At 38.8% G+C, this 72089-nt stretch overlaps 1 pseudogene; it reads right to left on the reverse strand.

Annotated features, from left to right (window-relative positions):
* Nucleotides 1-39148: 39148 nt before the first annotated feature.
* LOC125999031 (uridylate-specific endoribonuclease-like) lies at nt 39149-44596 on the reverse strand (annotated as a pseudogene).
* Between the last annotated feature and the right edge of the window lie 27493 nt (nt 44597-72089).

A 72089-nucleotide genomic window follows, 5' to 3' on the forward strand; every position in this document is an offset into this window, starting at 1 on the left:
GTTGTTACTTAAAACTGCTCCAAACTTCAATTTTTGGGGAGGTTATTATAGCCCTCTGTCCTTTCATATAAATTCTAGGATTCACTTTATTTCCATAAAAACTTTGATTTGGGGGATTAATGTTTCAGTCAATTTGGTCATCTAAGCCACATTTATTTTCTCACTTATGATATCTCTTATTTGTGGCCAATTAAGTTTTCTAATTTTTTTCAGACGTTTATATTTTGCATTTTTAGTACCTTAGGGGAAATGTACCAACAGTGCATAAGACATTAATTACCCTGCAGTTTTGGGGTCCAACTCAGGACTCTTGCTTATAAGGAATGTACTCCAGTCTTTCAACCCTTTGAGGCCATCTCCCTGATCCAGTGCCTTAAAGTTTTAAATCATTCGCAAATAGCATCTTTTTTAAAAAATAATTTCCTTTCTTTTTTTTTGCTAAGTGTTAAGAATATAGTTAACGTTTTTTGTCTAGGTAAATTTATTGTAGTCCTGGTGAGTTTATTTATTTAAAAATTGAAATACAGGGGCCAGAGTGATAGCACAGAGATAAAGCATTTACCTGCATGCAGCCAACACAAGGCAGAACCCCGGTTTGAATCCCAGCATCCCATCTGGTTCCCTGAATCTGCCAGGAGCAACTTCTGAGTGAAGAGCCAGGGGTAACCCCTGAGCACCACTGGGTGTGACCCCCCCAAAAAAAAACCCCAAAAATTAGAATACAGTAAAACTCTTTAGCATAGAGTTTATGAAATTACAAATGCATTCAGTTGAAGAGCTTCCACTACAGCCAATATATAAACAGTTTTTCACTCCCCCAAATTTCGTAATCTTGACCCTTTCTATTTTTTTTCCTGTTGTTACTTTGGGGCCACACCTGGTGGTACTCACAAGTTACTCCTGACTCTGTGCTCAGGAATCAGTCCTGCTGGCATGCTCAGAGGGGAGGACTACTGTCAGGTATTGAACCCAGTTTGGCTAAATGCAAGGCACATGCCCTACCTAGTACTGTTGCACTAGTTTTTTGGCCCTTTTTGTTTAATTATTCTCTTCATTCACTGGAAGTTAGTAGGTCTCTATCTCTATAATAATTCTGTCATGTGCAGAATCTTATATAACCAAATTCATGCTGCATTTAATTTTCAGTATTTATTTACTATATTCTTATTGGTCCCAGGATAAGTTCTGCCCAGTCATTACATAAAATACTTTTGTGACTTGATGCTTTCCTTTCTCTTAATTTATGTTTATTTCATTTTATTTAAATATAGTTTTTAAAATTTATTTTATACAACTAAATTTACTTGTTTTTAATTTATTTAAAGAAAGCTCATCACGGGGCCGGAGAGCTAGCACAGCAGTAGGGCGTTTATCTTGCACGCAGATGGATGGTGGTTCAAATCCCAGCATCCCATATGGTCCCCCGAGCCTGCCAGGGGCATTTCCTGAGCACAGAGCCAGGAGTAACCCTTGGGAGCTGCTGGGTATGACCCTACCCCAAATAAAAAAGCTCATCACATAGTTGATAGTTGATCATAATACATTTGTTTTCAGATAAGTGAAATCAAAGTTATTAAAAAAAGAAAAAGAAAAAGGGGCCAGAGCAATGAAGCAAGCGGTAAGGCTTCTGACATGCCTGCGCCTAGCCTAGGCCAGACCGTGATTCGATCCGCCAGCTTCACATATGGTCCCCCGAAGCCAGAAACAATTTATGAGTGCATAGCCAAGAGTTACCCCTGAGAGTAAAGTCACTGGGTGTGGCCCCCAAACCAAAAAAAAATAACTAAGAGAAGAAAGTTTAAAAAAATTGAAAGAAAAACACAGTAGCAAGCATATTTGTGAAAAATTTTGTATCTGCTATGAAGTCATTAATACAAAGGTTTTGTAAGCTCAAGTTATTTGCTGTCCATTCTGTTAAATTGGTTTGTTTCCATAGGGATGATAGCATTTAACAAATGCAGCTGTCCAGAGATTCAAAGCACTCTTACTGATACTATGACAAATTTTAAAATAAGCTTTTAAAGTACTCAACAAAATGGCTGTGCCATTTTACATTTCCACCACAAAAACAAAAGGAAGTTGTTCCACATCTATGGCCAACACCTGGTATTATATATGCTCATAAAAGGGTCCATTCCCAGCAGTGCTGGGAGTTCCTGAGGTCACTTGTTGAAATTCTCAACCTTGTAGTGTAGACCCCAAGATGCTTTCACTGTGACTTGCACTATCTCTGTGGCCCTTGTTCTAGTTTTTATTTTTCTTCGGTTTTGCACATCATAATAGGTTATAGAGATGCTTTTGACTTTCTGAAGGATGGAATCAGTGATAACGAATCCTGGACTAGACAAGGACCGAGATGGGCATAGGCTGGGACAGCAGAGGAACACATGGACTCAGGGAGACAACACCTTTATTTTATTTTATTATTTTATTTTTTTTGGGGTCACACTCAGATGTTACTCCTGGCTCTGTGCTCATAAATCGCCCCTGGCAGGCTGGGGGACCATATGGGATGCCGGGATTTGAACCATCGTCCATCCTGGGTTGGCTGCATGCAAGGCAAAAGCCCTACTGCTGTGCTTTCTTTCTGGCCCCAACACTTTAATTTTAGGTGAGGGTAGTTTTAAAGAACTAGTTTAAAAGAAGGGAAGTAGTGGCCGGAATGACAGCATAGTGGTAGGGCTATTGCATGTGGCTGACCTAGGGTGAACTCAGGCACCCCAGATGGTCTCCTGAGCCTGCCAGGAGTGATTTCTGAGCACAGAGCCAAGCGTAACCCCTGAATGTCCTGGGAGTGGCCCCAAAACAACAACAACAACAAATACAAAACAATAACAACAATCAAAAAGTATATTTAAATAAATAGAGGAGAAGGCCCTTGCTGATAACAAGACTTTTGGAGAAAGCAAGGCTATCTTGTGTGGTTTCAATAAGCTATCTTCTCCCTCAAGGGGTGGCATTTCCTATATGGTTGCCGATTGAGGCTCCTTTTGGGGGCCTGGCAAGAGTCAGCCTTATGGGGAGCCTCTGCTGGTCTTCCTTTTATTTAGATATTTATTTGTTATCTGTCCATTTCTAAGTACCATCTATTAAAATATTTAAATCATTTTGTTTGTTTTGAAGATTAAGGTGTTTTCTTTATTTTTTCTTTAACAAATCTCTACTTCTAAAATAATTGTCTGAGTTAAAAAACATAATTATCCATTGGGGGATACTTTTGTATATACAGTTCTAAATATATATGTTCAACGTATTTCTAATTTTTTGTAGTTTTTTTTCTATTTAAAATTTTTATTATAATCACAGTTTACCAATTTCCTTTTTTTGTTTTTTTTTGGGTGGGGGTCACACCTGGTGACGCTTAGGGGTTACTCTTGGCTTGGGGGACCATATGGGATGCGGGGGATCGAACGATGGTCCGTCCGTCCTAGGCTAGCGCAGGGAAGGCAGATAGCTTATTCCTTGCAACACTGCTCCAGCCCATACCAATGTCCTTTTTTTGAAACAATAAAATTACTTTAGTTAAATACCTTGGTTACGATGTTGTTTATAATGTAGTTGGTTTTTTTTTTTACCAATTTGTTCTTTTTTTCACTTGTTTTTGTTTTGGGTCACATCCGCAGTGCTCAGGGGTTACTCCTGGCTCTGCACTCATAAATTGATCCAGGCAGTCTTGGTGGACCATATGGAAGCTGGGGAAGGAACCCAGGTCAGCAAGGCAAACACCCTATTGGCTAAACTATCACTCTGGTGCCTACCAGTTTCTTTCTTTTTGTGTGTCCACCATCATAGCCTGTTCCCTTGTAAGAATAAAAAAGTTTGCTTCATATAGCTTGTTACAACACAAAGCAAACGGAATCATCAAAACTTAGATCAATAAGGGTCAATTTGAGATAGTTGAATTGAAATAACCCCCAGAAAGGGATTCTGCTTCCACGCATTCTGAGATGGCTCTGAAGTTTTCAGCATGAACTAGGCTACAGAACAGTCTGCAGATTTGACCCATTTAAAAATTGAGTTTGATTGTTCCATTATTGAGTTTTGAAAGTTCTGGAAATACTATGGATTAGAACTCCTTTAAGGGCGATACAACTATTTTCTCAGTGTAAAGTAATTTTTCAGCAATGTAAAAGAATTATCTTTCATAAAGCAAAATTTCCAAAGTTGGAATTTGGGTCAGAGTCTAGTTTTCAAGTTTTTCATGATGGATTATATTTTCAATATTATATCTAAGAGATCTTTTTTTCTTTTTTATTGAGATGATGAATTGATATTGATTGAATTGAGTATGTCTAACCAACTTTGCATCCTGGAATGAATCCAACTTGGTCATAGTGTATTACATTCTTGAGGAATGTTGGATTCTATTTTGCTAGTATTTGGTTTAGGATCTTTGCATTTGTGTTCATCAAAGATATCACACTATAGTTCTCTTTTTATGTGATGTCTCTGTCTGCTTTTGGTATCAAGGTGATGTTACCTTCATAGAAACTATTTGGTTGTTTGTTTTTTGGGGGGCTACACCCTGTAGTGCTCAGGGTTACTTCAGGCTCTGCACTCAGAAATCACTCCTGGCAGGCACTGGGAACACATGGGATGATGGGATTCGAACCACCATTCATCCCGGGTCAGCTGCATGCAAGGCAAATGCCCTAATGCTGTGCTATCACTCCAGGCCCTAAGAGGTCTTCTTTTTAAAAAAATCTCATTTATTGATTGATTAATTAATTGATTGGTTTCTGGACCAACCCAGTGGCCCTCAGGAGTCACTCCTGGCTCTGCACTTAGAAACCATCCCTAGTAGACAGGGGGGATCATATGGTATTCTGGGAGTCGAACTAGGCCCCTCTAGGGTCAGCTACATTCAAGGCAAATGCCCCATCACTGTGCTATCTCTTTGGTCCCTAAGAGGTCTTTATTATACTAAGCTCACAACACCTTTTATTTTGAAGACACATTTAACAATTTACTTATTTGGGTCCACATCAGGAGTTACTCCTGGAATTACACTCATGAATTATTCCTGACAGTTCCTAGGGGAAGATAACAGTGCAGGGGATTGAATCTGGATTGGCTGTGTGCCAAATACTCTACCCTCTGTACTATTGCAAAAGCCTGGGGAGGGCTAATGCTAAGACAGATAAGTGCCTGTCTTCGGGATAGGCCTTCTACTGTTCTCTCGAACTATGATTGCATGGTAGTTGTAGGTGCAGTTAGTGCTATCACCATCTTTGTGGTAAGCTTCATTTCATGGGCTTGTCTTTCCAGTCCTCATCTCTATTGTCTCTGGGTATTATTACCATAGTGACTTTTTCTTATATCCTGCAGGTGAGTGAGACTATTCTGTGTCTATCCCTCAACTATGACTCATTTAGATTAGCAAAAATAGTCTTCATGTCTATCCATGTGTCATAACTTAATTTTTCCTAATAACTATTTCATTGTTTAGATACACCACTGTCTGTCCAGTGGTGGCTGCACTGCAGTGTAGTCTCCAAAAGCCAAAACAAAACAATAATCTTTGAGAGAAAGTTGATTCACTGCTCATAAGGGAAGAAGACAGAACAGATTTTAAGAAATATAGGCATGTAGGGGGCAGAGTTCAGTACAGTGGGGTAGGCTGATTTCCTTGCATGCAGCTGATATGTATTAGATCCCTGGTTTTACAGATGGTTCACAGAATCTGCCAGTAGTGATCACTGAACAGAAATAAGCCCAGAACATTCCCTGATGTGCTTACATCCAAAAATAAACACACTCACACAATAAATGAGAAAAAATTTGAGACTGAGAGAAGAATGATGCTACATATAATAGAGAAGGCTAATGAGGTTTTTCAATTTTGGGAAAAGACAAGAGTCTGGTTTCAGCTAATTGTATTGCTTGTAGTTGTGAGCTTTGATAATTTTGTTTAGTCTTTAGAGAATAGTCAGGGCTGGATGGATGTATACATTAGGAATATCATTTTTGATAGTGCATTCATTGAAAATTACATTAGCTATAGTCAACGAACTAGCGAGTAGAGAGTAAGTTAGTGTGGGTTCAAGATGTAACCATGAATGGAATAGAAAGAAAAAGCAGAATGTATGAAACATTATAAAAAAGTATAGTGAGAGTATAGTATCATGGACTTGGGATAAAGAAATAAGACAATGCTTAAGGTATTGGCTAGTGTGAGTTGTGATCAAACTCAGTCCATTTATAGTCCCCTAGCAATAAATATTTCTCTTTGTAATAAAAGTATCATCTTAAGTCTAAGCAAAAAAGCCATCATGGTTTAGGATCTAGTTTTTCCACATCTGGCTGTTTTTGTGTACACCTGTCTATACACAATTAAACAGAAACACATTTTATTACAAATATGTTTAAATGCATAGGGGGAAAAGCCACTTAGGAGTTCTCCTGTTGTTTAAAAGCCAAGGTATACTTTTTTAAGCATTTCTTTAACTGTTCAAGGAAAAGGGCATAGCTCCTTAAGAAATTAAATGGGTTTGGAAGAGGCTGGAAATAAGTTTCTAAGGAAACCAACCATGTGCCAAGGCCATCTAAGAATCACTTGAAACATGTTGTGAGCATGTTAGTGCTTGGCTATATATTTTCCCCCTTTGCTTTTCTTCTGTTAACAAGAAAGGAGAATTTAGAGACAAAAAACTTGGAAAGAAAATAAGGACCTTTTCAGAAGGGTTATAAACTGGCAACTCTAGTGGAGATACTACATATTAGCAACCTGCTAGTGGAGATACTAAAAATTCAAGGGAAGCTACTGGAAAAGAGTTTTTATGATCAGCTCTTCCAAAGCTTTAAAGTGTGAGAATCCTCTACAGGAGCTCTATTGTTGATGACTTTTCCCCATATAATTTCTGGCTTTAAATATTCAGGGTGATTTAGTCATCATTTTAAACATGAGATCTGCAACTAACTAGAGATAAGTTAAGCAACATTGACTATAAATGATGGATAACATTTCCCTCCTCCTTCTCTTTCTTCCTCTTCCTCTGCCTACTTTTCTACTTCTTCCTCCTCCTTCCTTCATTGTCTTCCTCTTCTACTCCTCCTCCTTTGTCTTCATCTTCTTCTTCTTCATCCTCTTAGTCCTTTTCTTTGTCCTCTTCTTCATCTTTGTCATCTTCCTCGTCTGCTTCGTCCTCTTAGTCCTTTTCTTCGTCCTCTTCATCTTCCTCTTCTTCCTCTTCATTGACTTCATCGTCTTCATCTTCTTCCTCTTTCTCTTTGTCCTCTTCATCTTCTTCATCCTCTTGGTCTTCTTCGTCCTCTTCATCTTCTTCGTCCTCTTCGCCCTCTTTGTCTTCTTTATCGTCTTCATCCTCTTCATCGTCTTCATCATCTTCATAGTCTTCATCATCTTCGCTATTGTCTTCTTTGTCCTCTTCATCTTCTTTGTCCTCTTCTTCGTCCTTCTTCCTCCTCTTTTTATGCTTCGTCCTCTTTGTTGTCTTCTTTGTCTTCGTTTTCTTCGACCTCTTTGTCTTCTTCGTCCTCTTCATGGTCTTCATGGCCTTCATCCTCTTCATTTTCATTGTCTTCTTTATTGTCTTCATCATCTTTGTCTTCTTTGTCCTTCATCCTATTCTTCGTCTTCTTTGTCTTCTTCTTCATCTCCATCGTCTTTGTCTTTGTTTTCTTCGTCCTCTTCGTCTTCTTCGTCCTCTTCATCATATTCATCCTCTTCATCATCTTCTTCTTTGTCATCATCTTTGTACTGTTCGTCCTCTTTGTCATCTTCTCTGTCCTCTTCTTTGTTGTCTTCTTCATTCTTCGTTGTCGTCTTAATCAACTTCGTCATCTTCTTCGTCTTTTGACTTCTTTATCTCCATTGTCATATTCATCTACTTCGTCGTCTTTGTCCTCTTCTTCATCATCTTCTTCATCTTCTTTTGTCATCCTCTTTGTTGTCCTTGATGTCGTCTTCTTTGTCTTTTTTAATCTACTTCATCTTCTTCGTCGTTTCTTTTTTTTGTAGCTATCTCTACATTTTCAACATTAACTCATGCCTGTATAATTGTTTTTTAACCTTTTGCTTGGAAACTATGTTGAATTTTGGTGCTCAAGTGGGTCTCCTGAAGACAAAAGGCTAGATTTTTTTTTAAAAATAGTAACATTATTTAAACATGTTGATTACAAATATGATTCACTAGTGCAACATTCCCATAACTAATGTCCCAAATCTCCCTCATTCTCACCCCACCCCCACCTGTACTCTAGACAGGCTTTCTATTTACCTCATTCATTCACATTGTTAGGATAGTTTTAAATGTAGTTATTTCTCTAACTGCACTCAGAATTGATATGGTAGGGTTTTTTTATATATAAAACTGGTTGCAGCTATATAACTCAATGTGCAACTACAGAAAACTCTGCTCTATCATTGCAACTCTCCCATTTGATGCTCAGGGGTTACTCCTGGCTAAGCACTCAGAAATTGCCCCTGGCTTGGGGGACCATATGGGACACTGGGAGATCGAACCACGGTCCTTCCTTGGCTAGCACTTGCAAGGCAGACACCTTACCTCTATCACCACCTCGCCAGCCCCAGCATTTTCTTCCACTACTCATTTCCAACATTCAGTTGGTCAATTTTGAGCACCACTAGGTGTAAAATATTGATAAATGCTTTATGTTGACTCAAGCATGCTCTGTTAAGAACCATGCTATAGCCTGTGTCTTGGCAGAACAAGTAGATAAGATGAAAGTTACTAAAATATTTTAGTTACTAAAATATTAGAAGTGATTGATAGAAGAGATCTAGGAATGAATATAGTCAACTGAAGCATCTTAGGTATGCTCCAACTATCCTATAAATAACTCATACCTTTGCTATTGGCTACTTTGAGACAAATACAGTCACAGCAAAAAAATTTATTTCTTACGTCACAAAAGACTAATAAGCCCCCTAAAACCTATTATATAATGGAGCGTACAATACAGATTTGTAACTGGTCTGATCTATAATACAATTCCCATACGACAACAGAAACAAGTAGTTTTGGTTAAAAACAAAACAAAACAAAACAGAAACAAAACACTATTAGAAAATCACACTCAAGCTGTATCCAGCTATGCAAGTTGCAGGAAAAACATAACGGACTATAAAATAGTGCCGTAATGTTTTACATGCAACTGACTAAGGTTAAATCCTCAGCACCACATAAACTCAATTTACTGAGTACTGGCAGAAATGGTCCTTGAGCACAGAGTCAAGAGTAAGTTGAGAGTACAATTATGCGTGAACCAAAAAAGAAACAAATGAAAAATATCAAAACTTGATTGACACTATTTAAATATTTGTAGAAAAAGTGCCATATCTTATACTAAAGTGCACATAGCTAGAAAAAAAACAACCAAATAATTCTGTGAAGTTTTATGAATGAGCCATAAGAAAAATGGCAGGAAATGAGAGCACACACACACGGTATTGAAGACTTCTAACAAGTAACTATAGAAAGTTTTTGCATTTACTTCAGCACTTTTTTTTTGGTTTTTGGGTCACTCCCGGCCGTGCTTAGAGGTTACTCCTAGCTCTATGCTCAGAAGTGGCTCCTGGCAGGCTCAGGGGACCATATGGGATGCCGGGATTCGAATCACCGACCTTGCGCATGAAAGGCAAATGCCTTACCTCCATGCTATCTCTCCGGCCTCTACTTCAGCACTTTTAATTATAGGCAAGGAACTCAAGAAAACTACTGTAAATATCTGCATTTGATTCTAAGATCACTCCAAGCTTTTCCTTTTCCCCTCATATGCTTTGATCAGAGACCCACTTAGGTTTAATTAGCATAATTATCAATAAGTAAGTCAACTCAAGTGAATTACCTTTGATCTGTTAACCCTGTGTAATAAAAGTGACAGGGAAAGCAGTTCAGCTCAGCAAGTAGCGTGGCTTACTCAGTAAGATCCAAGAGGCTGCTCAACCCCCTGGTTCTTATGCACTTCCTCCTGTGACTGCATTGTTTGATTGTGTGACATCCCTGCTGCCTGACCTGTTTATTTCAGAGATGGCATGGACATGAAGAAGACAAATACTGTGAACTGAAGGCTACAGGCAGCTGTCACTCCAGGAAACCAACCTGCACAAACTAATTATATAGATTTGCTTTTCACAAATAAAATCAACTATTAGATAGCATATATTTACTTTTTTCTGTCTTTTTTGCTCTGTACTTGTTGATTGGCTGTTTCCAATACAGAGGATAAAATACATACAATTTCCTCTGATATGCAAAGCATGTGCACTAACTAGCCCCTTGAGTCATTTCCTAGCTCAAGGTTCAATGTTTTAATTTTATTTTATATTGTTGTCAATGCAAAGTGAACAGACTAAGTAAAGCTCAGTGGCAGTGTACCAAATTGGTTTATACTGTCAAATCTTTTATCATCAATACACCTGTTATTCAGAAAATTTCCATCTTAATGCCAATGTTTAAAAAATAAGAACTGTGTTCCTGAGATATTTGCCAGCAGAGAGTAGATTTGAAGGGGAGGATATTCAAAGTCTAGTTCTTTTCTTTTCTCCCTGGATATAAAGCCCAAATTATATATGTGGGCACCACTTGGACAAGCTGTCTAGGGGATGAGTGGCTTGATGATCCAAAGTTAAAAGGATTCTGTCAGGATTGTCTTCAGAATGATGAATGACCATGGTAGCAAAGTGAAACTATACCACTACATTTTAGTCTTCAACTAGGCATGACCACTACCTGGACAGCTCTAGGCTACCCCTTAGTAAGCATTGAAAGCACCAGTGAAAGTGACACACATCACAAAGAAGAATAAATGTAAGAGGAATTATGGGGGGAAATTCTCATCCACAAGTGATTGAAGTGTCAACCATTTCAATTTTCTTCTAAAACAATCTGAACCCTTGACAATATAAAAGAATGAGAGGGGCCAGAGAGATAGTACAGCAGGTAAGGCAATCCTTTGTGAGCCTTTCAAACCAGGTTAAATCCTGTTATTCCAGACCAAATCAGAAATGATTCCTGATTTGCCAGGTGTGACCCCCAAATAACAAAACATATCCTAGAAATTTTGCTTCCATGACTCAACAATTCAACCTCTTAGCAATTAATCCTAAGATCCAAAAAAAAATATTCCAAAGAGAGTTATACTCCTATGTGCGTTGCAGCACTATAGTAGCCAAAATCTGGAAACAACATAAGTGTCCAAGGACAGATAGCTCAATAAAGAAAATATGATACATATATACAATGGAATGCTACTCAATTATAAAGGGAAGGGGGAGGGAGAGGGAGAAGAAAGCAAGAAAGAAGAAAAAGAAAAAGAAAAAAAAAGAAAAGGAAGAAAGAGAAGGAAAGAAAGATTAACAATTAATTGCTAGATGGGTATATCCAGAGAATATCATGCTGAGTTAAGTTAGTCAGAAGGAGAGCAAATAATCATAGTAAGGGAGAGGCCAGAGCGTTGGTGCAGAAGTGCTGCTGTGTTAGGGCATTTGCCTTGCATGTGCCTGATTAAGAGCGGACCATGTTTTGATCCCCAGCGTCCCATATGGCCCCCCCCCTTCCAGGAGCAATTTCTGAGCACAGATCAGGTGTGACTCAACAACCAAAAATCATAGTAAGGGGGTTTTCCTGGAGAAAAAAGTAAAGTGATTATGGCACTTGCCTTGCCATCTGATGTTCAATCCACAGCATCCCATATGGGACCTAACCTGTCAGGAGTTATATCTTAGCACAGAAATCAGAGGAACTCCTGAGTACTGGCAAAATAAAACAAAAATAAATAGAAATAATACAAACAAAAAGAAGAAACAACAGATTTCCAAATGCAACTACTCACTAGTTCAGTGACTAACTATAGCTAATGTAATTTTCAATTAGTGCCTTATCAAATTATTTGTTATTTACTAGAAAGCGTATCTATGTAGAAGGGAAGAGGACACTGGGACAATGGTGAAAGGAAATGGATTCTCTGGCAGAAGTTTTGATACTACAGTGCTTTACATAGGGATCCCTTCATTATTGTAAATAATGGTGTTTAAGATAAAAATCTCCCCACACGGAAAATAAAAATAAGTATTATTTGCCTGGTCCAGACAAATTTTGTGTGTACAAAAAAGACTTCATATTTTTGTAGCATACTGACTTCACTATGACTTCTAATTTTGACATTGTCCTTTGTTCACGCTTATAAATAAGGGATTCAAAACCTTCTTCACTCAGAGCCATGGACTCCCATGAATTCAAGGCTCCAGTGATAATCACATCTTTTGTTTTCCAAATCCTGGCATTGAGCCATATACTTTTTATTAATGAGTTACCACGATCAGAGGAGTAGCTCCTTTAGAAAATTAAAGAGGGGTGGGGATGTGAAAAGAGTTAGTACAGTGGGTAAAGTGTTTTCTTGCACATGAACAACCTAAATTCTATGCCAAGCACTATATATAGAACCTCAAAGCCTACCAGGAGTGGTTCCTGAGACGAGAGACAAAAGTAGAGACATAAGAGAGAGCCCCAAAACAGAAAAAAATTAGAAAACTAAAATCGAAACAGCAGTGTACATTTGTGTCTTTTACACTCATGGGCATATATATTATAATTAAAAAGAATATTAACATGAAAAATAATCTATAATTATAATACAAGAAATGGGGTGGAGAGATAGTACCATCATTAAGGCACATGACTGAGGCACCATTTGCTACACCAAGCACCATGAGATGCAGTTCTGGTGCCCCCTGAGCACCGGGCAAGGGATTGGGTGCTTGATCCTGCTAATTCATGCATTGAACTGCTGAGCTTATTAGCTAAAAATTGCTGAGAGAGAACACAATTCTCTGGAGCACTGCTTGGGAAGCACTGAAGAAGGAAAATGAGCGATAACACAGTGGTAAGGCTCACGGTCAACACAGGGTGGAACCCGGTTAGAATTGTGACATCCCATATGGTTCCCTGAGCCTGCCAGGAGTGATTTCTGGGCACAAAGCCAGAAGTAACTCCTGAGCTCCACTAGGCATGACCCCCAAACAAACAAATAAACAGAAGAAATGAAGACAATGAAAACAAAGATGAAGAAGATGAAGAATACAACAACAAAGACGATGACCAAGAAGATGACAATGAAGGAGACTATGATGACTAAGACAGTGACTACAAAGATGATGAAGATGAAGATGAAGAAGATGACAATGACAACGAAGAAGTAGAAGATGAAGAAGACAATGAAGACGATGACAAAGACTATGGAGATGATGATGAAGAAGAGGAAGAAGATGAAGACAACAAAGAGGACAACGAGGATGAAGATGACAAAGACAAAAGAAGACTAAGAAGAAGACTGTGAAGAAGACTATGAGGAAGACAACTATGAAGAAGATGAAGATGATGATGATGAAGATGAAGAAAGACGAAGACAAAGAAGACAAAGATGAAGAAGAAAGATGAAGATGACAAAGAAGAAAGAATGAAGATGAGTAGAAGACAATGAAGATGTAGCAGACAACAAAGAAGACGTACAAGATGACGAAGAAGACAAGTAGAAGACGACAAAGAAGACAGCAAAGAAGACGGCGAAGAAGATGGCGAAGAAGATGGCAAAGACGACGACAAAGACTATGGTGAAGATGATGATGAACAAGAAGACAATGAAGAAGACGACGATGAACAATACAAAGACAATGAAGAAGACGACTAAGAAGATGATTAAGAAGAAGACAAATAGAAGACAACGAAGATGAAGTAGAAGACAATGAAGAAGACGAGTAGAAGATGATGAAGAAGGTGAGTAGAAGACAACGAAGAAGATGAAGTAGAGGAAGAACAAGAAGAAGAAGAAGAAGAGGAAGAAGAAGGAGGAGAAGGAGGAGAAGGAGAATGAGAAGAAAAAGAAGAAGATGGAGGAGGAGAAGAAGGAGGAGAAAAAGGAGGAGACTGTAGCATATGAAAAAGTTTCCATAAGATGATTCTTGGAATTGTATTTAAATACAATATGTGGCCCGTGGGCTGTAGTTTGAGGACCATTGCACTAATGTGTATTTTCATGTTATCTGCAAACAGTGAGAGCTTGAATTCTTCCTTTCTTATATGGATTCCCTTGATATCTTATTCTTGCCTAATCGCTACAGCAAGTACTTCCAGTACTGTGTTGAATAGGAGTGATGAGACAGGACCGCCTTGTCTTGTACCAGAATTTAGAGGGTAGGCTTTTAGTTTTTCTCTATTGAGGATAATATTTGCCACTGGCATATGATAGATGGCCTTAACTAGATTGAGAAAGGTTTTTTTCATTCCTATCTTGCTGACAGTTTTTATCAATAATGAGTGTTTGGGGGTAGAGAGAATTTATGGAGGTAAGGCGTTTGCCTTGTATATAGAAGGATGGTGGTTCAAATCCCGACATCTCATATGGTCCCACGAGCTTGCCAGGAGAGATTTCTGAGCTTATATCCAGGAGGAGTCCCTTTGTGCTGCTGGGAGTGACCCAAAAACCAACCGACCAAACAAACCAAAACCAAAACAAAAGAATGGGTGTTGGACCTTCTTTGTGTCTATTGATATGATTATGTGATTTTTTTCTTGTTGTTGATGTTGTGTATTATGTTGATAGATGATGTTACTCTGCAATCCCCTGAGTAAGTCTGGGCATATCCACCAAACTACCAAACCTAGATATTGAACCACTGGCTCTTCATTGTCGGGTCAAATATCACTATGAGTGGGCCAGAAACAATAACAAAAGATGGGTTCTTATATTGTATGAGAATAATATCTAAAGGCAGTAGAAATGTGGGAGGAAGAGTGCAGTGAGGACAGAGACGGGACCACTATGGTAATAATTAGATATGATCCCTGCAAACAAGAACTGCGTGCTGAAAGGAGGTAAAGTGTATGCATGAGTCACTTTCAGTAACAGTTTTTGCAAGCCAAGATGCCTAGATAGGCAAAGTTGTAGGACAGGGGGGCTAGAATAGAATAGAAAATAATAGAGGTAGGGTGTGGGTTAGGTGGGGTGATCTGGGAAAAAAAATCAGTGTATATTGGTAGAGGAATTGAGCACTGGTGAAGGGATGGGATTGAAACACAGTCATCAACAACTTTGTAACTAACTCAAGGTGATTTAATAAATTTTAAAGGTGGTTTCCTCTACTGAAAAAATCATTTTCTCTAAAAAATGCACATTTTTGTGACTGTCAACTTCTTTGCTCAGACATCTTGTAGATACCTGAATGTCGTTCGAAAGAATAAGTGCATTTGTAGTAGTATCTATTAAATTAATGATGATTAAGTCCTGAGGAATTGTACAGTGTGTAGAATCTACTTTCTCAATGTTGACCTGGGTTAGATTCCATCACCCTGTATGCATTCTTCCAAGAGTGACCACTAAGAGCAAGGAGAAATCTCTGAACAAAGGTGGGTGTGAGCAACTAAACAACAAACAAAATTGATAATAATAGAGACCTATAGTTTTAGTTTATACCCTGCTTTTACCAAAAACAAAGGCTTTCCCAAACTTCTTTTCATCCAGCCCTTTAACTTGTAAAAGTCCATCTGGATCTCATTGGACCCTCCTCTGCTGATTGGTTAATAAAGAGGTTTTGGTTTGTCTGTGCAGAGAAAGATCAAGAGGTGAGAAGCCAACTGACTTGATTTTCTCCTGACTGGTTTGGTTTATTAATTTGCAGGCGACCCTTCCTCAGATCAGTTCACCCGGGATTAGAAATATGGCATGTGGGGTTATTTGGATATTTGGATATTGTCACACCATAGGTTAACTGGTGGGTCAGCATTTAACATTTACTGCTTGGGGTGATAGTACAGTGGCTTGGTGCCTTGCATGTGACATAGGTTTAATCGCCAGAACTTCATATGGTCCCTTGAACTTCACAAGTTATCAATCTAGAGTATAGGGCTAGGAGTAGTAAGCTCTGGTCAATGGGCTTGACAGCCCCACTTCAACATGCATGAAGCTTGAATGTTTACAATATTATTTATGCGCCTTGCTGAAAGAATTCTTGGGATGGAAAAGACATCAGTCTTGATTGAAAATAAATAAATAAATCATTTAAGTGAATTACTGTGAGAGACACAGTTACAAAGTTGTCGATGACTCAGTTGTAGTCATACATTGTTCACCCAACCCTTCACCAGTCCACATTTCCTACCAACAGTGTCCTCAGTTTTCCTCCTACCTTCCCCCCACCCTGACATCCCCTTTGCCTAACTATGGCAGACATTCTTCTATCGCTCCCTTTTTTCTTTTAGACTCTGGTTTTCAGTACTGTTATGAAGGCATCATGCATATCCCATTACCTCTTTTAGCACCCAGTTCTTGTCCAGTATGATACTTTCCAGCAGTCATTGTCATAATGGTCCCTTCTCTGCTGTAAATGCACGCCCCCATTCTTTTTGGTAAACTGCACTCTCCCACTTTTTGTGGCAAGCTTCCTACCATGATCTGGTCCTTCTGGCCCTCATCTCCAATGTCTTTGGATATTATTGCCATACTGTTTTTTTTATTTATATCCTTCAAATGAGTGTGATCATTTTCTGTATATCCCTCTTCCTCTGACTCATTTTTGCTCAGGATAATACTCCATATCTATCAATTTATAAGCAGATGTAATTATTTCATTTTTTTCCTAACAGCTCCATAGTATTCCATTGTGTAGGTTTACCAGAGTTTTGTTTAACCATTCATCTGTTCTCAGACACTTGAGTTGTTTCAAGATGCAGATTATTAGATATAGTGCTGCAATGAATACAGGAAATGCAGGGGCCTTTTCTACATTGTATTTAGGTTAAATTCCTAAAAATGGTATTGTTGGATCATATGGAAGCCCAATTTTTAGTTTTTTTAAGGAACATTCAGATTTTTTTCCAAAAAGACTGGGCTAGTCAGCATTCCCACCAGCAGTGAATGAGATTAAAAGCATAATTTTGTAAGGCCGAACATTTTACTAAGAAATGGAGTGCAGAATGCAGTTGGGGAAATACCTACACTAATAACTATCATGACAATATTAATGAATGAGAGAAGTAGGATGCCTGTCTCAAATACAGGCAAGGGTTGAAAAGTAGGGAGGGTGTCATTGGTGATGGGAATGTTGCTCTGGTGAAGGGGGGTGTTTTGTTTATGACTGAAACCAATTACAATCATGCTTGTAATCACATTGCTTAAATAAATATTTTATATATGAAAAAGAAATGGAGTTCATAAGTGGGATTAAATGATATTTATGTTTTTTGTTTGTTTATGGGCCACACCTAATGACCATCAGGGCTTACTTCTGGCTATGAGCTCAGAAGTTGACTCCTGGCTTGGGGGACCATATGGGATGTTGAGGATTGAACTGGGTTTCAGCCTAGGTTCACTGCGTGCAAGGCAAATGCCCTACTGCTGTGCCACCAATCCGATTAAATATTTGAGTCACACCTGATGGTGTTCAGGTGATGCACCGGACATGTTGTTTGCATTGCTCCTGGCACTTTATGTAAGACCATGTGATTTCAGTAATTGAACATGAGTCACTTACAGAGAAACCATGTGTTCCAGGCCTTTGGATTATATCTCCAATGAAAATCTTCATTTTAACAAGTTTTTTGGTGATTACAATGCATTGTCACAAGTGGAATCAAAAGAAACAAGACTTCTGTGCAGCATTTAACAACTTAGGCAGTCAAATATTGCTTTGGGGGTGTTTGTTCAGTGTTCAAAATAGGAATCTCAAAGGAGTAGACTTGGAAATCATTTATTGGTTTATAAAAATGTAGGGGACACTGTTTTGGGCTTCAGCTGGAAGGGTGGGGTGATCTGCTGAGGATGAGTGTTGGTGCTTTCCCTGTAGCTTTGGAGATCACATGTTGGCAGGTTTCTTAAGTAGCCTTAAAACAAGCACCCACTATTTGACTCTTCTGTCCTATGTGTATATTTGTAAATTTAAATCTCACCCTCCTCTTTCCCTCACCTTTAGTATGGTCATTGTTGCATTGACCAGAGCTGTACACATACTTGTCTGATGCTTACCCTAGTCCTCCTTCTGGTTGTCATGCCTACTTCCTTGGCCATGGTGTTCTTTGGATGTGCTCGTACATGTGCTCACCTAGCATCATGCTCATTAAGTTGTGCTCACAGAATTGTGGGGGAATCTGCTTGCTGTGGTCTCTCGTACCTGGCTGAGATTGCACATATTACATACATTAGAGACTTGTACTGTGTTGGGACATAGATCCTCTTGGATAAGAAAACTATTAAAGTCACATTTAGTACAGATTGTTTACACTTGGATCGAATTTGCAATGTCATATTTGCCAGGCATGTACTTTTAGCTACTTAGTTCTGGGAATCCAAATAAATTTATTTAATTTTGCATTTGCCCCAGACTGCATTTTACCAACTGAGGAATGAATCTAGGACTTTTGTAGAGTCCCACTTAGCTCATTGGTCTAGCTCTCCGGCTCTGTGAATCTGTGTTTTTAAGAAGTTTATTAGGATTTGGATGATTTTGAAAAATCCTTTAGGAGGGATTTAAATAGGGGTCTCTTCCTTTAACGGAAGTAAAGAAGAGACTTAAAGAAGGTCCTGGAAAAGAGATACACATTTGCATTTAAAAGGATCAAATATGAATATGAATGGTCATGTATATGACCTGCAATATGAGGATTAAGGAAAAATAATACACTTTCAATATAGTACTGGGTATCACATTTTTTTTGCAGATTGGACACACACCCAATTCTCAGTACTTGCTCCTGGTTCTGCCTGGTAATCAGTTTTGCTATGGTTCAAGGTGCTGTGGATTGAACTTGGGTTGTTATCTTAGTGCAAGGCAATACTCTACTCACTGGACTGAGTGGCCTGCATGCCCTGTTTTGCTAACACATAGCACATAGCACTGCACAGTTTTCTGGGGTTTTACTTCGTTAGCTTGAGTAAGTTTAGTTAGCAACAGAAAAGAAATAGACAAATCTTCAACTTCAGACTGATTGCTTTACCTGCATTGATCTTCGTGGTGAATTTTTAAAATGTAGCTCTTTCTTTCTGATGTTTGAGAAACTTGGAGAAGGCTGAAATAGTCTGTTAAGCAGGAGTGACTGCCTGCCATTTCCTTAATAACATCCACCCACTGAGCCGTTGAACTGTGCGAGGCCCAGCAAGTAGGATATAGTCAGTGATGTCCTTTAGTCTGTAGTTACTCTGCTGTGATATTATTTCAGGCATCTTCAGTGACCAAGGTGAAAGCTTCCCAAATCAAACATTCTGAAGGAGAGATGTGTCCAGCGGAGATACTGCTTGCTGCCAGGCAGGTCACCACAATGGCAAACCTACTTTCAGAATTCTGGAGCACAGTGAAAATATCACTGCCTTGCCCAAGGCCACATTGGTAGCATGCATTATATTGGGATTAACATTATCTTATTTTCAGTCAAGAAACCTGTGGCCTTTCAGCTACTGATATCCCTAGTTTTATTTTATTTTTTAAATTACCTTTGGAGATTATGATTGTTCAGTGTGCAGGGAATCATGCATTGGTGGGACCAATCCAGGCCTCTATATGCAAAGTAGGTGCTTGACAGTGTTCAATACTGCAGCTCAATATTCTGAGTTTTTACACTAGACTTTGGAAACATCTGGTGTCCATGCTCATATAATTTCGAATTCTATCTTTCTCATTTACTTTCTTTCTATCTTGAGAACGTGAGTAGAAATAAAAAATTTGCAGCCAATACATGGAATGATTATTTTTCCCATTTTGGCCATACCCAAATAAGCTTAGGTAACCATGTGGTACCAAGGATAGAAAAAGGACTTCTTTATTTTTTTTCGGCCACACCCATTTGATGCTCAGGGGTTACTCCTGGCTAAGTGCTCAGAAATTGCCCCTGGGTTGGGGGGACCATATGGGATACTGGCAGATCGAACCTTGGTCCTTTCCTTGGCTAGCGCTTGCAAGGCAGACACCTTACCTCTAGCGCCACCTCACTGGCCCCAGAAAATAGGACTTCTTAAGCATGGTGTGTACTCCAACTTTTTTAGAAAAGAAGGGCTTCTTTGCAGGCCACACTACAGCAATTTTTAGGAACTATTTCTAGATCTGTTCTAAGTGATCGCTCCCAGCAAGATTTAGATCACCAGGATATGTATTATAAGCCTCCCTCATGCAAAGCTTATGCTCTGGTCTTTTGAGCAATCTCTTAGCCTGGTCCCAAAATTTTTATGTTTCCCAAGCAAGAACACAGACTCTTCCCCTCACACCTCCTTGAAGGGTTTTTTCCCATTTTCTATGGTGCCATTAGTGGCCAACAAGACCATATTCTGTTGTGCTCCATTGAACACGTGGTGCCTGAAATATGTCCTGGAGCCCTGTACATGCAGACTTGTACTTCAGCACTTCAACCCATGTCTTCATCTCTGAAAAGGGGCTTCTTGGTGAGCTATTTCAGACCTATTTCTGTCAAACTGCATTGTCAAACAAAGGTAGGTGGGGATTAAAACCCGATTTCCACTCCTTTATTCTATCCCCTATCTTTCTTGTCCTCAAAACACTTTGGCAAAGCCTGGCATGAAAGCTTTCAGGGAATAACTATGTCTTTTGTGAGTCATTTTATTTTATTGTATTTTTATTTTTGGTTTGTTTCAATCTGGAGGTGCTTATGAGTTGCTCCCAAGTGATCCTTTGGGGGAACCAGGGCTTTACAGGTACGGGGGTGTGGGGGAATCAAATGTGGTGAGCCTGTATGGAAAGGATCTTGGAACCATCTCCCCTTTACTCAGAGTCACTTTATTCTTCTGTTTATTTGATGTTTTGTTTTGGTGCCACATCCAAATTACTTCTGGCTCTCTGCTTAGAACATCACTCTTGTTGGGACTCAGGAAATCATATGGGGTGCTTGAGATGGAATCTGGGTCAGTGCATTCAAAGCCAGTTCCCTATTGCTGTATTATTGCTCAATTGCTCTGGCCCTAGAAGAATTCTTAGCAAGACCAGCATTAGTTTTATGGTTTTCTTAATCTTTATGGACCCACTTACCCAGGTTTGGATTATGGATGGGAGCCTTTACACAGGTTTTCCAAGCATAATGGTAAGGAAACATTCCCAGATGACTCTTAGCTGACATCATCTAAGCTGGCTATTTATATCTACAAGTATCTTTTAAAGAAGGTTTTATGTTTGAGGCAAGGAGACCTAACCATAATAGGAAAAGAAGAATTTTAGAAATTTTTAATAATGGTGTATCTGTAGACATTCACTACTACTGCAAATGGAGGTAGTATTGTTGACAAGGAAAAAATAGACCTCTAAATTAAAAATGAAATTCATAACAAGCCATTTATTCTAGTTTCAATGGACACTGAGATGTGTAAATAAAAAAAAAGAGAAAGCAATGGTAGCAGCTTCTTTGATACCTGTTTGAAATGCTAATAGACCAGCATGTGTCCTGTCAACCTACAATTCATCCCAGTCAAATTCTTCCCTAGGCAAGTTTGTATATTTGATACAATTAGACCCTATAACTAGAAAATATGAGCCCAAGTGAGATGAAAATGGAAGTGAAATGTGACAACACGTCAAGTGAAACAGTCAGCTCATAGGTTTCCTCTGAATTTTCTCCTAGAGGTTTGTCAAAGAAGACCACTCGAAAAAAAATCACTTTGTTTGATTCAAATTAATTTCCAATGAGATGGGGACACCAGTAGATCTTCCTGTAAGAATGAGAATGCACTAAGGACATGGCTTTAATCTAATGTGAATTTTCTTTGAATAACTACTGTATATAACTTTATAACTATTCAGTCTATTTCTAAGGGAATGTGGAATTGAAATACAACCTTCCTTCCTCCCCTGCCTCTCCTCTCCTTTCCTCTCCTTCCCTCCACCTCCCCTCCCCTCCTCCCCTTCTTCCCTCTTCTCTGCTCCCCTCCCTTCCTACTCCTCCCCTCCCCTCTTCCTCTCTCCTCTCCTCTTCTCCCCTTCTCTCCTCTCCTTCCATCTCCTCCTGTCTCCTCCCCTCCTCTCCTCTCCCCTATCGTCCTCTCCTCTCCTTCCCAATTCTCCCTTCTCTTCCCTTCTTTTCTTTTCTTCTCCCCTCCTCCTCCCATCTTCTCTCCTCCCTTCCTCTTCTCCCCTCTTCTCCTCACTCTTCCTTTCTTTTACCCTCTCTTCCTGTCTTCTCCCATCTATTCCCCTCCCCTTTCCCTCCTCTCCTCTCCTCTTCCCACATCTCCTCTCTCTCCTCCACTCTTTTCTCCTTTCCTCTCTTCCCTTCTCCTCCCCTCCTCTCCTCTCCTCTCCTCTCCTCTCCTCTCCTCTCCTCTCCTCTCCCCTCCCCTTCTCTTCCCCTCCTCCCTTCTCCTCCCCTCCTCTCCCCTCCTCTCCTCACCTCTCCTCTCCTCTCCTCTCCTCTCCTCTCCTCACCTCTCCTCTCCTCTCCTCTCCTCTCCCCTTCTCTTCTTTTCCCTTTCCCTTTCCATTCTCTCTTTTCTTTCTCTTTTTTGGAACAGGCCACTAAAGATAAAAACTCATGCAGGAAGAATACAGAGATAAAGACAGTAGAATGGAGGATTAAACAAGGCCTAGATTCCTTCACTTGCAAATAAATTAAAACCTGAAGTCAGAATTCAAGTGCAGTCTTATACGAGTAGTTTTTCTGTCAACTCTGCATTCAGGTGCTGCCCTGCCAATATCTAAAAACAGTGGGAAGATCAGATATATTTTTGTGAAAATGGGCTGTGAAAGACTGTTCAGTGAAATAAAAGTTGAGTGGCAGAATCTAAAATCAAAAATAAGGAGCTAGTTCTTCTGGTAAAGAAAGAGACTGTTAGTATAATAGAGAGAGAATCAAAGTACTAAAATAAGGAAGAAAGAAACATTAACACTGAATATTCAGAAATATAAATTTCTAAGCTATCAGTTTTCTACTGCTATCAGAATTAATCACAAAAACTTAGTGAACGAAAATCACACAGATACTTTTATTTTAGTTTTTGGTGGCGATACCCACCATGTCCAAGGAAGCACACTGTTTTCAGGTGCTTGCAGTTTAGCTCCTTTTTATTTTATGAATAATTTCTTTATTTAAGCACCATGGTTACAAACATGTTCATAGTTGGATTGTTGTCGTAAAATACACACCCCCCATACACCAGTGCAATTTTCCGCCCTCCAGTTCTCCCATTTCCCTCCTCTTCCATTCCTGCCTGTCTTTGAGACAGTCATTATATTTCTCGATCATTGTCATGGTAGTTGTTAGAGTAGTTATTTCACTAACTGCACTTACCATTCTTTATGGTAAGCTTCATATCATGGGCTAATCTTTGTTTGGGTTCTCTTGTTGGTACTCGAGATCTAGATATTTAAGGTTTACGTTTAGGTTGGTGATTTTGTCTTTTTCTTCTTTCTGTATTGCTATGATTTTTCTGCTAATTACTGCTTTTGCTGTGTCACATTTGTTTTGGTAAATTTTTTCCTTCATTTTCATTAGTCTAAAGGAATCTCTATTTCTTCCTTGATTTCCTCTTCGATCCATCTGTTTTGGAGCATTATGATGTTTAGGCTCTAGGTGTTAACTTTTCTCTACATCTTTTTACAGTTAATCTTGATCTCTGTCGCATTGTGATCTGATAGGATTCTTGGTATAATTCTTATATTGCTAAATCATTTTAAGTTAGACTTGTGTCCTAAAATATGATCATATTCCATGTGCATGATCATTTCATGTACATTTGAATAATTTATATTCAATTTTTTGTTTGTTTGTTTTGGATTTTGGGCTACACCTGGTGGTGATCAGGGGTTACTACTGGCTCTGGACTCAAAATTGCTCCTGGCTTGGGGCACCATATGGGATGCCAGGTTTTGAACCCGTAGCTGTCCTGGGTAAGCCACATGCAAGGCAAATGCCCTATCACTGTGCTACCACTCCGGCCCCATATTCAGTTTTTTTTTTTTTGATAAAAGACACTGTATAGATCCATTGGTTTCAGCTCTTCTAGAGTTTTTAGGGTTATTTTGTCTTTGCTAGTGCTCTGCCTAGTGACATCTTGAAATTTTCCACTATTACCATGTTATCATCCATATGCTTTTCTAGGTTTATGAGCAAAAGCCTTACATACTTTTGTTGACTAAATTTGGTGCATATATTTTATCAGAATTATTTCTTCTTGATCTATTTTTCCTTGATGAATAAGTTGTGATGGTATCAGTCATTTTACATTTAAGGAAACTGTAGAAACAGCATTTTAGCCATTATATTGTGCAGGAGAGTTGTTGTTACAATTTGGTAGTTGGTTTATATTTAAAGTAGTACTTTTATTACTATTTGGATAATAGGATTGTAACTTTTCCTTTATAGTATTGATGTACAAAGTTGTCATCATCACTAAGTTGCCTATCATTAGGCACTCTTGTCCCTGTGTTATCTCTAGTTTTATATTTCTTCCTCAACTTCCTTTCCCAATTCACTATTTATTGATTAAAATTATGGTTTGGGTACATAGCAGCTATCTCCTTTAGCTACCATTTAGCTATGTGCTTCCCACCTTCCACTTAGGCTTCCATGTTATTTCTGGTCAATTTTATCTTTATCCATTCTTTCATTCCCAAACTGGCACTATCATATCTATAATACAGTAATAATAATAATAAACTAAATAAATAAAATAAAGTTTATCACTCATTTTTTGTCCTTCTGCCTCTGCCTTATTCTCTCAGCAGGATGCTTTACATTTCATCCAAATTGCCACAAACTTTATATTTATAACTCTTTTCTTGTGACTGCGTAGTATTTCACTTAAAGCAGGACTCTTCAAATTTCTCACTCAACAGACTAGGAAATATTTGAAGTATTTTGCAGCTTAGCTGATGGCTGACAGAAAATAATGCCAATGTAGATAAAATTTTATTAAATACAGCTTTATAAAATTATAATATTTAGCTAGTGCAACTTCTACTACAGATTTATGATGGAAGGGAATTTTGTTGGGCCACCAGGAAGTATCTGTGCCCTAGTCCTTCTTAATATAATACATCTAGAAGTAAAAGGGTACACACTAGCTCATGTTGAGGTATACAGTGCAGCTATTGTACATACAGGAGTTGAACTGAGGTACAACTGATAGTTGAGGAATCTTGGCAGTCTTGAACTTCCACAATGGGCTCTTAAAATAATCTTCTGACCACTTTCAGCAGCCTATTGTTGAGTATATAGCAATAGTTCAAATATAGCCTATATACTAGTTTAATACTAAACACATGGGACTTTGAATATAAATAAAGGGAGAGTCAGAACAAGGTTCTTTTCTGCTAAAAATGGCTTGTAATGCTCTGGTATAGGAAAGTACAAAATGGCAGCACATAATCAGTGTCACTAGTTTTTCATGACAGAGGAGAAAGAGATATACAGGAGAAGAAAAATAAGTTCATAAATCTCTTGATAATCATAATGCAGCTGTATGTGAGCCTCTCAGCTGATTGACACCAAGAAAAGGTGGCTTGTAAGAATTTCATATGCCAAGTTGCAAGGTAAGAGAGAGAAGAGGGTGGATTTGTGCCAGGAATAGAGCTGCAGCCTTCTAACCTGGCATGTCTTAACGTGTCTTCTAATTTACCACTGGAGAGTGCCCAGTCTTCTCCAGGGTTGCATTTGTAAAAGAGGCGTGCTTTACACACCTTCCTTTCTGCTCAGCTAGCAAAGTATAAAGGTACTTGAGCAGAGAAATTTATATTGTGTTTTATGGTAATTGAAAAACTCATTAAAAGGTTCCTTCTGCCTAAATGCATTTGGGAACTGCTCTTGCAACTGAAGTGATGACCAGACAGTTTAAAGAGTAGGTGAAGGAATTTTTTCTTGTCTTTTTTTATGCAGGCTGTGAGCTTAGCAGCTCCTAGATGGCGATTTTCTGGACTTTGGTTCATTTTGAGCACACCAGGAGCATAGCTCTAGTGAACATTTTGGGAAATCATGGGCCATTTTGAGCATATGAAAAGCACTTCTTCGGTCACAGGCCCTCTTGCAGGGTAGGACATTCAATACTTTCTTTTTTTGCTTTATTATTATTATTATTTTGCTTTTGGGGGGGGGTCATAGCCGGTGACACTCAGGGGTTACTCCTGGCTCTGCCCTCAGAAATCCCTCCTGGGTTGGGGGACCATATAGGACACTGGAGGATCGAATCACGGTCCTTCCTAGGTCAGCATCATGCAAGGCAAATGCCCTACCACTTGCACCACTGCTCCAGGATTCAATACTGTCTTATTTCATTAGAAATAATTCCTGCTCTGCACCTATCTGCCTGTGTTTCTGAATCCCTGAAGATTTCCTCAGAGGCCTAGGGAGCGCACCCCCCAAAAAATGCATTTTGAAGCTGCCCAGTAAGTACATTCTGGCTGCGGTGGTCGCTGTCCAATAAGCTGAGGTCTCTGGCCAGTGGGGGCTCCGCACTGCTGTGCCTTAGTTCACTCTGAGGACTTCAAGGGAAACTTCCTCTGCGCCTATCTGCCTGTGTTTCTGAATCCCTGAAGATTTCCTCAGAGGCCTAGGGAGCACACCCCCCAAAAAACTACATTTTGAAGCTGCCCAGTAAGTACATTCTGGCTGCGGGGATCACTGTCCAATAGCTGAGGTCTCTGGCCCGTGGAGGCTCTGCCTTGCTGTGCCTTTGTTCACTCTGAGGAATGTCAACTAGAGGCAGCACAAGAGTATGGCTGCTTCAGCTAGCGGCTGCACACTCTTTCTAATCAATGAACCCCACCAAAACACGCAGGAAAAACCACACTACAAGCGTGACAATGAGGAAACCTCGCAGGCAAACACCATCCACAGAGAATGAAGATGAAAGCTCGGATGACCTAATAAATTCCAACCACCTGATTAACCTCTCAGATAAGGAATTTAGAACAGAAATAAGGAATATGTTTGTAGAACTAAAAAAAAAAACCATAGATCGATCTGAAGAGAACACAAAGACAGAAATCAGAAAACTCCAAACCAAAATAACAGATCTGAAAAACACGGTTGCTCAACTGAAAACCTCAATGGATAGCCTCGCCAACAGGGTATCAGCAGCTGAGGAATAAATCGGAGTACTGGAAGATGTGATGCAGAAAAACTCAACACAACAGAAGAAATTGGAAAAGAACCTTAAGACAAACGAACAGGCAATGGAAAAAGTACTCAAGGCATGTGAACAGATGAAAATAGAAGTCTTTGATAAACTCAACAGAAACAACATAAGAATCATTGGATTCCCAGAAACCCAGGAAGAATCAACTGTCAAAGACATCATCAAAGAGATACTCCCAGAGTTAAAGACTACATCCAATCAAATCCTGCATGCCCGAAGAGTACCATCTAAAAGAGACCCAAAGAAAAACACCCCAAGACACATCCTCGTTACGATGACAAATCCCATAGATATAGAATACTGAAAGCAGCAAGATCAAAAAGGAAAATTACATTCAAAGGAGCATCCCTAAGACTTACAGCAGACATGTCACAAGAAACTCTCAAGGCCAGAAAACAGTGGTGGGATATTGTGACAAGACTAAATGAAACGAATGCCTCACCGAGAATACTGCACCAAGCCTGAATCACGTTCAGGTTTGAAGGAAGAATACATAGCTTTATGGATAAACAACAGCCCAGAAACTTCACAGATGATAAACCAAACTTAAAGGAAAAACAGACAGGTGTAGTCTAAGACAAGAGAGACCAACAAACACAGTAAATTTATCTACAAAAATGACATTAAATCCTATGACAATCATCTCCCTCAATATCAATGGACTACATTCACCAATTAAAAGACACAGAGCAGCAAAATGGGTCAAAAAGATGAATCCAACCTTCTGCTGCCTACAAGAAACACATCTGAATAGTCAGAACAAATATCGACTCAAAACCAAAGGCTGGAGAAAAATCATCCAAGCAAACAACACCCTCAAAAAAGCTGGGGTGGCCATATTAATATCTGATGACCCAACTTTATATTCAGAAAAGTGGTAAGGGACAAAGATGGACACTATGTACTAATCAAGGGGTATGTGCAACAGGAAGAAATCAGACTATTAAATATATATGCACCCATTGAGAGACCAGCAAATTATCTTATACAATTACTGACAAATCTGAAAGAAGAAATCAATAATAACACAATAATTGTGGGAGACCTCAACACGGACCTATCAACACTTGATAGGTCAACCAGACTGAAACCCAACAAAAACATACTAGCCCTGAAAAGAGCTATGGAAAAAAGAGAACTAGTAGATATATACAGGACACTCCATCCCAAAAAATCTGGATACACATTCTTTTCCAATGTACATGGGTCATTCTCCAGAATAGACTACATGCTGACACATAAAACATACCTCCATAAAATCAAGAGGATAGAAATCTTGCAGGCTACCTTTGCTGACCACAAGGTTCTGAAATTAGATGTAAACTACAAAGCCACACAGAAGAAAAACTTTAAAAATTGGAAATTAAACACCCTACTGAACAACCAGTGGGTCTGAGATTAAATAAAAAAAGAAATAAAAACTTTCCTGGAAACAAATGATAGTGAAGACACAAACTGACAGAATCTATGGGACACAGCAAAAGCGATCCTGAGAGGAAAATTTATAGCTCTACAAGCACACTTCAGGAAGGAAGAAGGGGCATACCTGAATAACTTAATGACACAGCTTAAAAAATTAGAAAATGACCAACAAAAGGAACCAAAAATAGGGAGACAGAAGGAAATAACAAAACTAAAAGCAGAACTCAATGAAGTGGAAAAACCAAAACACAATCCGAAAGATAAACGAAAGCAGAATTTGGTTCTTCGAAAAAATAAACAAGATTGATAGACCATTGGCAAAGCTCACAAAGAAAGAGAGAGAGAAATCTGATAACCCGTATTAGAAATGAAAAGGGGGAGATCACGACAGATATTGCAGAGATCCAAAGGGTAATCAGAGACTACTTTGAGAAACTTTATGCTACTAAATATGAGAACCTAGATGAAATGGAAAAATTCTTGAACATTTATAACCTTCCACATTTAAGTAAGGAGGATGTAGCATATCTAAACACCCCCCCCATCACTATTGAGGAAATTGAAACTGTAATCAAACATCTGCTCAAAAAGTAAAGCCCAGGCCCAGATGGATTTCCTAATGAATTTTTTCAAATCTTCCAAGAGGAGCTACTACCATTCCTAGCCAAGCTCTTCCATGAAATTGAAAAAACGGGAACACTTCCAAACAGCTTTTATGAAGCCAAAACCACCTTGATACCAAAACCAGGTGGAGGTGCTGCCAAAAAAGAAAATTATAGGCCAATATCCCTGATGAATGCTGGTGCAAAGATCTTCAACAAAATTCTGGCAAAGAGGATCTAATGCATCATCAAGACGATCATACACTACGACAAAGTAGGTTTTATCCCAGGAATGCAAGGATGCTTTAACATCCGTAAATCTATCAACATCATGCACAACATCAACAAGAAAAAAAATAAAAATCATATGATCATATCAATAGATGCAGAGAAAGCATTTGATAAGGTCCAACACCCATTCTTGATCATAACTCTCAGAAAGATGGGAATGGAAGGAACCTTTCTCAACCTAGTTGAAGCCATCTACCACAAGCCAATGGCAAATATTATCCTCAATAGAGAAAAACTAAAAAGCATTTTCTCTAAATTCTGGTACAAAACAAGGCTGTCCGCTCTCACCACTCCTCTTCAACATAGTACTGGAAGTTCTTGCTATAGCAATCTAGCAAGAAAAAGATATCAAGGGGATCCAGATAGGAAAGGAAGAAATCAAGCTCTCATTGTTTGCAGACGACATGATACTCTACTTAGAAAAACCTAAAGACTCTACCAAAAAGATCCTAGAAACAACAATATAGGAAGGTGGCAGGCTACAAAATCAACCTACAGAAATCAATGGCCTTTTTATACACCAATAATGATAGGGAAGAGATGGAAGTCAGGAAGGGACTCCCATTCACAATAGTGCCACACAAACTCAAATATCTTTTTTTTCCTTTTCTTTTTTTTTTGGTTTTTGGGCCACACCCGGCATTGCTCAGGGGTTACTCCTGGCTGTCTGCTCAGAAATAGCTCCTGGCAGGCATGGGGGACCATATGGGACACCGGGATTTGAACCAACCACCTTTGGTCCTGGATCGGCTGTTTGCAAGGCAAACGCCGCTGTACTATCTCTCTGGGCCCACAAACTCAAATATCTTGGAGTCAACTTGACCAAAGACGTGAAGGACCTATACAAAGAAAACTATAAAACCCTGCTCCAAGAAATAAGACAGAACACATGGAAATGGAAACACATACCCTGCTCATGGATTGGCAGGATTAACATCATTAAAATGGCAATACTCCCCAAAGCATTATACAGATTTAATGTGATCCCCTTAAAAATACCCATGACATTCTTCAAAGAAGTGGATCAAACACTTATGAAGTTCATCTGAAACAATAAACACCCTCGATTAGCTAAAGCATTCCTAGGAAAAAGGAAAATGGAAGGCATTACTTTCCCCAACTTTAAACTGTACTACAAAGCAATAGTTATCAAAACAGCATGGTATTGGAATAAAGACATACCCTCAGATCAGTGAAATATGCTTGAGTTCTTAGAGAACATTCTCCAGACATACAATTACCTAATTTTTGACAAAGGAGCAAGAAATCCTAAGTGGAGCAGGGAAAAACTCTTCAACAAGTGGTGCTGGATGAACTGGTTAGCCACTTGCAAAAAAGCAAACATAGACCCCCAGTTAACATCATGTACGAAGGTAAAATCCAAATGGATTAAAGACCTTGATATCAGACCTGATACCATAAGGTATATAGAACAACACGTCGGTAAAAACACTCTATGACATTGAGACTAAAGGCATCTTCAAGGAGGAAACTTCACTTACCAAACAAGTAGAAACAGAGATTAACAGATGGGAATACATTAAACTGAGAAGCTTCTGCACCTCAAAAGAAATAGTGCCCAGGATACAAAAGTCACCCACCGAGTAGGAGAAACTATTCTCCATGCACCCTTCAGATAAGGGGCTAATATCCAAAATATACAGGGCACTGACAGAACTTTACAAGAAAAACATCTAATCCCATCAAAAAATGGGGAGAAGAAATGAACAGACACTTTGGTAAAAAAAATAAATACAAATGGCCAAAAGGCACATGAAAAAATGCTCCTCATCACTAATCATCAGGGAGATGCAAATCAAAACAACTATGAGGTACCACCTCACACCATAGAGAAAGGCATACATCACAAAGAATGAGAACAATCAGTGCTGGTGGGGATGTGGAGAGAAAGGAACTCTTATCCACTGCTGGTGGGAATGCCATCTAGTCAAACCTCTATGGAAAGCGATATGGAGATTTCTCCAAAATCTGGAAATTGAGCTCCCATTCGACCCAGCTATTCCACTCCTAGGGATATACCCTAAGAATACAATACAAAAACCCCTTCCTCACACCTATATTTATTGCAGCACTATTCACAATCGCCAGGCTTTGGAAACAACCAAGATGCCCTTCAACAGACGAATGGCTGAAGAAACTGTGGTACATATACACAATGGACTATTATGCAGCTGTCAGGAGAGATGAAGTCATGAAATTTTCCTATACATGGATGTACATGGAATCTATCATGCTGAGTGAAATAAGTCAGAGGGGGAGAGTGAGACACAGAATAGTCTCACTCATCTATGATTTTTAAGAAAACTAAAAGTCATTTTTGTATCAATCCTCAGAGACAATGAGAGGAGGGCTGGAACACCAGCTCACTTCATGAAGCTCACCACAAAGAGTGGTGAGTACAATATAGAAATAACTACACAGAGAACTACCATAATCATGTGAATGAATGAGGGAACTGGAAAGCCTGTATGGAGTACAAGTGGGGTTAAGGTGGGATGGAGGGAGATTTGGGACATTGGTGATGGGAATGTTGCACTGTTGAAGGGGGTGTTCTTTACACAACTGAAACCTAATCACAATCATTTATGTAATCAAGTTGTTTAAATAAAGAAAAAATGGGAAAAAATAAAATTAAAAAAAAGAAAAAATTGGCTATGCCCATGCGTCTTCTTAATTCACTGTACTCCCAGGAGCATGTCTCATGTGGTTTATAAAATAAAGCTTAGGCATAATAGATTCAATGCTGTTATTTAATTTTATTTACTGCACATTTAAGAATAGGAAATAAGAGGTGATTCTTAGCAGATGTGGATTTTCACAATTGTATACTCAATGACTGTTTATCTTATAAATGAAATGCTGTTATAATCTCTGGAGGACTGTTTTAGGATTATTATTAAATATTTAAACTCAGATGACTACACCAGAAGTTTGTATTTTGGTTTGTGGATCACACCCAGCAATACTCAGGGTCCTGGCTTTTCATTTAACAATTACCATATTTTTGTATCATAATACACACTTCACTATAATGTATATGTGCTGTTAAATTCTTTGTTGGGTATTTGTGAATTCAAGAAGAGTCCCCAGAATGAGAAATTACTTCCCATCCCCTTGTCCCCTTTCGGGGAGACCTTGGTAATATTTATCAGCAGCAAATAATAATCCACACAACAAGGATAGGGTGTAAATATTGGGCAAAGAGAGAGAGAGAGAGGAGTCCTCTTGCAGCCTGCAAACAGCTTTCGCAAAAGGACCCCCCTCCCCTGTCCATCAGCGCCCCACCTGGAATGTCTAGGTGGGGCAATAGTCACAGAACAATCCTAAGGAAATAATTTTATATACAATATTTTTACATTCCAATAATAATCTTACGGAATCTTTTTCATATACTATACTTCCCCCCACTAAGATGGGGGAAAATGTCTGAGCACCTTATGGATTGATTGCCACCTGGAGCTGAAGCCTGAGAATTTAATAATTTTTTTTATCTTATGATGTAAACAAAAGTTAGGTAAATGTGTTTAACCAGCTGTGGACCAGCATATTGTAAATATACTTAGGCTTTGCAGGCTTGTTGTTCCCAGCTGCCTTCTCACATTGCACCATTTGCTTTGGAATACTTTTTTCTTGGTTTAAACTATGTGCATCTATGGTCAGGTTTGTCTTATAGAGTGAAAAATATGGTATTCCTTACAATGCATGGGGTAGCATATAGGATTCTGGAATCATACCCAAATTATCCTCTTAAAAGGCAGTCACCCAAACCACTGAACTATTGTTTCAGCTGTGCATTGTAATATTATTTACTTTAATTTAAATAGTTTATTTTTGAGAGCCTCTAATTTTAGTCCACCTTTTAATTATATTCTTTCTCCATGAGCTTACATTCCCTATAAGATAGGAAAAATGTTACTAGCTGATATTTGAGAAAGCTAAGAACTTTGTATATGTGTCTCTGTGTATTTCCTTTGGACCACAAATGAATGGAGTCGTGAGTACTTCTGGATCATTGCTCAAAATTAACTCCTATCAGTGCTCGGGGACCATATATACTATATTGGGGATCAAAGCCAGGACTCAACATATCAAGACAAGTGTTGTACTATGGGAGCCAGATCTCTGGCTGAAATGTGTTTTATGACGTAGGCCCTGATCCTGTGATTTTCTTTATTATTTTTTATTTTTATCCATTATTTAAAATTATATTTGGACCTCTGATAAACATATACAATTAGATATTCCACTATTTAATAAAAATCTACCCTAGTTTTGGGAAGTTTATGTACCTCAAACTATCTTGCTTTGAATCCCCAAGAGTTTTACTGAGTTAATCAACATGTTCTTTAGGATCTCATCTACAAATATTCTGTACCTTAAGGTTTTTTATGTTTTAGTGTTAAAGCAAGAGAAATTAATTCCTCATTGTCTAGAATAGGCTAATCATTTTGAAATTATCTAGTCCATTGAAATAATAGTCAATTTCTTTCAGCTTTTGTGATCAGTCTTTGGAAAACTTGGTTAAAAATAATCTTCCCTGAATAATAAGGATGAATTTAAGAATAGGCAATGTTTATCACAGCCAAAAGCAGCATAGATAATCTAGTTGCAGTCAGGTATACAGAACTCCTTAAAACAACTCTTGTATCTGATATTGATTAAACATAAGGGAAAGTAACCAAAAACATACTCAGTGTGATGAGATTTTTCTTTTTTTCTTTTCCTTTTATTTTTTGGATTTGGGGCACACCTGGTGATGCTCAGGGGTTACTCCCTGCTATCTACTCAGAAATTGCTCCCGCCTTGAGGGATCATATGGGAAGCTGGGGATCAAACCCAGGGCATACAAGGCAAATGCCCTACTGCTGTGCTATTGCTCTGACCCCTCCTGATGACATTTTTTATATTATATCTTTATTTAAACATCTCGATTACAAATATGATGGTGATTGGTTCAGTTATGTAAAGAATACCCCCCTCTACCAGTGCAACATTCCTACCACCAATGTCGCAAATCTCCCTCCTCCCCACTCCCTCTTCACCTGTACACTAGACAGGCTTTCCAGTTCCCTCATTCATTCATATGATTATGGTAGTTTTCTGTGTAGTTATTTCTATAGCGTACTCACCACTCTTTGTGGTGAGCTTCATGAAGTGAGCTGGAAGTTCCAGCCCTCCTCTCATTGCCTCAAGATTGTTGCAAAAATGACTTTTATTTTTCTTAAAACCCATAGATGAATGAGACTATTCTGTGTGTGTCTCTCTCTCCCTCTGACTTATTTCATTCACCATGATAGACTCCATGTACATCCATGTATAGGAAAATTTCATGACTTTATTTCTCCTGACAGCTGCATAATATTCCATTGTGTGTATGTACCACAGTTTCTTTAGCTATTCATCTGTTGAAGGACATCTTGGTTGTTTCCAGAGTCTGGCTATTGTGAATAGTGCTGCAATAAATATAGGTGTGAGGAAGGGATTTTTGTATTGTATTCTTGTGTTCCTAGGGCATATTTCTAGTAGTGGTATAGCTGGGTCGATTGGGAGCTCAATTTCCAGTTTTTGGAGGAATCTGTACAAAGAAAACGATAAAGCCCTTCTCCAAGAAATAGGAGAGGACACATGGAAATGGAAACACATACCCTGCTCATGGATTGGCAGGATTAACATAATTAAAATGGGAATACTCCCCAAAGCATTATACAGATTTAATGCGACCCTCTAAAGACAAACATGACATTCTTCAAAGAAGAGGATTAAACACTTATGAAGTTCATTTGGAACAATAAACACCCTTGAATAGCTAAAGTACTTCTAGGGAAAAGAAATATGGGAGGCAATACTTTCCCCAACTTTAAACTGTACTACAAAGCAATAGTTAACAAAACAGCATGGTATTGGAATAAAGACAGACCCTCAGATCAGTGAAATAGGCTTGAGTACTCAGAGAATGTTCCCCAGACATATAAGCACCTAATTTTTACAAAGGAGCAAGAAATCTTAAGCGGACAAGGAAAATCTCTTCAACAAGTGGTGTTGGCAGAACTGGTTAGCCACTTGCAAAAAATCGAACACAGACCCCAAGTTAACATCATGTACAAAGGTATATCCAAATGTATTTTTGATATCAGACCTGATACCATAAGGTATATAGAACAACACAACATGTAGGTAAAACACTCCATGACATTGAGACTAAAGGCATCTTCAAGGAGGAAATTGCACTTTCCAAAGAAGTGGAAGCAGAGATAAACAGATAGGAATACATTAAGCTGAGAAGCTTCTGCACCTCAAAAGAAATAGTGCCCAGGACACATGAGTCACCCACCATGTGGAAGAAACTATTTACCCAATACCCATCAGATAAGGGCCTAATCTCCAAAATATACAAGGCTCTGATGGAACTTTACAAGAAAAAACATCTAATCCCATCAAAAAATGGGGAGAAGAATTGGACAGACACTTTGATAAAAAAGAAATACAAATGGCCAAAAGGCACATGAGAAAATGCTCCTCATCACTAATCATCATGGAGATGCAAATCAAAACAACTATGAAGTACCATCTTACACCACAGAGATTGGCACACATCACAAAGAATGAGAACAAACAGTGTTGGCAGGGATGTGGAGAGAAAGGAACTCTTATTCACTGCTGGTGTGAATGCCGTCTATTTCAACCTTTATGAAAAGCAATATGGAGATTCCTCCAAAAACTGGAAATCGAGCTCCCATATGATCCAGCTTTACCACTCCTAGGAATATACCCTAGGAACACAAAAATACAATAAAAAATTCCTTCCTTACACCTATATTCATTGCAGCACTATTTACCATAGCAAGACTCTGTAAACAACCAAGATGCCCTTCAACAGACGAATGGCTAAAGAAACTGTGGTTCATATACACAATGAAATATTATGCAGCTGTCAGGAGAGATGAAGTCATGAAATTTTCCTATACATGGATGTACATGGAATCTATTATGCTCAGTGAAATAAGTCAGAGAGAGAGATAGAAAAACATAGGATCGTTTGGCTCATCTATGGGTTTTAAGAAAAATGAACGACTTTCTTGCAATAATAATTTTCAGACACAAAAGAGAGAAGAGCTGGAGGTTGCAGATCACCTTATGAATCTCACCATAAACAGAGATGAGTTTATTTAGAAAAATAACTACATTTTGAACTATCTTAATAATGAGAATGTATGAGGGAAATAGAAAGCCTGTCTAGAGTACAGGCGGGAGTTGTGTGGGGAGGAGGGAGATTTGGGACAATGGTGATGGGAAAGTTGCACTGGTGATGGGTGGTGTTCTTTACATGACTGAAACCCAAACACAATCATGTATGTAATCAAGGTGTTTAAATAAAATATATATAAAAAAGAAAAGCCACCAGTATCATCTTCTTCTTCTTCTTCTTCTTCTTCTTCTTCTTCTTCTTCTTCTTCTTCTTCTTCTTCTTCTTCTTCTTCTTCTTCTTCTTCTTCTTCTTCTTCTTCTTCTTCTTCTTCTCCTCCTCCTCCTCTTCCTCCTCCTCCTCTTCCTTCTTCATCTTTTTCTTCATCTTCCTGTTCTTATTCCTCCTCCTTCTTTTGTTTTTTTGGACCTCACACAGTGACACTAAGGGGTTACTCCTGGCTATGAGCTAAGAAATCGCTTCAGGCTTGGGAGACCATGTGGGACACTGGGGATCTAACTTCATTTCATCCTAGGTCAGGGAAAACGCCCTGCCACTGTGCCACCGCTCCGGCCCAAGTGTCTCCTTATATTTTTTTTAGCCTCTCCTTTTTTGATGCAAGATGATGTCTTTGGACTTTCTTCCTTTAAAATAGCTTCTGCACAACTGTTTTGCATATTTGTAAGCACGATATGTAGGGAATTGTGATAGGCTTCCCGGACTAATTGTACTCTATTTTTCTGCTGTCTAGTCATTTAATTATTCTTTCTCTCTAAGATATCACCACATGCCATCAGTAATCTTGCCAAGCTCCTACAAATGTAGGTCAGGGTTGAAAGCCTTTACTTGGTACCTGACCAAAGCAAAACCTGGACCTCATCTAGGACATCGGTGGCTTATCTATCTGGTGGCTTTTTTTTTGAGCGTTTTGCAATCATAATGCCATAGAATGTTGTGCCTTGGTTCTTTGGCATCCAGATCCCCTTCCATCCTGTTGTTGTGGTGAAAATCACAGATACAAAATTGTTTATGGTTGAGTTTCATTCATACAATGTTCTGATCTACCTTAACTGCTGTACACTTCCTGGCACTAATGTCCCCAATTTCTTTTCATCACCTTCCACCCCAGCCTGCCTCTATGGCAGATATTTTTCTTAGCTCTCTCTCTTCCTCTCTCCCCCCTCCTTGCCATCTTCCCTCTCTCTTTCTCTCCCTTCCTGTTTTCTTCTTTCCTTTTAGGCACTGTAATTTGTAGTCCTGTTACCGAAAGGGTATCATGCATATCACTTTACCTCCTTTCTGCATCCATTTCTTTTCCACAGTGATTCTTTCCAACTCTCATTGTCATAGTGGTTCCTTCTCATAACAGCACACCCTTCCCAACCTTTGTGGCAAAGTCTCAAACACATTTTATAGTCTGAATTCATTGAGTCATTATTTTCCCGATTGCTTATTTGGGTTTGGGTTCTTGGTGTTTCTAAAATCCTTCCTGTCTGGTTCCTTAGGGCAAAAAGTGGGAGCCCAACCTGAATAGGGCATCTTCCTAGCCTAGGATATATCTGCCATTCACTCTTATTGAGACTTGGTTCCCTGAGATGTACCAATGAACCTAATATGTTTATCTTTGGTTTGTGAAAGGATGTGGAATACTCAGAGAAACCCAAGTTGACAATCTCAACAGAAACAATGGTCTAAGAATGGCTAAGAATCCTGCTTTTTCCTCATTCAACTTTATCAAAATGGCATTCAATGAAATGACATTACTTGAGCTCTGCAGTACATGCATTAAAAAAAGTTCTTTAGAGGAAAAAAGACCTTCATTGATCACAGAAATTCTGTCAAACCACTGTGCTGAGATGCTCTGAATCACATGATTTAGAGTTTAGGAATGGATCAACATCACCTAGCTAGATATAGGACTGTAATATCTCACCAAAGAATTCTGTATTTCAATTTTATTTTGCTGAGAAACTTTTTTGGAGAGATTGAAGAACGACTTACAGGCAATACCTAACTTGATATATTAATCATACATTTAGCTTTGCAGTGCATTTAGAAAAGTGCTGGACTTACTGCTTTTAGTTCTGGTATCAGCAAAAGATAAACACTCTGTGTTTCATTCTAGTCCAGAGGGAGCAGCAGTATTTTCCATAAGAAGCAAGCATTGCCATGCAAGTTCTGAAGATTTTTTATATTCATGAAAGTAGAGAATGGCCAGCCCAACTAGGTGCAGGATTTGTGGGTGGTCTGTTTGGGAAACATTTCTAATTGCTGTACTGAATCCTGCTGGGATTGTTAAAATTAAGTGTGTGTTATATCTACTTCTTGTTGTCTCATAACAGCTACAATAATTGTCAGATTTTCCTAAGTTCATGGAATGGCAGAGCAAACAAGATGTGCTCTTTTAGGAAGAATTCAACCCTCCTTTTCATGTTTGAGATAAAGCCTACTGAGATTCTGTATTAGATAAGAACCTTGACAGGAGGGTTTCTCCACAAGGGACCAAAGGCCACCCTTTCAACCCTAGGATATTCTAAGGGTCACATGTGGTCACCATGTCCATATCCATAGGAGACACAAGACCTGGGGGGGCAGGCACATGAGAGTAGGAATCTAAATGGTAGGAAAGTAAAGTCACACGTAGGAAACCTGGTCACAAAGGGGACAAAGTCTGTAATTGTTTTGGAGAAGTACCGCTGTACTCAAAACTTGTATGTAGGAAAGAGAGTGAACAGGTTTATCAGGAAAATACCTATAAGAAAGGGAGAGAATCAGTATTGGACATAAGGTGTTACTGAACTGTGTATTGCATACCGTACACGGTCCCTAGCTTCTTTTTTTCTTTAAGTTACTTTTTTCTTTTCTTTTTTTGTTTTTTTTTTGGGTCACACCCGGCAGCACTCAGGGGTTACTCATGGCTCTGTATTCAGAAAACGCTTCTGGCAGGCTCGGGATCATATGGGATGCCTGAACCACCATCAGTCCTGGGTTGGCCATGTGCAAGTGAAACGCCCTACCGCTGTGCTATCTCTCTGGCTCCAAGTTTTCTTAAATTACTTTAATCAGAAACTCCAACCTTCTAAACATATTTCTCAACCAGGGAACTCATGCCTCTGATGGGCTCTTAAGATATTATAGAGAAGTGAGTCCACAGGTGAAAAATCATGTAAATGGGTGCTACCACTTATAGGACTGATTGATAGGGCAGGGGAGGGAAACTCACAGTCAGAATAAAAAGGTTGAAAAATGCTGCTCTAACCAAGGTCCTGACTCTGGAATAGCCTCTGATTTCCAATAGAAACAGGAGAAACATAATTGAGGTTGAGAAAGGAGGACCTTTTCTCAAATTTTTCTAGCCTAAATTGTGCAAATTATAGTTGTTGTATAGTATAGGCCTTGACATAATGGCATTCTTGACATTAATTTAGAGGTTCCTTTCCTGTTTAAAATCTTTCTCCTAGAGGGGAACTCTTCAAACACTAGTTGGAAACATAACTGTTTCATATAGAAAAGACTGCCTGGGCACATGGTACCAGGAATTAGACTCAGCAAACTCAACTCAGGTCTGATAAATATATACTCTTTTACTTGAGATGTAGGTTGAATCCCCAGTAATCAACATTCATTATTCTTTTCTTTGTTTTTATGGGGGATTAGAGGAGGATGGTAGATATTTATCCAGATCGAGCACATGCAAGGCAGGCTGCTAGGCACACCTCTAACCTTTTCAAAAACCATTTGGGATCAAAGTATAACTCTGATTCTATCAAACATTTACATGCAGGAGGCTTCTTGATTGGTTACTGAGCTGATTGACTATAGAACACTCAGGCCCAGAGAAATTCGTTTCTTGTAACCAACTCACAATGCCAATCTTTTCCAATCCAGAGTTGAAGTTCACTAGTCTTGTTCTAAGTGACTTTACCCTATAAAAAACAAATTCCACTGTTTGGTTTCTGTGGCCTAATAATTTTGAGGCCCCAATATAGGGCTTACTTGCAAAGTTGTGTCCAATTACAGCCATTGGAGTAATTTTGATTAGTAGTTGTTCTTAAGAACAATCAAAAACACCTTCACAGTAATCATTTTCGGCATATGTGTCCTCTCACCAGCCCCCACCCCAAAAGGGGAAATGTAGTAAATCCTTTTATTCTTTGACACCAAAAGAAACATGAGGCCCAGAGAGGTCAAGTACTTTTCCTGGTTTCACTCCACAATTTAGGCAAAAGAGCATTACTGAGTCCTACTTTCTCTCTCTGGTCTCTGTTTCCTATGCTAGAGGCACAATGCTAGAGGATAAGATTTGATTCTTTGCCTCAGTTTGCCAATGAGATCTTTCCTTACTTATTTTTTCATAGGCATGCCTCCTCCCTCCAGCCAAGAGCAATAGCAATGCTGTACTTTGCTCTCTTGTTTCTTTCTGGCTGGAAGCTCTGTTGCATGGACTATATACAACACATGTCGTGGTAGTATACTTTTGGCCATTTACATAGGTGGTCTTGACCCAAGAGTAAGTCTAGAATGGCCAAGGGATATCCACTCCATTTCAGTTGGCATGTTTTGCCTGGCCTGGTGATGAAGCACAGGAAGTAGAATGCAAACGCAAACTCAGGGCTGCTGCCTATGAAAATGGTAGCTATCCCAATTGAACTGCATGGTGGACAATGTTGGGGTCAGAATCTCAAAGCCTGTTGTATATGCGATAGTAATAGTAGATCAGATCCTCCTTCTTCTGCATATAGGCGTGGACCCAGTTATGTAAGCCAGTGGCATTGCTTTTTTGGACTTCACCTGAGAAAATGTGCTCAAAGCCATTTGAGTTCCCATCTCTGTTGTCTCTTGAATACATGTTCTTCAAGTCGTTGACAAACTCTTGTTCTGGGTTGTATCAATTGTTGTGATAAAGGACACCATAGAGTTCCTTCATCACAGCTGTCTTCCCAACCTCCCCCCAAAAAATGTCCTGTTGGGTCAACTGCTAGGCACCGAAATACTCCCCCTGGCCTAGCCTCTACTTGAGGAAACTGATGAGGACTGCATAGGTTGGCTTGAAGAACAGGTTCTCAATGACATAGCAAAAGAGTGGTTCTGGGCAGCAGTTCACCTGACCCCCCATTTCCAAGGAAGTTCATTCTGGCTGTCGAGAATAATGTCTTGCTTCTGCACTTTGTTGGCACCTGCTGAATCGATTTTCTCTGAGATGCTCTGCTTCATCTTTGTTACAGCATCAATGCTGTGGGTGAAACCCTCATGGCAGCAGGCATTGTAGTGGCATGAGTGGTGTTTATATAAGGTTTCGTGGCAGTGACTCTGGCAGGAGGTGGGTACTGTACATAAGTTGCTTGACCCAGCCTCCTCCAACTCTTCTTCTGACTCCAGGAATAGCTTTGCCAGTTTAGATTCCTTTATATCTGAAAAAATAAAAAGTAAAGAATTAAAGTTCTTCACATCTATCAAGGAGGCTCTCAAGCATAATTGTGCCTTCAAAATTGTCTTCCTGTGATACCAGTGGGCCAAGGTCTGTATTGTTCCATGTACCTAAGCCTGTGTGTTTTCCAGAGAGAATAGCATGTACACAATCTGAGAGGGGAAATAGCATGAAATAGCATGAATGTAAAATTCATGAAATTAGTTCAATTGCAGGTTTGTGAATTCTAAAAGAGAAATTTGCAAGAGAGAAACATTAGCTCATGAGAACACAGAGATAGTCAAGCCTTGATAGATACCAGCAGCACATACGGTCCCCCAAGGACTGCCAGGAGTGTCTGTTGAGCACATAACCTGGAGTAAGCCCTGGACACAACTGGGTGTGGCATAAAGAAAAAAATTAGCTCACAAAGGTTCTTAGATGACATACTACATTGTTGGGATAACCTGCCCATAGACATGATGAGGCATGCGTGCAAGAGTGTAGACACTAGCAAAATTTTGCAGTAGGAGTTTAGAAATATAACACTGCTGCAAATTCAAAAGTTTATTGAATGAGGACAAAACTGAGCCATATGCACAGTAACATTCTCATAATTGTTCCTATTGTAATTAACTTCTAGAATACTATATAGAGGTTTTATATTTATATATTAGTCTCACCTCTGAACTGGAAGCAAGCTTTAAGAAGGTAGGAAGAGGATCTTTAATTTCATGCCCCCTGATCTTACTATAGCAACTGGAACTTGGTACATACACAATAGGCATTTCACGTGAATGCGTGCCTCATTAATTTCAACGTTACCCCATCTGCATGCTCAGGAATGAATTTTTCATGACATTTTTTAGTTGCCACGAGAAATACTCTCCTGCCACCAAGTTCTTAGGACGACGATGTCTAGCTTTGGTTATAGGGAACCAGGATATTGCGGATATGAAGTGCTATCACATTAATATTAACAATCTTAAAATGATGTGACCTGTGTCAGATTCTTTTAGCTCCTTTAAAAGGAGATTTAAAGGAATCTGTAATCCTGTGAGATATGTCTTGACATACGAAATCCTAACAGTGCCAGTAGCATATATGCTGGAAAAATGATGGTATGAACATGTTAATCATGGTCAATAGGATTAATTGTTGATTAAAGACTTGTCTTCCTTCTGATGTTTTCAGACTCTGTAGGGATTTGCTTATAGGAAATTGTAGCATCTTCATAGTAACAGTAAAGCCAGATTAAAATGTTGTCAAAGGACCTCAGAACTTTCAAACAGATATTTAGGACACCAAAGACCTCTGAATAATACAGAATTTCTGGAGACATTTATGCCATTTTCATGCACAATGTGGTCTAATATTGTAGCTGGCAAGGTTAGTTCTTTGATATTAGCTGACCTTTTAAAATTTTAATAACAAGGTATTCAGGGCTACCCATTCCAGAGTCAACTAGAATTAGATAGGAAAAATGATGTCACTGTCCTTTGTATACAATCTTTCTGGGCCTATTCCTAAGAATACCCTGTGACTTATCTTTAATTATTTATTTATTTATTTATTTATTTATTTTTCTTTGGTTTTGGGGCCACACATAGAAGCTCTTAGGGATTTGTTCTCAACAATCATTCCTTGTAGGGTCCGAGAACCTTGTATGGTCTGGGATGACAGAGATCAAACCCAGGTTGGCTGCTTGCAAGCCAATGCCCTACTCGCTGTGCTATTACTCCCTCTGTGATCTATTTTTAATCAATTTTTTCTCTTAGCTCTTGAGGTTCTGCAAAACCAGTGGGTCAGAAGAGGAGACTGCATTTTGACAGAGCACATATTATGTACAGTACAGAATTAATATTTTCCACATCACATATCTAGAAATTATTAAGAGAATGCATCACCTAACTTATTTATGTCTGAAAAGCAACTAGCATATTGACTTATAGCATTCAACTGAGAGAAAATAATGCCCATTTCATAGTTGAGAAAACAGTCTCAGAAAAACCAAGCAATTTATCTAGGCTAATGACTGGATTTGAAATTCTATATTCCAAGGTATTTCTACTTTCACAATGCCTCCTACATGCCAATAAGCTAGTTTATAAACTCTTGGTATAGTATAATAAAGAGAATTGTTGGGGTCATAGCAGTGGTGCAGCTGTAGGGCATTTGCCTTGCACTCGCCTGATCCAGGATGGACCAGGGATCAACCCCCTGGCATCTCATATGGCCCCCCAAGCTAGGAAAAATTTCTGATCACATAGCCAGGAGTAACCCTTGAGTGTCACTGGTTGTGGCCCCAACTTCTCCCCCCCCAAAGACAGCCATAAAAATCACTCCATGTTGTGAAATCACACCCTGCACCATATTTCCAGCCCTGGTGAATGAGTTTGAAGCAGGTAGCCACAAGAGTTAATAAATCATGTAAGTCAGGAGAGGGTCATGGAGTCAGTGGTCTCTCTGTGCCAAGCCAAACAACTGACCTTTTTTATTCTCTCAGTAAATATTCAGCTGGCAAGAGGTGGAGACTTCTAGTTCCATCTAGGTGCCGCTACCTGCTTCAGACATGTTCACCAGGGATTGGAAATATGGTGCATGGGGTGATTTCACAACATGAGGTGATTTTATAGAGAGAACTGTCATATTTCCTGTTACCTCAGACCAAATCACTCTTTTTCCTACCCATAGGCTAACTCTTCTGTCTTTTTTTTTTTTGCTGCAAATATGAATCTCACTTGCTTGTCTCTCTGCTTCGTTGATTTTCCTTTTTCACTCTGGAGATGCCTGAATTCTTTTAAATGCACATATCTTGCTCTCCTCCCCTCATATCTTTATAATTAAGTTTCATTAAAAATTGTCTGGCTGATGCTGGAGAGATACCTCAGTGGGTAGGGCATTGGCCTTGCTCACAGAAGGCCTAGGTTTGATCCTGGCACACCATATGGTACCTCAAGCTATCCAGGAGTAATTTTTGAGTGCAGAGCCAGGAGTAACTGGCCTGAAAACAAACAAAACAAACAGTCTCACTTCAGGAACAACAATTCTCTCTTCTCTCTTCTTTTTTCTCCCCCCTCCTTCCTTCCCTCCCTGCTGTTTAGTGGTCCTGTACTATATATGCAAAGATTTCAATCCAGGTCTCCTTATGCAGTGCATGTGCTCCAATCTCTTAAAGCCATCTCCCAAGCCCCTAGAAATCATTATTATTAAGAACAGAGCATATTATTCATGCTTCCTTAACCACTACCTCAGTGTGTTTGCCTGTTTACTATTGTTTAAGGTGTGTAATTATTCTACATGTCTAGTCTGAATCTTAAACACCTTTAGCATCTCCTTGGCAGTGCTGCTAGGATACAGGGTGTGAATGACATAGGATGTTAAGGATTGAACCAAAAACTTTGAACTAACTCGCCTTTCACCAGGCAATTGTGTTCCTTCCAGTTCTTGGCTGCAATATAGATAGAAATGCATAAATTTGTGATTTTGTGTTTCAGAGGTAGATGTCCAGAGTGAAATTGCAGAATACTATGGTAGTTCTATTTTTTTTTTTTGGGTCACACCCTTTAGTGCTCAGGAGTTACTCCTGACTCTTTGCTCAGAAATCGCTCCTGGCAGGCTCGGGAACCATATGGGATGCTGGGATTTGAACCACCATCCTTCTGTATGAAAGGCAAACGCCCTACCTCCATGCTATCTCTTCGGCCCCAGGTAGCTCTATTTTTAATACCTTGAGACGTCTCCTTACAGTTTTCCATAGAAGTTGAATCAGTTGACAGTCCTATGAACAGTGATTGTTTTCACCAGAACTCTGTACGAAGCTTTAGAAATTTATTTTTTCTTTTATTTTCTTTTGGTTTTTGGGCCACACCTGGTGAAGCTCTGGGGTTACTCCTGGCTCTGCATTCAGAAATTGCTCCTTGCTTGGGTGGACCATATGGGATGCTAGGGGATCAAACCACGGTCCATCCTAGGTTAGTGCATGCAAGGCAAATGCCCTACCACCTGCACCACCACTCTGGTCCCCCAAATTTATTTTTTTATTGAATGTTTAGCTACCCCTCCCCAATTTTCATGGAGGAATCCTGACTTACCATGATTTAATGAAATGTCATGCATTTATCATTAGAAAACTACATCCACTGCTGAGGTGCCAACTTCCCTCTGCCAATAGTGACTTATGGTCAGGAATGAACTGGATGAACAAGTTTAAATTTGGAAACCAAGGAACCTTGTTTATGGAGTTCTTTATCTAAGTGATACTTTTTACTGTTATGAAGTGATCTTCTTTAAATTTATATATTTATTTAAATACCTTGATTGCAAATATGATTGTAGTTGGGTTTCAGTCATGTTAAGAACACCCCCTTCACCAGTGCAACATTCCATTACCAATGTCCCAAATCTCCCTCATCCCCACCCCATCCTCGCCTGTTCTTTATACAGGCTTTCTATTTTCCTCATTCATTCGCATTATCATGATAGTTGTCAGTGTAGTTATTTCTCTAACTATACTCATCACTCTTTGTGGTGAGCTTCATGTCATGAGCTGAACCTTCCAGCCCTCCTCTCTTTTATCTCTGAGAATTATTGCAAAAAGGTATTTTATTTTTCTTAAAACCCATAGATGGGTGAGATTATGTTGCATCTATCTCTCTCCCTGTGTCTTATTTTACTCAGCATAATAGATTCCATGTACATCTATGTATAGAAAAATTTCATGACTTCATCTCTCCCGATGGCTGCATAATATTCTATTATGTATATATACCAAAATGTCTTTAGCCATTCCTCTGTTGAAGGGCATTTTGGTTGTTTCCAGAGTCTGGCTATTGTAAATAGCACTGCAATTAATATAGGTGTGAGGAAGAGAGAAGTGAGCTCTTAGTGTTGTTTTGGATTTCTTTTTCCTAATGATTAGTGATAATGAGATTGTTGTCATTATGTGCTTGTAGGTCATCTATGTTTCTTTGCTCAAATGCTCACCCATTTATTTTCCAAAAATTTTGGCTGATGTGTAATTTTGGGGGAATGGCCACTCCCAGTGATGTTCAAGTGTTCTGACTTACTTCAGAAATTACTCCCTGCAATGAATGTGGGAGACTATGTGGAGGGTGTGTGCCAGGGATTAAACCCACCCAGTTAACCCTATGCCAGACAAGCACCCTACCAACTGTACTATATCTCCAGTCCCATATTATGAACTTTTTTTGAGTGTTTTATATTCATATTAGCCCTTTGTTCCATGTGTTACATGCTTTTAATCTTTTTGTTATTGAATCTTTGTATTTCCAGAGAATGGACAATCAGTTTCTCTTTGGTTTTTCTCTTTTCTGAAGAAACTCAATTTTGTTGTTTTTTTTTAAACTGTTTTTTTGTTGAGGGATTATACTTGGTGGGACTCTGATGTTCCTCCTGGCTCTGCTGGATTCAGGGATTACATCTGGCAGGACCCTGGGAGTTTATATGTGGTGTCAGGCATAAATATGGGTCAACTTCATGCATGGTGACTGTGTAAACTTACTGTAAACAATGCATACCTATTGCTCCAACCCAAAGAACCCTCTTTCAGTAGTTGTTCAAAGACTCTTGAGTGTTAACATTCTGTTGTTCCAGTTCTGTTGTTAGTTTAAAGAAAAATGGGGTAATGTTTCTTAAACTATCTGTCTTTCATTCCATGTATTTTATGAGTGAGCTAAGAAGTAGTCGCATAGCAAAATTAAAGTCATTACCTCTTGTCTATAATGGAATAAGCGATTCAAATGTTTTACAGCATTTTTATTATCCTTAAATAAAAAAGATAGAAAACACTACAATAACTGGTATAATTTGAAGATTTCATTTTTTTGTGTGGTTTTTGGGTCACACCCGGCAGTGCTCAGGGGTTACTCCTGGCTTCATGCTCAGAAATTGCTCCTGGCAGGCACGGGGGATCATATGGGACGCCGGGATTTGAACGGATGACCTTCTGCATGAAAGGCAAACGCCTTACCTCCATGCTATCTCTCCGGCCCCGAAGATTTCATTTTATGATAAAGTACCTTATACTCAATCTGCCTATATATATATATTTTGCTATGCCTCTCTAAAATTTCTCTTTCATATTCTAAAGTAAACATTCCCCAAAAGTTAACAATTCATTGTGTATTGAGATTTCAGTAGTTAATCTGTTCATTGCAACCAGAGCAATAGCACAGAATGTAGGGTATTTGCCTTGCATGTGGCCAACCTATAGGTTCGACCTCCATCATTCCACAGGGTCCCCTCAGCCTGGCAGGAGTAACTTTTGTATATAGGCCAGGATTAACTACGGAGTAACACTGTGTGTTGACCCAAATCCAAAAATAAATACATAACTTAAAATGTTTTCATTTCCATTTCTATTGATAATGGTTTCTCAAGCACAGAATTTCAAAACCACATTCATCACTCACTCCTTCTAATAAGAACTCTCCTTTCCATGCCTCCCCTCAATTATGTTAATCTGTTCGCTCATTTTGCCTTTGGAAATTTTTTTTATTACTGAAGAGCTTTAAGTGTTACATCTGAGGGATACTTTATACATTCTTTTTCCTTCTACTGATTTTACTAAGCATGAGGTTTGCTAGTTCTCTTCATTCTGCTGAGTATTGTATGATCTCGCGTGTTGGGAATTTTTTATTTTACCCCATATTGCACTGAGTGTGACAATGAATATCCAATGTTGACATTGGCATATATCCTTTTGAATAATTTTTTTGTGTGCTGGGCTTAGATGCCAGGAAGTGTTTTCCCAGATTATATGGAAGTTTCTTTCTTAGATTTTGCACAGTTGTCCAGTTGTCCATATTGTTTCCCATAAATACTAAACCAAATGACAATTCATCAACAGTAGATGAAAATACCTTTCTTTTTTATCTATTTTAATTTTTTTAAAACATGACCCATAAAACCTATTTTTGTTTATTTTTGAATATAATTACTTAAGCATCATGATTACAAGCATGCTTGTAGTTGGATTTCAGATATAAAAAGAACACACCTCCTTTCACCAATGCAGCGTTACCACCAACAATGACCCCCATATCGCTCCTCCCCCACTCCCTGAATGTCATGATAGTTGTCTGTGTAGTTGTTTCTCTAACTGAACTCAATACTCTTTGTGGTAAGCTTCCTATAGTGGCTGGTCCTTCCAGCTCTATTGTCTCTGGATATTATTACAATAATGTCTTTCATTTTTCTTAAAACCCATACATGAGTGAGACCATTCTGCATCTTTCTCTCTCTCTGACTTATTTCACTCAGCATAATAGATTCCATGTACATCCATGTTTAGGAAAATTTCTGACTTTATCTCTCCTGGCAATTGCATAATATTCCATTGTGTATATGTGCCAGTTTCTTTAGCCATTCATCTGTTGAAGGGTATCATGGTTGTTTCCACAGTCTGGCTATTGTAAATAGCACTGCAATGAATATAGGTGTGAGGAAGGGATTTTTTAATTGGAATTTTATATTCCTAGGGTATAGCCCTAGGAGTAGAATAGCTGGATCAAATGGGAGCTCAATATCTAGTTTTTTGAGGAATCTCCATATTGTTTTTGACTTAACGCATTCCCACCAACAGTGAATAAGAATTCTTTTGTCCCCACATCCCTGTCAGCACTGATTGCTTTATTATGTATCATAATATATATAATGATATATAATTATATAATAATACATAATAACTGATAGTTATTCTTTGTGATGTGTACCAGTCTCTGTGGTGTGAGATGGCTCCTCATTTTGATTTGCACCTTTATGATGATTAGTCATGTGGAACATTTTTTTCACCTGTCTTTCGGCCATTTGTATTTCTTTGAGGAAGTGTCTGTTCATTTCTCATGCCCATTTTTTGATAGAGTTAAATGTTTTTTCTTGTTAAGTTCTGCCAGTACCTTGTATATCTTCAATATTAGCCCCTAGTCTGATGGTTATTGGGTGAATAGTTTCTCCCATTCTGTGGGTTGCTTTTGTATCTAAGGCTCTATTTCCTTGAGGTGCAGAAGCTTCTCAGCTTAATACATTCCCATATGTTAATCTCTGCTTCCACTTGCTTGGAGAGTGCAGTTTCCTCCTTGAAGATGCCTTTAATCTCAAGGTCATGGAGTGTTTTACCCAAGTAATGTCAACATTGTCAAGATATTTGTTGTGTGCCAATCTTACAAGCATCATACTGTTGTTTTGATTTTCCTTTCTCTAACCATGACTCAGATTACCAATTTGTCATATTCCTATTTGCCATCTTGATGTGTTATTCAGAGAATTCTCTATTTATGTACTTGAGTAATTGGATTTTTGGATGAGTTTTGACAGTGCTTTATTGATCTTGGAAAATACTTTATATTATGTCCAAATATTTTATCCCATTTAATAGGGTTTCTTTTAATTTGAGCTTTAGCTTATTTAATTATGTCAATTTTTTTATTTGATGCAGCCTGATTTTTTTTTGTTTTTTTAGTTTTTGTGTTACACCCAGCAGCACTCAGGGATTACTCCTGGCTCTTTGCTCACAAATAGCTTCTGGCAGACTCAGGGGACCATATGAGGCGCCAGGATACTAACCACTGTCCTTCTGCATGCAAGGCAAGTGCCAGACCCTCCATGCTATCTCTCCAGGCCTGGGTTATTTCTTTGATATCGGGCCCGATACCATAAGATATATAGAAAAATACACAGGTAAAACACTCTAGGACATTAAGACTAAAAGAATCTTCAAGGAGGAACCAGCACTTTCCAAGCAAGTTAAAGCAGACATTAACAGATGGGAATATATTAAACTGAGAAGCTTTTGTACCTCGAAGGAAATAGTGCCCAGGATACAAGAGCCACCCACTGAATGGGAGAAACTATTCACTCAATACCCAACAGATAAGGGGCTAATACCCATCATATAAGGTGTTAATGTCCAAAATATACAAGGCACTGACAGAACTTTACAAGAAAAAAAAGTCTAATCCTATCAAAAAATGGGAAGAAGAAATGGACAGACACTTTGATAAAGAAGAAATACAAATAGCCAAAAGGCACATGAAAAAATGCTCCACATCACTAATCATCAGGGAGATGCAAATCAAAACAACTATGAGGTAGCACCTCACACCCCAGAGATTGGCACACATCACAAAGAATGAGAACAAGCAGTGTTGGCAGGGATGTGGAGAGAAAGGAACTCTTACCCACTGCTCGTGGGAATGCCATCTAGTCCAACCTTTCTGGAAAGCAATATGGAGATCTCTCCAAAAACTGGAAATTAAGCTCCCATACGATCCAGCTATACCACTCCTAGGAATATACCTGAGGAACACAAAAATACAATACAAAATCCCTTCCTAACATCTATATTCATTGCAGCACTATATACCATAGCAAGACTCTGGAAACCGCCAAGATACCCTTCAACAGATGAATGGTTAAAGAAACTGTGGTACATATACACAATGGAATATTATGCAGCTGTCAGGAGAGATGAAGTCATGAAATTTTCCTATACATGGATGTACATGGAATCTATTATGCTGAGTGAAATAAGTCAGAGAGAGACGCAGAATGGTCTCACCCATCTATGGGTTTTAAGAAAAATGAAAGACAGTCTTGCAATAATTTTCAGAGACAAAAGACAGGAAGGCTGGAAGTTACAGCCCACTTCATGAAGCTCACCACAAAGAGTGATGAGTTTAGTTAGAGAAATAACTACATTGCGAACTATCCCAACAATGAGAGTGTATGAGGGAAATAGAAAGCCTGTTTAGAGTACAGGCGGGGACAGGGTGGGGAGGAGGAATATTTGGGATATTGGTGGTGGGAATGTTGCACTAGCGATGGGGGGTGTCCTCTTATGTGACTGAAACCCAACCACAATCATGTTTGTATCCAAGGTGTTTAAAGAAAAAATATTTAAAAAATTTGGGTGGGGGCTCTGTGCTCAGAAATTGTTCCTGGCTCTGGGGGACCATATGGGATGCAGGGTATTGGTCCACCCAAAATAGAACCACCAGGAATGAAACCACGGGCAAGACAAAAGACCTACAGCTGTGCCATCTCCCTGGCCCCAAGAAAATCTGGTTAAAAAGCAACTGCTTTAATTTAACTGAGGGATAAACTTTGATAAAAATAGTGAAGTATGGGAGACACATTTCACCAAAATTTTTGTCATTTGGTTTTGGGCCATACCCTACCCAGTGATTCTCAAGGGTTACTTCCTGGTAGGCTCAGTGAACCAATCGAGATGCTAGGGATCAAACCTGAGGGTTGAACCTGAACCCTATGGCTGTGCTATTGCTTCAGCCCTCACAAAGAGAGTTTATTTTTGTTTGTTTGTTTCTTTTTCAATAAAGAAATTGATTGGGGATGGAGCAATAGTTATACTATTGCTTATAGTTATACTATTGACCTCATAGGTCAACTATCACCCCCCCAGTGCATTCTGGGACTGAGAAAGCATTCCCCAGCTGATGACAGAGTAAGAACAGGTACCAGGATGATGTATCAGTGATACTAGAGGAACTGAGATTCCTGCAGGGTAACCAGCCTTAGAGGAAGCATAGCTTGGGCAAGTGAGTTGCCAATGAGAAGATAAGCAAGAACTTTGGGGTTTAGCAATATGGCAGAAGAAACACAGTGTTGATAGGTAGAGCTCTCTGTGAGGGATGAGTGACAGCCAATGTAAAGCCCCACTGATCTTGGAGCTATTTGGCTCCTCTTTGTGCTGTCTTTCTCAGTCTCTGGTGCAGTGGTGTCTGCTAAGCTTTTTGCCTCCAGAGGAATCCCCAGAACTATTGCTTTACAGGGTTTCCTCCAAACAATAGCTCTACAGTTTTTGCCTCATGGTCAGCATCACAAAAGGGATCCAACATGTGATCAACATATATATGAGAGGATACTGTCAAGCCTTGCTATTCTCTATGTAGGAAGACTGATAGTTCTTTCAGGCATTTCCCACTGCTGTATACATATATGTATCAGAAATATTAGTGCTGAGTCACATGTTGACTTGGGTTGGCTTCTTTTTCTTTCTATCTTGTGATTAACTGAAACTCTCACTATGTTTGCGATATGCAAGAACACTCACACATTCTCTACTTTTTATTATTTTTATTGAGATCAATGCGAATTACAAGTCTTTCACAGTTGTATTTCAGTTACATAGTGACAGAGAATTAGGACCATTCCCACCACCAGTGTTGACCTCCCTCTGCCATTGTTCCTAGCATGCCTCCCAAACTTCCACCCTTTGCCTCCTGGACTGCTAGTGTAACAGGTCGTTTAGCTTCTTACAGTTTGGGTGTCTTGATTCTACTGTTGTTGAACATTTTCTACTTTTAATGATTTCTTACTGTGCTTCCATGTAAAACCTTTTTCAAGTGAAGATACAAATTACCTTTAGATATGGATTAGGGTTTCCTGTGACTAGAGGGAGGGGTAACTGGTGAACTGGAAGTGGTTACCAGTAAGTGGAGATATTTTGAAAATATTGTCGTTCTTTTGGTGAAGGCCAGTTTTGGCCACAAACAGCAGTGTTAAGGTTCTCCTCTCCGATCACTGGTTGGTGGTCAACTTCTGGTGTTGTTGCCTCAGGGACCAGGTACTAATGGAGATTGAACCCAAGTGTCCGTTTTGCTATTTAAGCCATGTCCTAAAGCCCTCAATTACGTTTTTTATATCACAACTCTAGAAGATGCCAGCTAGCTTCCAATTTTGTAAGCTGGCTTGTTTGAGAAAAACAAACAAGCTCAGAACAGTTTTCTGTCTAAAACACTTTCTCCCTGAGGTATGTTTGCATACATTTCCAAGATAACACATTTCTGACTTTGATTCCATAATTAGTCCATACAAATGCTTTATATGCAGGAACCTACTAGCTTATGCATCAACATTTAAATTATTTACTTAATTATCACTCTGTGATTCACCACATTGTTCATAAAATCATACTAACATTTTGAATGAATGTTGCCCAGGATACCAAATAGGTGCCTTTTAAGTCAACTGATTTTACCATTGAAACTGAAAAATATTTTTTCACCAAATTTTTGAAAACAAAGCCAACAATAGATACACTCTAGATTTGATTATGTTTGATTCACACAAGTGCTACCAATTATTAAATTAATGTGTTCAAAACATTGACAAATTTTGGGGGTGGGGTTGAGCCACATCCAGTGACACTCAGGGGTTACTACTGACTCTGCACTCAGAAATCCCTCCTGGCTCAGGGGACCATATGGGATGCCGGGATTGAAACCTCCATCCTTCTGCATTTCTGCATGCAAGACAAACACCCTACTTCCATGCTATCTCTCTGCCCACCACCACCACCACCACCCCCTGAGTAATTTCTGAGCACAGAGCCTGAGTAACCTCAGAGCACCATCAGGCGTGGCCCCAAAACAAAGAAAAACCTAATATATCTACACAATGCAATACTATGAAGACATAGGAAAGGTAAAATCATGCAGGCCATTGCAATATGGAACTTTACAATATCATGTTAAAGTGAAGCCAGAGGAGAAGGAATAATACCAAATGATCTCACACATCTATTGTGTACAGAGAAAATGGGAACTAAAAGTATCAAATGATGACAAATATTGGATTAGAAATTTGAGAATGTCAAATAAAGAGAAAGCATATGTTTCACGAGTGGGGGAAATAATAAAGTTGGCTAGATGCTAAAACGTATATTGTTTTGGAGGAACCCTGAGTATAGAAAACCTGAAACCTGGGTTCAAGCCCAAGCTTCCCACAGGGTCCTCCCAAAGAAAACAGGAGTGATGCCTTACTTCAGAGCCAGGCTGTACCCCTGAGCACTAGAAGATGAGTATTTGATCTCCAACAACCCATAATGTAAAAAAAAGGATATTGTTGAAAAGTACTGGGCCTGATGGGATTAAAGTGAGGTAATTCAGGGGCTGGAGAGATAGCACATCTGTAGGGCGTTTGAGTTGCACCCAGCTAATTCAGGACAGATGGTGGTTTGAATCCAGGCATCCCATAAGCCCCCCCCCCCCCGAGCCTGCCAGGAGCGATTCTGAATGAAGAGCCAGGAGTGATCCCTGAGAAATTTCTCCTGGAAGGCTCAGAAGACCAAATGGAATGCCAGGGAATGAACCCGGATTGGCCACGTGCAAGGCAAATGCCCTCCTTGTTGTACTATCACCCTGGCTGCCAGAATTTCTTTTAATTTATTATGCTCTCATTTTACAATGATTTACATAATTTACAAAGTTGTATAAAACACAGTGGTTTCTGATATTAAGTGTTGGTGGTGATACCTGTCTCAGCATCTGTGTAACATTCTTTTTACCACTGTCCCCATTTTTCTTTACCATCCCCCAGCCTGCCCTAATGACAAGCACAAAATAATTTACTATATTTTGTTTGTTACAGTTGAATGTAATAGAAATATCGAAAACAATTCAATAACAGAACATTTATGAAAATTGTTATATCTCACATATAAGGTCATTAAACTATTGTCTGAAGGTTTACATAGTTACTTGTTAGTTGTGCATTCTGTGTTGCTTTTTGTCGAGCTTAAGGTGACTTCTATGCTACTTTCATCTCTAATTTGGTGTGTTCCTACTGGGGTGTCCGTATTGAGCAATTTGGAGTTGTGTGATATATACGTGTGCCCCTGGAATTCCAGAATCTGCGGAGCTGCAGGATCTGGGTGTGCCTGTCTGAACTTTAGGAAAGAAGTAGGGGTAAAGGGATGTCGTCTGCCTCCAGTTTGAAAAAAAAAGCCAGAGATACCAACCCCAAACCTGGCATACCTGGACTTTTTATCAATTAGTGATGAAGCAGTGAAGTCAGGCCATTGATTGTCCTGGCAGTAAATATGAGAGGTGTGTGGGTGTTACGACCTAAGCAGGGCTGGGTTTTGCCTTGTCCCCTCATGAGAGTTTTCAGCCATAAGGCTGGTGTACCCAGGAATTTTAGCTGTTTGCCTTGCATCCCTTCCAAGAATAGTCTGTCTATAGAGCTGACTGATGAGTAATAACTGAGGAATGTTTGCATGGCTGCTGTGACTTCAGATATTTCAGAATTTCTCTTTTGATAAACAATTTTTATTGAATCACCATAACATATAGTTTTAGTGTTCTTCATGATTGAGTTTCAGTCGCACAATGTCCTTTCTGCATGTTTCCCATATTACAAAATATTTTAATTCACTCATCTGTCATTAGCCATTTATGCTGTTTCCTATCCTGGAAATTTCACTAAGCAGTGCACATATTTTTTCAGTATTTATTTTTGTGTTTTGGGAGTGATACCAAGAAGCAGAAACACTGGGCCATAAGGAAGGAAGATCTAGTCTATCCATTTTGGAAAAGGCTACAGATTGTCCTCATTATAGACATTGAACCCGATGATATTCCCACCAACAGAGAATGGGAATTCCTTTATACCTCATCACTGCTAACACTGATTATTTAAGCACTTTTTGATATGTGCCATTCTCACTGGTTTGAGGTGATATCTCACTGGTATTTTGATTTGCAATTCCTTATTAATAAGCGACAATTTATAATTTAATGTGCCTATTGTCTGTCCTCTTTGTGGAAGTGTGTTCATATTCTCTTACCATTATTTGATGGAGTTATTGTTTTCTTTATTACCAAGTTTTGTGAGGGCAAAAATTTCTTCCATTTTCTAGGATGTCTTTAATCTATATTTCTTTTGCTATAGAACCACTTTTTAATTTGTCATAGTTTTTGTTTGTTTGTTTTTTGTTTTTGATTTTGGGTCACACCCGGTGACCTTTGGGGCTCTGTGCTCAGAAATTGCTCTGGCAGGTACTCACTGGTGACCATATGGGATGCCAGGATTCGAACCACCCATCCGTCCTGAATTGGCTGCATGCAAGACAAACGCCCTACCACTGTGCTATCTCTCCGACTACCAATTTATCTTAGTATTTACCTGCATATTTTTTATTATCTCTTCTAGTAGATTCAAGTCATTGAAAACCTCTTGGATTTTGAGTCCTTGGGAGTTCTGAGTATGCTTTGTTCCATGTATTTTATGAATTCAGATCTAATCTTGGGGTTCTAATCTACTTTGAATTAACTTTGGTGTATGGTGTTTGTGTATGAATGATTGTTTCCAAGAGTTTTCCATTATACAGTAAAGACAGCACACAAATCTCTGTGAACCGAGTGAAAACTTAGAACAACGAATAATGAAACCTGCCATGTATAGAGTGGGATAGGGATGACAGAGAAAGGGTGGCATGCTGAAAAGACAGATAGCTGGAGGATTCTCAGGTGAACACAAAGAATCAGGTGCCAGGGAAAACTATCAAGATACTAAGATATTTCTGAGGGAATGAGGTGAAAATCATGTTGGAACACTGACTAACCTCAAATGAACTTCTTTGCAGTATTAGAGTATGCATAAAGGCTCATTCAGTTTCTCTTTGAAGCCCCAGAGGTAGTGAGAAATAGGGTAACCAGAGTGGTTTTCTATGGCTGCAGATCACAAATGTTGTGGCTTCAATGGAGCTGTGACAGCTCCATTGTCTTAGAGCTCTGAAGATCCTTGGACTAGAGTCAAAATGTTGATAGAATTATATTCTTTGAGTCTATGGGAAAAGGTTTCCATTCTCACTGATAATGTTCCTTGTCTCATGGTGCCCCTTGCTAGCTTCTGGGAGCTCACAAAATTACAGTTTTCTAACTGGAGTTGAGCAAGGTTCTACACTTACATGTACTCATATGACCTAATCGTGCTCTCTTGGCCAAGAGAATTGTTTCCTCTAAGGATCTCTCTTCACCTTTTTTTCTGTCTGTAAATGATTTTTTTTCCTTTCTGTAAAGGAACTGTTTGATCTGGGGATCAGGTCTTGGAAAGCTATGGGCGCTGTTCTATGAACCAGGAATGTAGCCTCTATCTTATTGAAGTTTATTTCCCATAGTTCTAGAGACACTTCTGAACTACTCCAGGATTTTATTTATTTTTTAATAATATCTTTATTTAAGCATCATGATTCAAACATGTTTGTAGTTGGGTTTCAGTCATAAAAAGAATACCCCCCCCTTTACCAGTGCAACCATCTCTCCACCAATACCCTCGTTTCCCTCGTTTCCCATCCCCTGCCTGTATTCAAGACAGGCATTCTATTTCTCTCCCTCACTAACATTTTCATGATAGTTGATAATGTAGTTATTTCTCTATTACCACTCTTTGTGGCCTGTACTTCCAGCCCTCATCTCTAATGAGGTATTATTACAATGTCTTTTATTTTTCTAAAATCCCACAGATAAGTGAACTACTCTATGTCTATCTCTCTCCCTCAGACTTATTTCACTCAGCATGATAGTTTCCATGTCCATCAATGTATAGGAATATTTTATGACTTCATTTTTCCTGACAGCTGCATAGCATACCATTGTGTAGATGTACCATACCACAATTTCTTTAGCCATTCATCTGTTGAAGGGCATATGGGTTTTTCCCAGAGTATGGCTATTGTAAATGGTGCTGCAATGAATGTAGGTCTGAGGAAGGCATTTTTTGGATTGTATTTTTGTTTTCCTGGGATATATCCCTAGATGTGATATAGCTGGTTCATATAGGAGCTCAATTTCTAGTTTTTTAAGGAATTTCCATAATGTTTTCCATAAGGGCTGGATTAGATGGCATTCCTACCACATTATGTACAAAGGAGCATCCTTAAAATTTACTCCAGGATTTTCAAGGCACCTAGAAATCTAAGATACCATTGTATTTCTTGTTGTGAACTTACAATCTAACTTATCCTGTGCTCTGTGTGTTAGAAGACTAAGTACAGTGGTGAAACAATTTTTGTTCAGCCTGTCACCATTTTTGGAGCATGTTGCAGAATAGAATATTACTGATTAAAAAGACAGTCTCCTTCCTTTGTTTTATTTTCCTACCAAAGTGACAGACATTGGACAAATGGATTAAAATGCACAGCAAATGTTGTAATACAGAACCTGGTATGCAAGCTGCTAGAGGTTTTCCTGAGGGCCACAAACCTGCAAACCTAAAGGAGACTGTCAATCATTTTAAGAGGGCACCAGGGTGGAAAGAGACATGAACCACAAGCCCAGAGGCCAGATGGGAAGATGTCTAAGTCAGCAGATACTGGCATAGAGGGGGATGACAGTTGAGAACTTATCATTATTATATACCCAGCAGATGCCAGAATTTGAGGGAGGATGACTGCACCATGTACCTTTTGTCGTTGGGGCTGGGTTTCATGGTATGAAAGCATGTAACTCCTTAAAATATTATCGTAGGAGAAAGTGGATGGTTAGTAAAAGCACAAAGTCCTCAATTTTGTTGAAATCTAAAATGACTCAGAGAAATGGCAATTTCATTTATGAGTAGTATGCTAAATTGAGTTTTTTGGTTGGTTTTCTTGGAAAATTTCACCTCAAAATAGCAATTTAGCAGTATTATAAAACTATAGTCTGTCATTTTTAATAGACCTGAGAAGAAAGACTGTTAATATTCGTACTTGACTCATATGTTTGCTGCATTGGGGTCTATAAGTTTTTTTTCTTTTTTCTTTTGTAAGTCTGCTGAAATGAAGCTAGCTATCAAGAGTTTTAAATAAGAGAGGGACAGAATCAGGTCTGCTTTAGAAAAATGAATTCATCCTGGATGAAGACTTGAAGTTTGTGTCTGGCAGGAAAACTAACAGAAGAACTACCACAGTTATCCAGGTGAAAAAGAGCTATTTTTAAACTTTGTCATGTATGCCTTAAGGTTGGAAGGGACCTAAGTTCATTCAGGTTTTTTGTACTTTTGTGGCAGAGTAGAGAACATTTAACAAATTCTAATTTTACAAGTGAGGTAGCTGAGGCTCAAAGAGGAAATGAATTTCAAATGACTCAGCTTCTGGAATAATTGTCTTTAAAATGTTAAGCATGATATTTCCCCAAGGACTACATTAAACATACATATTTCTTCAGCTGTTGCTTTTAATTGATTTCTAATAGCAAAAAATAAGAAATAAGTTGCTAAATTTGAAGCCTACAGTTTACTTGTTAAGTCTATGACCAACCTTTCCTTTACAGTCCTTAGTCTCCTAGTCTTGACTAGAAATCCATACCTTGAGCATAGGGAGAAATAAATTTGGTTCAGGCATCCAACCCAGGCATCCTTACCATGTTTTGGAGCTAATCTGTGTTCATGCCCAGGAAGATAAAATGAATAAATGTGGGGATATAATTTTGATATAAATAATAATATGATATATTTTGGCATAAAGTGATCCTAGGACATGAGATCTAGCATAGTGATAAGGCTTTTGCCTTGCAAGCAACCAACCAGGATTTGATTCCAGGCATCCTGTAAAGTTTTCTGAGTCTGACAGAAGTAATTCTTCATTGCAGAGGCAGAAGTGACCATTGATTATTACTGGGTATGGAAACACTCAAAGAATAAACCCGGTGAAATGTTTCTTGAAGATGCCTAAGAGTTAGCCTTTGACAAATAACAAGCTGACTTTCACCTTAGTATGAGCAGGTTTCCAGACACAGGGTATAGGAAGGAAGAGCCCCTGATCACAAGGAAAGTTTCGAGGCAGACATCAGCTAGGAGATTTGGGTCCTGGGAGGTGTTGGATGTGACCTGGTCAGTATCAGAATAGACATTTAAATCTAGTAATTAAATAGACACTTAATCTATTATAAACATATATTTATCATTTATCTTTATCATAAAATTTTATTATATATTATATTTATTATAAAATATAACATTTACTATATTTTATTTATTATTATATACAATTAAATAATATCTATTTATTATAATAAATAACACATATATATTTGGATTTTGGGTCACACACGGGGTTACTCCTGCCACTGCACCCACAAATCACTCCTAGCAGACAAGGGGGACCATACAGGATGCCGGGATTCGAACCACAGTCTCCTGTACCAGCTGTGGGCAAGGCAAATGCCCTACCGCTGTGCTATCTCTCCGGCCCCATATATATTATTTTATATAGACATTATAAATCTATTATTGAATAAACATTTAAATCTATTTTTCTGTCATTCACAGAGCTAGGCTGACTCACCTATTTTGGGTGGGTTCTCAGTGGTATTATATGAATTAACAGGACTATGGGTGAATGTACTTGGTAGTAGGACATGGGGCAATGGGGACCCCAATGGAGGTCCTGTTTGTTCCAGGCCCTTAAGCTATATGTGATATATATGGAAGAAATTAGAAAATATTTTTTGGTCTTTATATATTTATATGTATTAAATATTTTATATATATTTATATACCTTACATATATATGTATATATATGTAATATATGAGCACAACCAGTGGCTCTATTCTCAGTGTTCACTTCTAGGAGGGCTTGGGGACCATATGGATTTTTGAGGATCAAATCTGAGTCATCATTGTACTTTACTCACTATACTATCTACCCAGTCCTTGATTTGTTTTTATCTGTCATGCATTCATTATTTTTAAGTGTTATCAGTCTGTTAGGAAGGATATAGTGTTTCTTTCTAGGACTCAGGGGTCTCAAACTCGTGTCCCGCGGGCCACAAACAGCCCTCTATACAACATTTTGTGGCCCTGCTCTAGAGGAATCTTTTTTTGTTTTGTTTTGTTTTCGTTGTTTGGGTAACACCCCCCAGTGTTCAAGGCTTACTATTGACTTTGCACTCAAGGATCACCCCGACTTTGCCTCCTGCGGCCCCCAGGTAAATTGAGTTTGAGAACCCTGCTAGGTGATCAGCATTCTGTTTCATAAGCAACTTTTGCTGTACTGCCATAAACTTTCTTAGAGCTTTCTTCACTTCCAATGCTGATTCTTATTTGTTTTGATTTTTCAATTTTATAAACAAATTCTTTAATTGAATCACTGAGATACACAGTAACTAGGTTGTTGATAAATGAGTTTCATTCAGTCATTGTCCAACACCCTTTACCAGTGCGCATTCCTGTCATGGATGTCCCCAGTTTTCCTCCAGCCCTCTCCCCAGCCTGACTCTGTGGCAAATACTCTTTCAATTTTTCATTTTTCCCCTTTTGACATTGTGGTTTGCAATATCGTTACTGAAAAGTTATCGTGCATCCCACTTTATCTCCTTTCAGCACCTAGTTCTTCTTCAGAGTGATCATTTCTTCCCCTCTATTTTAATAATAAACATACTATGCTACTGTTATATTAACTGAGAAGGAAAATATGCATTAAAAATCACTGAATCATGGATTGGCACTGTGGTTTGGTAGTAAAACATTTTCCCTGCATTTCAAAAACCAAAGCAAACAAAAATTGTTTTCCAGTGAATTAAAATTATGAACAAATTTTATATATTTTTCTTTTTGTGGGGTGTACTTATTAGCTGTGCTTATGGGTTTCTGGAACACAGACTGCCCTTTAGCCCTTGAAATCATCTCCTAATGCTGATTATCCCTTTTTTATACCCCCCAAACAGCCCTACTACTATATTTGTGATTTAAATCATTGTATGCCCTGAGTTTTTTAATTGGCTTTTTTTAAAAATCATTTTTATTGTGACCAAAGTGTATTACAAACCTTTCACAGTAATATTTAAGGTAAATAGTGACATTAAATCAGAGGCATTCCCACCATAAGTGTTGTCCTCCCTCCACCCTTTTAATTAGCTTTTCTTTTTTCTCTTTCTTTTTTCAGTTTTTGGGCCACACCCGGCTGTGCTCAGAAATCACTCCTGGCAGGCTTGCGGGACCATATGTGATACAGGTGATCGAACCCGGGTCCGTCCCAGATCAGTAGCATCAGCACCATGCAAGGTAAACACTGTACAGCTGGGCTGTCGCTCCAACCCTTGATTTTATTTTCTTACAATTATCCATTTTTATGTAGTCATCAAATTACTCAAGAAGTATTTTTCAAGTAAAGATTTTTGGGCCACATTCTTGTTCTCAGGGCTTTCTGCTGGCTTTTTCACTGAGGATCACTTTTGGTGATACCCAAGGGGTAATACCATACTGGGTGTTGGGGATTGAATCCAGGTCCACCACATGCAAATCAAGTGCCTAGCCCACTGTAATATCTCATCAACCTGATTTCAGTTAAGGTTTTGATACTCCCTCTAACGTTTTTATTCTCAATCATATTTCTTGTTTTGTATCAATCTGCATAAAATTAGAGTCGTAAGATTTGATTCTCTTTGCTGATCTTATTCTGCAGAGCTCAAGTCATTAAAGAAAACCTTTTCCTGGCATTAGAATCAGGCTTCTTTCAACGTATTATGTCCTCATAGTTCCATTTCAATGACATCAATTTCAGTTACTGCATGGGAGATTTTTTATTGGGGCATGTTTAAAATGCTGGTTTCTAGTTCACTCCTATCGGGAAGAAGTGCCAGATTACACAGCTTTTACTGTAATAGGTCTGTACAGGCTGCAGCTGGCATGCCTGTTGGGGTTAGAGAATTGTGAATTGAGTCCCTTTCCACAGTCCCTTTGATTATCACAGAGAGTGCTTGTCCCTTTGGAATTCTCAGAAGATTTTGGTAGGGATGTAGGCAAGACTAGAGTCATGAAGTGGGTTTAACTGAGGCCCGTGAGTTGAGAGCAGTGGGTAAGCAAAACCAATGGGTTGTGTGATGCTGTGTTTGTGACAAGAATTTTCACGATTTAATAATACTTATGTCTTGATGATACAGACTCATGGGCTTTGCCCTACCTCGTATCCTACAAAAGTAGACCCTCATTATTGTAAGTTATTTAAAAGGACTACTACTCCTGGTCGGTTGGACCTCAGAGACAGTCCCACAGATGCGATCCTTGAGAAAGTGTGTCTTAGAAATCAGGGTAGATATCAGAGTGGGGGCCAAGAACAGAAGAAAAAATAATCCACAGAATGAACCCAAAGTTATAGGCACCCTGAAGTTTGCCTTTTCAGGTGGGCCTAAAAGCTGATGTTGCAGTTTTGTGCCTTTTCTTTGTGTTCAAAGTTCATGTCTTCTATTAGGGTCAGCCACAGTCAGAAATGTGTGATCACTTATAAGGTACTCACGTACACCTTCTGGGTGCCAATGGGACGTGATGCCAAGGCCTAGAGTTGTTGGGAATGTACCCTCACCCCTGTACAATGGATAAGACTTTTCTGGATTTTATGTTCTTAATCTTTTGACCTAGAAATTCACAATCCTCAGCAAGTCAGTAAACTTCTATTTTCTTACCACAAAATGTAAATAGTATGAAGATTAAATAAAATAGCACTTATAAATTGTCTTGCACCATGCCCAATAAATATGATATATTGAGAATTGTCACCATTATTATAGTTGTTTCTATACTTTATTTGTTGTTGTTTTGGGGCCACACCTGTTGACACTCAGGGGTTACTCCTGGCTATGCACTCAACAATCACTCCTGGCTTGGAGGACTGCAGGAAGCCACGGCCTGACATTTTTTTATTTTATTTAAACACCTTGATTACATACATGATTGTGTTTGGGTTTCAGTCATGTAAAGAACACCACCCATCACCAGTGCAACATTCCCATCACCAATGTCCCAAATCTCCCTCCTCCCCACACGACCCCCGCAAGTACTCTAGACAGGCTTTTCCATTTCCTCATACATTCTCATTATTAGGACAGTTCAAAATGTAGTTATTTCTCTAACTAAACTCATCACTCTTTTGTGGTGAGCTTCCTGAGGTGAGCTGGAACTTCCAGCTCTTTTGTCTTTTGTGTCTGAAAATTATTATTGCAAGAATGTCTTTCATTTTTCTTAAAACCCATAGATGAGTGATACCATTCTGCGTTTTTCCTCTCTCTCTGACTTATTTCACTCAGCATAATAGATTACATGTACATCCATGTACAGAAAAATTTCATGACTTCATCTCTCTTGAGAGCTGCATAATATTCCATTGATTCCTGTGTAGCTGTGTGTCTTTATTTAATATTTAGGAAATATTTATTGGAATAAGGAATAACCTGCAATGGCTACAAATATTGTACAAAGTAATGATGAGCCAGAATTTTGCATGTTGAGACTGTTTTTGGATTTATAACTTGTCATCTATGAGTACTTGGGACAAGTGATGTTGGCTTCCCTGAGCTACATTTGATCATGTGTAAGATGTTGAGGGTGATAAATAATTTAAAGAATTATTAGGAACAAAAGGATAGTGATGTACGTTAAAATTCTTGGGACTTAGTTAATATTCCGTGAATTATTTCTGCCACAACTTTCACACTCATTATGAAGTAAATTGCTATGGTTAACTGGATTAGGAGGATTCAAAGAAAGTGAAAATAAATGGCTTAGCTCGCGGCCCAAGGGCCGCAAATGGCCCTCTGTACATTTTGTGGTTCTGCCCTAGAGGAATCTTTTTTTGCTTTGTTTTGTTTTAGTTGTTTGGTTCACACTCCCCAATGTTCAAGGCTTACTACTGACTTTGCACTCAAGGATCATCCCGACTTTGCCTCCTGTGGCCCCCAGGTAAATTGAGTTTGAGACCCCTGGCTTAGTGTATGGAAGACTCTGAGACCAAAAAATAGCAAGATTTATACATTTTATAGGAATGGAGACATGCAAGGGAGCCTTTAATGAGATTTAGTCAATTATTACCCTTATGAACTATATGATTTCCCCTGTTTGCTGATTATTTCTGAGAAAATGCCTAATTTTACCCAAGATCATTAACCCACACAACGTGGTCAAACCTCTTTCCATATACCTTAGGGCTTCCTTTTATGCATTTATTACACCTTTAATCAAGTCTTGTGTATGTGTCACCAAATATTGCCTAAATCCCCATAGGAATTTCTTTCTTTTTTTGTTTTTGTTTTTTTTGGGGGTCACACCTGGCTCTGTACTTAGAAATCACCCCTGGCAGGCTCATGAGTGCTGAAGATAGAGCCCAGATCAGCAATGTGCAAGGTAAAAGCCCCAACACTGATATTGCTGTGGCCCCAAGAAATTTCTGTTAACCACAAATGTTAGGATTTTAATTTTAAGCATCGTCAGACCCTTTCTCTTGCCTTTTATTCACAGGAGACATTTTCTACATGTCAAGGCAACGCATTATATTTGTATTGTTTGTAGTTAGGTGACAAGGCATGCCTAAGCTTTTAGGGGTGCTCAGCCCACCAGATGTATCCTCAGATTTTCCTGGTGGGTAGAACTAATTTAAGCCCCATGGGGTTCCTCAAAAGGCTCCCTGTGGACGCCATTTTTCCCTGCGTGGATGGTTGAGGAATTTCTAAAGAGACGCCTGGCATTACATTTTCAGGCAGTATCTGACTATCTCTCCTTTGCTTATATCAGGCAAAATATTGGCCTCTATCAAATAATTTGGCCCAGAAATTCCAGCACCAAAGTTTATTTGAGAACCCCTTTTTCTGGATATAGTCAACCCTTAAAGCAAAGACAATTTTTACTCTTTGCAACTGCAGTTTCTGGTAATCAAGGGCATAACCCGAATGCAGATTTTGATTATTGACTCTCCTTTAGAAATAAGGAAGCTCATTCTTGGGGATTTGGTACCTCCCTTCATTTAACCTCTAAAACAATAGAGTCCAGACTAGAAAGACCAAGTTTCTAGATATTTCCTATTTTCTCCTAATCCTGATTTTGCATTTAAAGCAAGCTTGCTAAGAGTTCCCTTGAGCTGTGACCTTCTCTCTTGTAACTTAGAATTTTTATAGTCACACCCATAGCTTAGGTATGGTTATTGTTATACTAGGCTTTGTGATTATAATTATTCTTCACCTGTGGCTAATTTTACCCCTATAAATCCCCCTGCCCAAAAATTAAACTTGTCAAACTCCTGCCAGAAATGTGTTGACCCCACATTCTCTGTGTGGTTTCATTTATTTCATATTTCATATTTCATATTTCTTCGTACGCCTGGTTCGAGCAACCCACTCTCTCTGAAGTGGATTCATCAAAATCACACTGGCGCTGTAAGACAGAAGCTGCATGAAGCAGTTAGGTGTTTCTTATTTTTACTTATCTACTTATTTGGGGTGTTCACCCAGCTGTGCTCAGGGCTTACTCTTGACTGCACTCAGAAATCACTCCAGGCCAGGCTTGAGGGACCTTATGGGATGCTGGGATTCAAACTCAGGTTGGCTTTGTGCAAGGCAACTGCCCTACCTGCTGTGCTATCACTATTGGCCCTCTACGTTTCTATATTTAAAAACTTGGGAATTAGGGCCAGAGATGTGGTGCAGCAGTAGGTCGTTTGCCTTGCGTGCAGCTTACTTAGGATGGGCCATAGGTAAATCCCCTGGCCTACTATATGGTTCCCCAAGCCAGGCATGATTTCTGATTGCAGAGCCAGGAGTAACCCCTGAGCATCACTGGGTGTTGCCCTCCTTAAGAAGCCCCCAAAACTTGGGCAATGCTAGTAGCCAAGCCCTCATCAATCTAAATCCAACTTTTAATTCAACCTCAAGCTGAAAGTGACTAGTACCTTTACATTGGTGGCTCTTCCTCCTCTAGGTTAGTAAGTGCTAGCATATAGGCTAGCTTTTGACTGTCTGGGCCAGAGAGCTCTGGAGCTGGGATCAGAATATAAGTCTTCAGAATCTGTGCCCAGTTCATGATTCTTTAGAAAAATGTTCTGGGGCCTACAGGGTCACACCTGATGATGCTTAGGGACCTCTGGGACTGCACCAGCAAGACTCTAGACACCATGTGGTACCAGGGATAGAACCTACATTGGACATATGCATAGCAGGCACCCTAACCCCTATTTCCCAGAGGCCCCTACCTTTGATTATTTTGGGAGTATCAGACTTTTTGGGAATCTGTGGTGGTTATTCCTGTCTCTGCATTCAAGAATCACTCCTGATGGGCTTATGAGACCACATGTGATGCCAGGATGGAAGCTGGGTCAGTTGCATGCAAATCAAAGGCCCTATCTTCTGTACTATCACTCTGGCCTACAATTAATTCTTTTAAACTTATTTTTAAAAATTGTGCATGTGAGAATTACTACTTTCTTCTTTTGTCTTTTATATTCAGTTGATTATCCTTCAGTTAGGTTTTTATTTTAGAGTTACTCCCTGCAGTTATCAGGCAGTTCTCTTAGCTCCCTGCCCCGGCACACTCCTGGGCCATTCACAGGGCCTTATGCATCAAACTACGGTTAGTTGCATGTATGGCAAGGGCCTCGTCCACTGTAATATTTCTCCAGCCCCTCAAGCTCCATTTGTTAAAAGGACTCTATCTATCTGTCATCTATCATCTATCATCTATCTATCTATCTATCTATCTATCTATCTATCTATCTATCTATCTATCTATCTATCTATCTATCTTTATCTCTATTCACCCATCCATCCATCATCCATTCATCTATTCCACTCCCTTTCTTTCTCTTTTTGTTGAAACAAATTTATGCTTGATTGTCCTTGTAAGAAGTCTTACCTAGTTGCATTCCTACCCACTAGGATCACATTCATTTTTAGTTGTGATGTTCATGCATATTTTGTTTATGGTGCTTCGTGGTGGCTACTGCGGTGCCCACATGCATTTTCACTGCAGTTGTATTCCTGGTTACTTTAGCTGTATTGCTTGCACATACTTCACTGCATTGATGCTCAGTCAAACTGCCATTGGATGTCCGGGGACCAGACAGAATAGCTGAAGGGACTCTGCTTTGTATATTCAATTGACTTCAATGAGTTATCAAACTTATGGCTTTAATCATATCAGGGCCTTTAGCCTTGAACCAATCCTTGGAAGCCCCCAGCATTGCCCCTTTATTGTCTCTAGGTCCCCTCTCACTCCCTCAGTGTTCATTTAACCAAATCAGTGCTATAGGATTTGTTATTATTGGAGACCCTTTTTCTTGTATCATTTACCTATATATTCTAATAGATTGTAAGCTTCAAATGGTAATAACTTTATTTTATATATTGTTTTACATGATGTACGGGATCTGTTACATGATAGGTAATCCGGAAACATCTGTTGGCTATAATTTAAAAAAAATACTATGTAGTTTTGATTCTCCTCACTATTTAGTAAATCATTTTTAAATATAGAATACATTTTACTATTAAGAAATCTTGATAAGCAGGACATACTTCAGACTCACCTAATTGAAATATTTTAACAATGCTCATTTTCTTGAAATGACTGAAGAATTGAAATGTTTTGAAGCAGTAACTTGGTGTGAGAAATTAGAGTGAGAAAACTAAACTGGAGTGAGAAAATAGAGGCATATAATATTTTGATGGTCTTTCCTCTGTGTCAGGTAGGTTTTTTTTTTCTTTTAATCTCTGGTGCCGATGTTCAAACACAGGACCTCACACAGTTCAGGCATATGTTCTACCTCTACACCTGAATCATTCCCAGCTTCAAAAGGGAATTCTGAAAGGGGCTCCAAGCATGTTTTGAGCAATAAAGTATGTATGTAGCATTGTGAAACATTCCATTTGATGTCAAAACCTCATTATGAGAAAAATGGGGTGTCATATTTTAGCATAAAAGGATAATATTGCTTTATAGTCACATTACTTTATAATCACACTTCTTAAAAGTAAGAGATTCATGGAAAGTAAAAGAACACTTGACAGCCTCTTGGAAGATCTATTGTCAAAACTTTGACAGATGCCAACAATGTAAGCCCAAGTAACATGTTGATGTCATTTCACTTAATAATTCACTTTTCAATCTTATTTCACACCTGAAGAATATTGTTTTGAACTATCTTTATGGCATATACCCTTGCAAACTTTTAAAAGTAGACTGCATAGATCATGTTATTTGTTTCTGGCTGTCAGATTTTAGTAGCCCAAGAGGCTCTTATTCAATTCATCTCCTACATTTTTTCAATTCTTTTTGAGAAATGTCCTGTTATGATCGAAGAAGTTTTAATGAGAAAATGATCCTGTGGAGCAAAAGTGACTTGTATGAGGTATTGCTGTCCTCAGTTACAGGAGATGTTTCACATAATAGTCTTTTGACTTCTACATCTGTTTAAAAGCTGTACTTATTTTCTTCGAAGTGTTGTGTAATATATAATGGCCGCACAGACTGTATTTCAGCAAACCCAGATAGAGTTTATTTCAATTAAATGTGTGCACACTCTCAGATTTATTTCTAAGCTCTCTTAGCATGTGTATATGTTGGCAGTATTGTAGCTTAAGGAAGCAAATGTACACAATCATTTTCTCCTAATTTAAGGCATGACATATTGTTATACATGTTTTTTTCTCCTTACTCTGTTATCTTCTCTGGAGATTAGAGATGCCCAATCTTTTTTTTTTGTTCCAAAGATTTTTATTTCCCTTATTCCTTTATCTTATAAGAAATATAAGAAACTGTTTTGCTTCATTTACAGCCTGTGTATCAACTCACTTTTAAGAGCCAATGTGTATGTAAAAGTAACTAAAATCTCAGCAATTTAGACTAATTTTTGGCATTAATATAAAATTTTTCTTTTCATTTTTTTTTAATTTTTATTTTGACCATATTGGCTTACATGTCTTTTACAGTAGTATTTTAGGTACATATTAACATTGAATCAGGGGAATTCCCATCACCAAAGTTGTCCTCCCTCCACCCCCGTTCCCATACTGCATCCCATATCCCTCACCCACACCCCCCAGGCTGCTAGAGTAAGTGGTCCCCTCTTTGTCTAGCTTACTTCTAGTGATCATATATCTGTTTGGCCCTGGTACCCTCCCTTGTTTCCCCCTCTATTTGAGAGGCAGAGCTAGATAGTTCGAGTTATGTGGTTTTGTTTGAAGGAAAGACAAGCAATAGAATGGGGTAAAAAAAATCAAATAAGCTGAAAATGGGCAGAGTCCTTCTAGCAGCTTTCAACCTCAGTTTGAGAGAGGCCATGAAAAAGGTAATTGAAAAACCACAACAGTACAGAAAGAAATATCAAATTAAATATCCAGTGAGCACTACAGCAATAAAGACAAGCACCACACAATGGTCTCGGACCTGAAATCAAACCATGCCAGAGAGCGAAAAGAAAGAGAAAGATAAAATAAAATAAAATAAAATTGGAGATATCAACTTCAATATCTACACCAAAATAAAGAAGTCAAAAAATCAATAAGCAATAAATATATATGTGGATAAAAGGATTGTTTTGAGCTTTATTTTTTTCCCTTTATCTCCCTGCACAGCACAATAACTATTGGGAACATTATAGAGGGAATTCCCTTGGCCTAGGATATACAGGGTTTCTCCACCCCTGAAGTATACTGTCATGGGATTAACTATAGACTCCTTACATGATCATTTACTCTTCCCTCAGTGCTTTTGTGGTGTATGGAAGACTTCTTCTTTGTCATGTATGGTAAAATCAGACCTCCGTATCTAGAGATCTTGGTGTCTGTACAGCTCAAGGAATGGAACTTATGATGAAGTCTTTCTTTGTGATTCTAGCAGTTCTTCAGTGTTGTTTAATCCATCTTCTATAGTTTGTGGTCTTGGTCATTATGCTGCTCCTAGGATGGAACCTGGGATAGAGTCTTTTGTTATGTTTCCGAAAGACCCGTTCAGTTGTGATTGTCTCAGTCAGATCTCTGGAATTGGAGATCTTGTTTGTTGAACAGATCGTAGACCAAAACCTAGGCTAGAGCTTTTTGTTGTTGTTGCTGTTGTTGTTGTTGTTGTTGGTCCCGGGATGCATACTGTCCAGTCCTGGTTGTAACCACTAGTCAGAGATGCCCAATATTTATGTTACCATGAAATGGTTGCATGATTTAGTTGAAATCAAATTTGTATGTGTGTATAATTCTGCCCCCAGTACATTTTATTTTCATTGTGATGTTTCTATTTTATCGAAGTATTCAAGTTTATTCTAAATATATTAAAATTAGACAATAAAAACTCAAAATGCACCTTACTCTATTTAATTAAATTCCCTGGGAAAATATAACTTATTATGTAAATTTATAATTTTTACAGAAAATTGTTTTTTTTTTCTTGAAATTTTGATTAGGTACTAGACACAGGTAAATATAAAGGGTGTGTGTGTTTCTTTTTTTTTTTTGGAGAGGGAAACCACACTCATTAGTGCTCAGTCCTTACTCCTAACACTGTGCTCAGGGTTCCTGG

This window comes from Suncus etruscus, chromosome X, assembly GCF_024139225.1.
Source record: "Suncus etruscus isolate mSunEtr1 chromosome X, mSunEtr1.pri.cur, whole genome shotgun sequence".
NCBI lineage: Eukaryota > Metazoa > Chordata > Mammalia > Eulipotyphla > Soricidae > Suncus > Suncus etruscus.